The sequence below is a fragment of the Procambarus clarkii genome, chromosome 44 (assembly GCF_040958095.1).
Source record: "Procambarus clarkii isolate CNS0578487 chromosome 44, FALCON_Pclarkii_2.0, whole genome shotgun sequence".
Classification (NCBI taxonomy): domain Eukaryota; kingdom Metazoa; phylum Arthropoda; class Malacostraca; order Decapoda; family Cambaridae; genus Procambarus; species Procambarus clarkii.
In genome coordinates, this window is record NC_091193.1 from 8516468 (window position 1) to 8588267 (window position 71800).

The window sequence follows — 71800 nt, forward strand, 5'->3', positions numbered from 1 at the left end:
GCCAGCCTGCAGGCACATCCTGCCAGCCTGCAGGCACATCCTGCCAGCCAGCAGGCACATCCTGCCAGCCAGCAGGCACATCCTGCCAGCCTGCAGGCACATCCTGCCAGCCTGCAGGCACATCCTGCCAGCCTGGAGGCACATCCTGCCAGCCTGCAGGCACATCCTGCCAGCCTGCAGGCACATCCTGCCAGCCTGCAGGCACATCCTGCCAGCCTGCAGGCACATCCTGCCAGCCAGCAGGCACATCCTGCCAAAAATATACGATGATGTACTGTACATTTAAGAAACAAATCTGGGTCATAGGTCTGTGGAGTGTGGTTAGGCTTACGGAGTCAGCCGGTCCCTCGCCCACCACCGACACACCTCCCCCTTCCTGGGGGGATGAGCCGGTCTCACCCCCACCACCAACAAACCACCCGCCCCCCTACATCCCATCTCTCAAGGTCACGCGGTTCAACCGCGTGACTACCACTCACTCCCTGCCTGCCAGCCTGCCTGCAAGCTAGCCTGCCTGCCTGCCTGTGCCTGCCAACCTGCCTTTCCCTCCCTAATTCTCACTACTTCCGTCCCTTCCTGCCTACCTCCTAGCATCTCTCCCTACCTCCCCCTCCCTCTTAGCATCTCTCCCTACCTCCTAACATCTCTCCCTACCTCCCCCTCCCTCCTAGCATCTCTCTCTCCCTCCCATTCTGACTAATTCTCCCCCTGATTCCCCCCCCCCCTCTCTCATACTGCCTCCCACCTAAGCTCCATCGTCCATCCACCCACCAGTCAGCCATCACTGACGCAATGCGTGCATTTGGAACCAACATGGTGCACAGATGTTTCTTGATTGTGCAGATATGTAAAACAAAAGCACAGAATGAACATTCCAGCCTTAAGGCAATTCAAAATAATAGGAATAATAGGCCGTGAATTTGTGAAGTCACAGTGGGCAAACTGGACCATCTCCCACCCACCACCACAAGCCGGCGTGACGCTTGGCGGACCCCTTCCTACCCGAACTTTGTTCGGGTAGCATGATTCCCCAACCCCAATCGGGAAACTGGAAGTTTCGGATAACTAAAGTTCGGAAACCAAGTGGTGCTCTGTATATAAGAACATAAAAATTGGGGAGCACTGCAGCAAGCTTATTGTTATGTAATAGGTGGGTCTTATTTAAATCAGCCTAACTTTCACCTATTTACCTATCCAATCTATTTTTGAATCCTGTTAAATGACTTTATCGCAATAATGCTAGTCGTCAGGCCACTCCTCCACAATTCCTACCCGGTTACCAGCAGAGAGGCTATAGGCCTCACTCTTGCAGTGCATATGATTTTTAAAATCCAGAAAAAAAGGTTGTGTTCGCTAGATTTCTTTCAAATATGACGGACAATCTCGAGAGACCGCTGCCTCACAGGGTCGACCAACCTGGTCGACTGACCTGGTTGATCGACCGGGCTCACAGGGCTCACAGGAATCGGCTCCCTGGAGCTGTCGGACTGATATATGCTGTATGGTATTAGTCTGGGGTTTCAGTCACATGTAGTTCTGCCTACCAGGAAGCACGAGCCAGAACCTGGCTTCCTCAGAGAGGTGCAGGGGGCAATGACTATGAAAACTCCACCCTTCGAGAGTATATTTATGTCTGCCATCGACCGGGATTAGGTACCCAGAAAGGTAGGCATCCCAAAACAAACCCCAACTGGTAGAAAATTACAACTAAAGACCGAACAGAGTCCAAGAACCCCCCCCCCCCCCAAGAAAAACAATGCAACAAGCAAAACGTCATCAAACTGGCGCGCAGCTCGCTCACGAGTGTTGGCTCACCCGAGCCGGCCACTCACCCACCAGTTTGTCGACTGAAGCCGACTGGGGCTTTGCGTTCGGCTCTCTTCCGCCCCCCACTCCCTGGGTTCCTTTGGGTTCTTTGGATTCGTCCTTCTGGAGGTTTTCTGCCTCTCCGATTTCCTCTGCAGGGAGTTCGGGAGACCATCAGTGCTTACCTCCTGTGAGACCTGGTATTCGGCTCTTCTTTGAGTTCGGTTCCTCGTCCCCATATTGGTTTGCATTATGAGATTCCTGGGTCTTCCTGGCTTGTGGACTGCACTTTCTTTGTTTATGGGGCTTGTCACGGGTCTTGTCATACCCTCACGTGAGGTAGTGAGGTAGTTGAGTGGCGTGAGGTTATCTCGGTGTTACAGGTGTTCTTGGGGGGGTTCTCTTGAGTTCCTCATTGAGTACCTTCACACCCCTGTGCTTTCTCGTGAGGTTGGGTTGCTGCAGTTGCACGCTCATGTCCCTATGCTTTCTGCAGCCTTGGTTAGTGTGGATCATCATGCCCGCGGTCATTTGGCTTCGATCTTGCGTTTCTTTTGGCTTCTCGAGCTGTCTTCGGACTAGCTTTCAGAGGACGTGGAAGTGTTGGATGCTGGGCCTTCGACTGCTGAGCTGGTCTTGGCGGCTCGGGCATTGGTGGCGTTGCTGAAACTGTTTGCGCCTATTCTCCGGGAGGCGGTTTCATGGTTTTCTGCCTCTCGCCTCACATGTTGACAAGCCATCCTTGCTCTCTCTTTTGCTTCTGCTTGGGCCTTGGCTCTTCAATCTTTGACTCCTTTTTGTGTTGTTGTTGTTTTCAGAAGCCATTGTGACTCAGTTTTGACAGCGGCTTTCTCCAGTTGCCGTCCTATTTCTGATTTGTTGGTGATCCGAATAGGCCGTTCTCACTTTTCTCGGTGAGGTCGTGTCAGGGCTCGGGTTTCGGTGGTCAAGGTGGGTCATTTGTTCCAAATTGTGCCAGTGTTTCCTCCGGGGCCGCCTTCGTCTGGTCGGCGCGGTGTTTGCTCTGCATAAAGGTCAGCATATCAGGGGTTGTGTCAGCCCTTTTGCAAGTTTATGGGGGGGGGCGGTTGGCACTGTTTGCCCATGCTTGGTCCCACGTTTCTTGGGTGTTTTGGGTAGTGTCATCCGTCCTTTGGTGGCGTTAGGCAACGCCTACTCCTCCGGGGAGTTCAGGGCTGGTAGGGCAGGCTTCCTCCTCGTCGCTTTATTGGGTCATTTTGGAATGGGTGTGTTTGGGCATGGTCGAACCAACCTTGTCCCTCAAGTGGGTTTTCTTGTTTTTCCAGTTCTGTACTGGGACTGCACGGGTCTTCGGTTCTTCTGGACTTGTCTTGTCTGAACCGTTTGATTCCTTGCCTCTCCTTTCGGATGACCACTCTCCCTGGTCCAGCATCTTCTCAATCCAGGTACTTGACAGTTGTCACTGGACATCAAGGACGCTTATTGGTGCGTTCCTTTTCACTCGGGGTTCAGGGTTTGGTTCAGTTTTATGGATCTGGCACCTCGCATTTTATGCGTCTTTCCCGGTTCATGGTGTCCCGTATTTGTCTTTTTGGGTGTTGGACTACCTTGATGACTGGTTGGTATAGGCTCCCAGCCAGTCTGCATGTCTGCTCGCCTAGGATTTGGTTCTTTCCCGGCTTGCAGGGTTCAGGTTCCTGGTAGGCTGGGAGAAGTCTCATTTGGTTCTGTCCCAGGTTCGAACTTGGCTGGGCCTGGTCTGGGTTTCTCTGATGACTCTGTGTCCCTCCTGGTTGATACCTGGTTGATGGGGTTCTGGGAGTTCTTCTACTCCCCAAGCCCGGCCCGAGGCCAGGCTTGACTTGTGAGAGTTTGGTCCACTAGGCTGTTGCTTGGAGCGGCCAGCAGGCCCACATACCCACCACAGCCCGGTTGGTCCGGCACTCCTTGGAGGAATAAATCTAGTTTCCTCTTGAAAATGTCCACGGTTGTTCCGGCAATATTTCTTATGCTTGTTGGGAGGACGTTGAACAACCGCGGACCTCTGATGTTTATACAGTGTTCTCTGATTGTGCCTATGGCACCTCTGCTCTTCACTGGTTCTATTCTACATTTTCTTCCATATCGTTCACTCCAGTACGTTATTATTTTACTGTGTAGATTTGGTACTTGGCCCTCCAGTATCTTCCAGGTGTATATTATTTGATATCTCGTCTTCTTTCTAGTGAGTACATTTGGAGGGCTTTGAGACGATCCCAATAATTTAGGTGCTTTATTGCGTCTATGCGTGCCGTATATGTTCTCTGTATTCCCTCTATTTCAGCAATCTCTCCTGCTCTGAAGGGGGAAGTGAGTACTGAGTAGTACTCAAGACGGGACAACACAAGTGACTTGAAGAGTACAACCATTGTGATGGGATCCCTGGATTTGAAAGTTCTCGTAATCCATCCTATCATTTTTCTGGCTGTCGCAATATTTGCTTGGTTATGCTCCTTAAACGTTAGGTCGTCAGACATTATTATTCCCAAATCCTTTACATGCTGTTTTCCTACTATGGGTACATTTTATTGTGTTTTGTACTCTGTATTATGTTTAAGGTCCTCATTTTTACCGTACCTGAGTACCTGGAATTTATCACTGTTAAACATCATGTTATTTTCTGATGCCCAGTCGAAAACTTTATTAATATCAGCTTAAAGTTTTTCAATGTCTTCAGCCGAGGTAATTTTCATACAGATTTTTGTGTCATCTGCAAAGGATGATACGAAGCTGTGACTTGTATTTTTGTCTATATCTGATATGAGAATAAGGAAAAGCAGCGGTGCAAGGATTGTACCCTGAGGTACAGAGCTTTTAACTGCACTTGGACTAGATTTTATATGGTTGACCGTTACTCGCTGAGTCCTGTTTGACAGAAAACTGAGTATCCAGCGTCCTACTTTACCGGTTATTCCCATTGACTTCATTTTGTGTGCTATCATGCCATGGTCACATTTATCGAAAGCCTTTGCGAAGTCCGTGTATATCACATCAGCATTCTGTTTTTCTTCTAATGCCTCAGTGACTTTGTCGTAGTGCTCAAGTAGCTGTGAGAGGCACGATCTTCCCGCTCGAAATCCATGTTGGCCTGGGTTGTGAAGGTCATTGGTCTCCATGAAATTGGTGACCTGACTCCTAATCACTCTCTCAAATACTTTTATGATGTGCGATGTTAGTGCAACTGGTCTATAATTCTTTGCCAATGCTTTGCTCCCTCCCTTGTGTAGAGGGGCTATGTCTGCTACTTTAAGTGCATCTGGTATCTCCCCCGTGTCCAAGCTCTTCCTCCACACTATACTGAGTGCCTGTGCTACCGGCACTTTGCATTTCTTTATAAATATTGAATTCCATGAGTCTGGACCTGGGGCCAAGTGCATGGGCATGTTTTCAATTTCTCTTTCAAAATTTAGTGCGCTCGTGTTTATATCAGTTATATAAGAAGAACATAAGAACATAAGAACAAAGGTAACTGCAGAAGGCCTATTGGCCCATACGAGGCAGCTCCTATTCTATAACCACCCAATCCCACTCATATACTTGTCCAACCCGTGCTTGAAACAATCGAGGGACCCCACCTCCACAATGTTACGCGGCAATTGGTTCCACAAATCAACAACCCTGTTACTGAACCAGTATTTACCCAAGTCTTTCCTAAATCTAAACTTATCCAATTTATATCCATTGTTTCGTGTTCTGTCCTGTGTTGATACTTTTAATACCCTATTAATATCCCCCCGGTTATGTCCATTCATCCACTTGTAAACCTCTATCATGTCACCCCTAACTCTTCGCCTTTCCAGTGAATGCAACTTAAGCTTTGTTAATCTTTCTTCATATGAAAGATTTCTAATTTGGGGAATTAACTTAGTCATCCTACGCTGGACATGTTCAAGTGAATTTATATCCATTCTATAATATGGCGACCAAAACTGAACTGCATAATCTAAATGGGGCCTAACTAGAGCAAGATATAGCTTGAGAACCACACCAGGTGTCTTGTTACTAACGCTGCGATTAATAAATCCAAGTGTCCGATTTGCCTTATTACGAACATTTATGCATTGATCCTTTTGTTTTAAATTCTTACTAATCATAACTCCCAGATCCCTTTCGCAATCCGACTTCGCAATCACAACACCATCTAGCTCGTATCTTGTAACTCTATCATCATTACCTAACCTCAGAACTTTACATTTATCAGCATTAAACTGCATCTGCCAATCCTTTGACCATTTCAAAACCCTATCTAGATCAACTTGAAGTGATAGTGAGTCCTCCTCCGAATTAATTACCCTACCGATTTTCGTATCATCGGCAAATTTGCAAATGTTGCTACTCAAACCTGAATCTAAATCATTTATATATATTATAAACAACAGAGGTCCCAGGACAGAGCCTTGAGGCACTCCACTTACAACATTTTCCCACTCTGACTTGATTCCATTTATACTAACTCTCTGTTTCCTTTGGTATAGCCATGCCCTAATCCAGCTTAATATAGCACCCCCAATACCATGAGACTCTATTTTTTTAATCAGTCTTTCATGTGGCACTGTATCAAAAGCTTTGCTAAAGTCAAGGTATACAACATCGCAATCCTTACCACTGTCAACTGCCTCAACAATGCTAGAATAAAAAGATAACAAATTTGTTAAACATGAACGGCCATTTATAAAACCATGTTGCGACTCAATTATTAATTTATGTTTTTCAAGATGAAGACGAATTTTATTTGCTATTATAGATTCGAGTAACTTTCCCACAATAGACGTTAGGCTAATTGGTCGATAGTTAGACGCAAGTGATCTATCTCCTTTCTTAAAAACTGGTATCACATTAGCAACTTTCCAAAACTCTGGCACTCTGCCTGACTCTATTGATTTATTAAATATGGTTGACAGTGGGTCACAAAGCTCCTCTTTGCATTCTTTAAGCACCCTAGCAAACACTTCATCCGGCCCTGGGGATTTGTTTGGTTTGAGTTTTACTATTTGTTTAAGAACATCCTCCCTGGAAACTGCTAAACTCGTCAACCTGTCCTCGTCCCCACCCACATAGACTTGTTCGGCTGAAGGCATATTGTTAAGTTCCTCTTTAGTAAATACAGATACAAAATATTTATTAAAAATACTACTCATCTCTTCATCACTATCTGTTATTTGACCTGTCTCAGTTTTTAATGGACCTATCCTTTCCCTAGTTTTAGTACGATATAACTGAAAAAACCCTTTAGGATTTGTCTTTACTTGCCCTGCTATGCGAACTTCATAGTTTCTTTTTGCTTTCCTTATCTCTTTTTTAACATTTCTAACCAGTTGTACGAATTCCTGTTCTAAAGTGACCTCCCCATTTTTAATCCTTTTGTACCAAGCTCTCTTTTTACCTATAAGGTTCTTCAAATTCTTTGTTATCCACTTTGGGTCATTAGTATACGATCTATTCAATTTGTATGGTATACTACGTTCCTGTGCTTTGTTTAGAATATTCTTAAATAAGTTATATATTGAATCCACATCGAAATCCCCATTTAAGTCACCTATCGCTGGGTTCATGTCTCGCTCCAAGACCGGCCCACACCCCATACCCAAGCCTTTCCAATCAATTTGACCCAAAAAATTTCTTAGGCTATTAAAATCAGCTTTTCGAAAATCTGGCACTTTAACAGAATTTTCTCCTACTGGTCTATTCCATTCTATGCTAAATCTGATTTCTTTGTGATCACTGCTCCCAAGCTCACTCCCTATTTCGATGTCATTAATTTGCGTTTCCCTGTTAGTTAACACTAAATCTAAAATATTATTTTCCCGTGTTGGTTCCTTAATGTGTTGCGTAAGAAAGCAATCGTCAATTAATTCTAGAAAATCTTCTGCTTCACTATTCCCTGTTTTGTTCAACCAGTTTATTCCGCTAAAATTAAAGTCACCCATGACATAAATACTGTTAGATCTAGATGCTCTAGATATTTCATCCCATAGATGCTTTGCTTCCATTCTGTCTAAATTTGGTGGCCTATATATTACTCCTATTATAATATTATTAGCTTTTTCGTTTAATTCAATCCAAATAGTTTCTGTGTGTGGCTCTGTTTTGATTCCCTCTTTGAGACTACATTTCAAATTGTCCCTAACATATATGGCTACTCCACCTCCTCGTCTAATATATCTATCTGTGTGAAATAGTTTAAATCCATATATTTGATATTCAGCTAATAGTTCTCTATTTTCTACATTCATCCACGTTTCGGTAAGTGCAATAATATCTATTTTTTCTGTGCAGACAAGAGCATTTAATACGTTAATTTTATTTCTTAGACTTCTACTGTTAGTGTAATATACCCTAAGTGAATTGTTATTTTGCGGACCTTCTCTTTCCCTGATCGTTTTGCCAATTCCTTTCTCCCACAAACACATACTTTTATTACCTCCTTCCTCCAAATCAATTCCCATACCTCTATCTACTAACAGTTTAAACCCAAACAAACACCTCTAACCACTTCTTCTAGCGAGTTCGCAACAGCAACAACCCCAGCTCTCGATAGATGCACCCCATCACGAGCATACATTTCATTTCTTCCATAGAAGTGTTCCCAGTTGTCTATGAAAGATATTGCATTTGATTTGCAATATCTTTCCAGCCGGCAATTGACACCAAGTGCCCTCGATATCCATTCATTTCCCACTCCCTTTCTTGGAAGAATGCCACATATGATCGGGATTCCTCCCTTGCTCCTAACTAACTCTATGGCTGTTTTATACCTCTGAATCAGTTCCTCACTCCTGACTCGACCAACATCATTTCCTCCCACGCTAATGCAAATAATGGGATTGTTCCCATTACCAGCCATAATATCATTCATGTTGTTTATAATATCACCAATGCCAGCTCCGGGATAGCAAACCCTTAACCTGTTCCCCCTATCTCTAGCACAAAACGTTCTATCCAAATACCTTATCTGGGAATCTCCCACAACTAATGTTTGCTTAGGTACTTCCTTTACTTTCTGAGGGGCCTGCGCTTCCTTTCTCTTCGTTGCTTTCCCTTTTGCGCGATCCACAGTCTCTCCAGAGCACTCGTCCTCCAAAACGTCAAATGAATTAGAAGTTGCTATGGCGTTTGAAGGCGGCTTTATCAAAGTCTTCTTAAGGCCCCTGTCTTTCACAACTCTCCAAGACGAGGTACCTTTACTGCTGGTCTCCTCCTTCGTTACTTCTCGTTGTTTTTTGAGCTGACGCACCTCCTCCCGCAGAAAGTCCAACTCTGTCCTCAGGGCTCCCACTAGAGTCACCAGGTCCTTAACTACAACTTCCATATTGCTATGATAATATAACAACAACTTCCATATTGCTATGATAATATAACAACACATATTTACAGGGGTTTGAATATCCCGCATAAAGAAATTGTCTGGATCTTCCACCTTCATGTTGTTTATTGGAGTGCTATACATGTCTTTTACATGTCATACTGCTTTTTTAGGATTTCACTAATTTCTTTGTCATCCTCCATGTATGAACCTTCACATGTACGAATGGGTCCAATACTGGCAGTGGTTTTTGCTTTTGATTTCACATATGAGAAGAAATATTTTGGATTTTTCTTTATTTCCTGAATTGCTTTCTGTTCTAACTGCCTTTCTTCAGTTTCATATGAGTGTTTCAATTTCCGCTCGATTTCTTCAATCTCCCTATTTAAATTATTCCTTCTTTGATGGGAAATTCGTGTCTGCATAGCAGTTCCGTTATTTTTTTTCCTGCATTTATAGTGTCGTCTGCGTTCTCTTTCTACGTTAGATCTCTTTCTGGCTTTCCTCAAAGGAACATGTTTCAGACAGACTTGATACGCTTCTGAAGTCAGTTTTTCTATTCCTTCTGTAGGACTTGTATTACTTAGAACAGTTCCCCATGGAATGTTTGTAAGTTCCCTGTTTATTATCTCCCAGTCTATCCTTTTATTATTAAAATTGAATTTACTGAATAGCCCCTCTCGCTTTATCAACGTTTTAGGTCTATTCTGAGTATTGATGGTCGTTTGCACTTCAATGAGCTTGTGATCTGAGTATGTGGTATCTGATATCGTAATGTCTCTGATAATGTCTGCATTGTTCGTAAAGACCAGATCTAGAATATTTTCATTTCTCGTTGGCTCCGATATCTGCTGATTGAGTGAAAATTTGTCACAGAATCTAAGTAGTTCTCTAATCTGTGGTTGGTTAGGTCCTGATAGATTTCCTGGTATAATATTATTGTTTGCTATTTTCCACCTGAGACTAGGCAAGTTGAAGTCACCTAGGAAGATAATATCAGGTATCGGGTTCTCCAAATTATCAAGGCTATTCTCTATTTTGCTTATCTGTTCTGTGAATTCCTCAGCCGTTGCATCTGGCGGTTTGTATATTAGAATAATCACTAAATTTATTTTCTCTATTTTTAATCCCAGTACCTCTACCACCTTATTTGTAACGTTTAGGAGCTCCGAGCATACAAGGTCTTCCCTAATATACAGACCCACTCCTCCATGTGACCTAATTTTCCTATCACACCTGTATAGGTTATATCCTGGAATCCAGATCTCACTGTCCAACAATTCCCCTGCATGGGTTTCTGTGAAAGCTCCAAATACTGCATTTGACTCCGTGAGGAGGCCATTTATGAACTGTACTTTGTTGTTTGTTCTTGTTTTCAGTCCTTGTATGTTGGCAAAGATGAATGAGGTTACTCTATTAGTGATAGTTTGAATGGGAGACTTTTTCGGCAAGCCCATTATGCGTGGACATAATGAGTTTGTTCTGACCAGTAGTGATTGTTGTAGGGCAGTTGTCTGTCATAGTTGTAGTTCCCTTTTGGTGGGTAATTGTATCTGTAATTCTGGAATGCAAGTGGATCTGGCATCCAGTTCCATACACTCTCCATGCTGCTCCTTTTGAATTCTCTGTCGGTCTGGTATAAAAAATTTATAGTTTCCTCCAAATTCATTATCCTGCTTGCCACTCTTAATGTAGCGTTCCGTGCCTTTCACGTGAAAGTGTGGGCAGCTGAGGTCATAGCATTTTCTGTCCTCCAGTGAGGTTTGGCACATGTCAGGATGGAAAAACCTACATATTGATCCAAATCGACACTCACCTTTCCTACGCATATTTAAACATTTTTTGGGATGTTGGTAACTGCATTCTAATCCTTTCTTATTACCAGCATATCTATGTCTGCATATGCCCTTTGCATAAAATTTGCATAAGTCTGTCCTTCTGTTCTGAATTGCTCTATTGGGAACCGTCGTAGTGTCTGTACCTATCGAGCTGTCAGTGCTGTCTGGTACACTTTCTAGTTTATTGTCATCTACATCCTGGCCTACTGAGTCAGAGTTTACAACTTCCTGAGTTTCAGCCTCAGTTTCATCCCGGACTATAGCCTCCGCCCCTTGTATATTAGAATTGTTGTTCCTTTCCCACTCCTTCTGGATGGCTGGTAGGCTTCCAATGAATGATGTTTTCCGATCATGCGTCATGTTATCTAGAAGGTTTTTTAGGATATTCCAAGCTGGCAGGTCATTTTTACACACCCAGAGCAAGTGGCCAGCTCTCAGTGCCGTAGTGTTACTCACTCCTGTACAAGCCGAATGGAATCTAGTCTTACAGATATAACATTCAATTCCCGTTACCTTCGTCTTTAAGGAGTTGTTACAGTGGCCACAAATTTGTTTATTTACTCCCATTTTGCCTTGTTTTGTTGTATATATCTATATATTTATAATATTATATGTATATTTGTAACAATATATATGTTTATTTGTTCTACTGTATGGTCAGTACTTATCGCACGGTCGAGAGTGAGGGTCCCAGAGGCTGTACAGTTGACACGTTGTTGTATTTGAGATTCACTGTATGGATCACTTGTTGATGTCAGTCCTTTTAACTCTTTATAAAATTATATGTATATATATATTTATATGTTTAATATTTATAATATTATATGTATACCGTATATTTGTAATATTATGTATGTTATTTTGTTCAAACTTTATGGCAGGTACTTAGCGTAGGGTAGCGAAGCTGGTCCCCCGGTCTGTACAGGTGACCTCTTGTTGTCCCAGGTTGATGTCACCAGTTTCCAGTTACCCGATTTATAACCACTGATACTACCTCTTGCCGCTATTCTATATTTCTAGTATTCTATATTTATAATATTCACTTCCAACTTATATGTTGTTGTGATACCCGTTCCACATCACTGTTCCACGAATCACCGTTCACTATTTTTTTTTTCCTAATACACGCATGTACACAAAGCCTCGTTCACTGGCTCACACGTGGTCTCCCGTTTATTCTCTATTTAACACAAAGTTCTATTGTTAATGACTATTTTCAATTTTCCAGTGGGTCACTATGCACTTTGTTATGTCTGTAATCAGTAATCCATGGCAGTAGTCCTAAGAATCCCGGTTAATGTCACGATTTTAACAGAGCGCGCACGGTACGTCTTCCGTGTACCCGGAAGGGCTCCTGGGAAGACTCCCTTCTGTGCCGTTGCTCTGGCTGTGGCCGTGCCTTCGGATGTTCATGGAGAGGGGTCCCGAGTCATTCGTCGGGTGCTCGAGCAGCTGTGCGGGAGTCTGAACTTAGCTTTGCTGGTTTTCCTGCCGAATCTGGTTTGGCTTCGGCTTCTGTTCTGGTTCCTTCGGAGCAGTCCCTTCCGACGTTCTCGCGATCGCTGTATTCTTCCACCTGGGGTCTTGCGTAGGTTGCTGTGTCGCCAGCTTCCTCTTCAGGTTTTTCAGAGTTCAGTGCCTTGGTGCCTCCCTGTTCCCCTGTTCAATGTGTTCACGGCTGCCTCGTCTTTTGGCTGGGGTTTTGTGACCAGTACTCCCCAGGCCGGTTCAGGTGGTTGGGGTCCATCATTCCGCCAGGCTCACGGTACAGTGCAGGAGTTCGTGGCGATGTGGCTCTCACTGTGGCGGATTCAGGTCACTCGGGGCTTTGTGATCTGGCTCCATTCGGACTGTTTCCCAGTGATTCATTGAAGCGACCCCCGTCCACTAACTGTTGGAGGGTGTCACTTCAGTCCGTGGCTCTTTGGAACTGGTCGCTTCGAGTGGCTCTTCTGTTGAGTTCTTGGGGTTTAGCTCTTCGTACGGTTCACATCCGAGGGTTGTCCAACATCCTGGCAGACGCCCTGTCTCGGTTTATTTCTCTGTCACGGAGTGGGACGGTCGACACCGACTCCTGTTGGCTTTGCTGGTCGTTTGGGTGCCTGGACGTGGCCCTCTTTGCGTTGGCTCGGCGCCTTCCTATACTTGTGGCAGCCTTCCCCGACTGCAAAACATTCACAGTAGACACTTTTCAGCTGGATTGGTCGAGGTGGTGGTTCTTTTACCTCTTCCCCCAGTCCAGCTGTTGCTTTGGGTTCTGGCGAGGCTCGAATCCTTTCAGGGGCGAGTGATTCTCCTGACTCCTTGGTGGCTGGCCCAGCCTTGGTTTCAGGCGCTGCTTGCTCAGTGTCCGAACCCGAGATTTTCTGCAACTCTGCTTCTTTTGGCAGGTTAGGCCAGTGACGTCCATTACTGGTTTGCCCTACTGCTCTGCTCTTCACATTTGGTGTTTTTGACGCGAGTGTATCACCATTTGTGTGGTGATCAGGTGACTTCTCTGCAGGTGTCCCACCTGTGGTCTTCCTCTCGGTGACTGTATGAAGTCTTTTGGCGGTCTTTTCGCCATTTTCTTTCCCTTCATCGGTTGTTGTCCTTTCTCTCTTGGTTTTTCAGAACAGGCATCCGATGCAGAATACCGTCTCTTCTTATTGTGCAGTGCTGGTGAAGTCGTGCCAACTTGCGTTCAGGGTGGATTTTGCTTCTGCTCCATTTCACAAGCACTCTCGTGCATTTTTTCACCTCCGGCCTGCTCATGCGCCGCCTGAGCTGTCCTGGTCTTTGGATCGGGTGTTCTTTTCTCCTCGGTTTGTTGTGGCTCCTTTGGTTCATGATTGCTTTTGGAAGGTGTTGGCTTTGGCCTTTGGGGGGTCGGGTTGGGAAGCTTCCTGCTCTCTTCTAGCATATAGCTTTTCCTTTGGCTCTGGGGATCGTTTTGCTCATTGGCAGCCGTCTCTTTTCTGGCGAAGAATGAGACGATGGGCCGACGATGAGGAGGGGTCCGTGGTTTCTTGATGCTTGGTTGGTCAGGCCAGGGGTATATCATGTTTTGTGTCCAGTTGCGGCTCTCCACTGTTACCTGTGCGCTTCGGGTTCTGTGTCTGAGGACGCGCTTTAGGTTGATCCGTTTTCCCTCATTTCCTGTTCCAGGGCTCGGGGTCTATCAGGTCGTCCGCAGGGTTATCAAGTCAAGCCAGCCTGCAGTCTACCCTTGTGCCCTTGATTTTCGGAAGTTTGCAGCTTTTGATGCTGTCTTGGGTTAACATTCGAGCATGGGGGTTTTGGAGGTCGAACAGGGTCCTGGCCGCCTATTATCTTGTGGACGTTCCGGGCCCTCAACGCCCTTGTGTGGCCTTGAGCCATCGGTTACAACCAGTTGTCCTGTCTTCGTCATGAGGCACACAGTGCTGCCACCTCCCGGGTAAATCCCTCTCTTACTTATCTTTAGGTATCTAGCTCCAGGGAGCCGATGGGGCTCCCCACAAAAAGCCAGCATTGAATGTAATGACACAACATTTTTCTGGGTGAGCCCCGGAGGCTTCCTGGCACCCTCCCTCCCTGGCACCCTCCCTCCCTCTGGTCGACAGTTTTTATTTTTTGTTTGCTCAGTCTCTGAACTAGTGGGTGAGCGGCCGGCTCGGGTGAGCGGGGCCCCCTTCTCCGCAAAGGGGGGACATGTTGCATTGTTTTTCTTGGGCTCTGTTCGGTCTTGGGTTGTAATTTTCAACCAGTTGGGGTTTGTTTTGGGAGGCTTACCTTTCTGGGTGCCTAACCACTGTTGATGGCAGACATGAATATATTCTCAAAAAGTGGAGATTTCATTGGCCATTGCTCCCTGCACCTCTTTGTGTGAACCAGGTTCTGGCTTGTGGTTTCTGGTAGGCAGAACTCCACATGACTGAAGCCCCAGAATAATATAGCATATATAGTGGTACCTCGGGTTACGAACATCCCTGTTTACAAACTTATCGGGTTACGAGCCCAATTTGTTCGGAAAATTTGAATTGGGATACGAGTTTGTTGATACTCGTATGGGCGACCTAGCGCATAGTGGTACAACGATCGCGCCTCAGTTTACCAAAGCCTCACACCCAGTGACTATCCCGCTTGAATTCTTCGCAAGGATTTACAGTTTCTTTTTGTTTTCTGGCTATTTGAGTATAAAAGTTATTATATATCTCGCCATGGGTCCCAAGAAAGCCAGTGGTAAGGTTCAAGGCAAGAATACACATGTAAGAATGACCATAGAGGAAAAACAAGAGATCATTGGTAAACATGAAAATGGTACTTGTGTTGTTGAACTAGCTAGGCAGTCCAACAAATCTTCAAGGGAGGAAGAGGAGGCAGTAGAGAATGTCCCTTCCTCATTAATTAAGAAAATGTGTGCAGTATGGGAAGGACTGCAAAGTTTTCCTGAAAAGAATCACTCAGAGAAAGTTGTAGTAGGCCATTGCATTGATCTTTTCAATGACAATGTGATAACTCACTACAGACAAGTGTTGCAAAGAAGGGAAAACCAATCTTCAATGGAATATTTCCTTGTGTGAAAAGTGAGAAAATCAAGCAGTGAGCCACAACCAGGACCTAGTGGTATGCAGGCAAAACGTGCCAGAGAGTGCACTCCAGAGAAATCTTCACTTCCTGATTTTATAATGGAAGGGGATTCCTCTTCCAAACAGTAACACTTCTCCTCCTCTCCCCTCCTCACCATCTTCCATACGCCAACAGGAATCATCAGCAAGGGTAAGTAATAACTTGAACATACTTTTGTAGTGAAGATTTGGGTGAATTAGGTATAAAATTTACTTTGAAGTGAAGTTTTTTGGGGAGTCAGGAACGGATTAATTCATTTCCCATTATTTCTTATGGTGAAATTCGTTCGGTTTACGAATTTTCGGGTTACGAACCATCTCCAGGAACGGATTAAATTCTTAAACCAAGGTACCCCTGTCGGCTCGGTATGCTCCAGGGAGCCTCCGGGGGCTCGCCCAGAAAATGGCGTTTCATTACATTCAATGCTGTTTTTTTCGTATTTGATATATAACCAAATACCTGCAACCAATACCTGTAAGGAACTCAAGCTGTGAGAATCTTTGAGTCCTGCAGGTCAGGGAAATATCATAAGCTCTTAAATTTCAGACATTCACTTGTAACTAAACTTGAGGGGGCACCCAGCGTTGCTCGGGTAATGGAACCTACCTCTTCACTAACACAATATTTATTTATATTCACACACTCAGACCTTGACAAAGCACTCAGGAGAGTGCAAAAACCTTGGTGTAAATTCCTTACATAAATTTTACAAATACACACGTGTGGGTTTTATCCTATGTTATTATGTCTGTGAGAAGACATTACCATTACTTACCATATTCATCACTGTAATCACTATACACAACCTTCAACACTGTAATCATTTACACCTTACACAATCCTCTTCATCACTGTAACCATCTGCACTACAACCATTATCATTACTACCTTCTCCATCCTTTGCTACCCTTTCCTCTCCTTTGCCACCCTTTCCTCTCCTTTGCCACCCTTTCCTCTCCTTTGCCACCCTTTCCTCTCCTTTGCCACCCTTTTCTCTCCTTTGCTACCCTTTCCTCTCCTTTGCCACCCTTTCCTCTCCTTTGCCACCCTTTTCTCTCCTTTGCTACCCTTTCCTCTCCTTTGCCACCCTTTCCTCTCCTTTGCCACCCTTTTCTCTCAGAGAGACTCACGCAGGTATTCATAGAGCCACCCACAGAAAAACTCAAGAGACACTTGCAGAAACACTCAGAGACACTTACATAGGCACTCATAAAGATACAGATGTACTCAAAGATATACTCAGAAACACATCTCCTTTGCCACCCCTTTCCTCTCCTTTGCCACCATTTCCTCTCCTTTGCCACCCTTTCTTCTCCTTGATATGGTATTCTTTTGTTTCATAAAATATAAGGCATTTAATTCTAAATTACTGTATTGTGTTTTGGCTTTAATTTATTTTTCAATACCCAGTACTGTACTGTGTTGTAAATGTGAGCGCCAAATGAGTCACTTGTATGAATAGACTGGACATGTTTTAATATGTTGAAAGTTAAAACAATTCTTCTATATCTTAAACAATGAAAACTTAAATACTGCATCAGAATACATGAAATATAGGTATGCTTTTCCTTTTGGCAGGCAAAAAGAGGAGGGATGCTGAAATTTGGACACCTAGAGATGATCCGCATGGGTATTGCCAGGAGGATTGATGTCAACAAGATGTTTGCTGTATGGAGGATTGAAGCCCCTTGGAAGCCAATCACTAGAAAAGGTCAAGGGAAGAGAATGGGCGGTGGTAAAGGAGGAATTGATCACTATGTGACACCAGTAAAAGCAGGCAGAGTCATTATAGAAATGGGTGGCAAATGCTCCTTTGAAGAGGTATGTTATTTGTGTGTAATTACCTAAGTAAATTTAAATTATATTACCTAAGTAATTATTTAATTATGGTAATTAGGTAATTACATGATGTAATTACCTAAGTGTAGTTAAAGGATGAGAGCTACACTCGTGATGCCTCGTCTTCCTAGTACTCTTTGTCATATAACGCTTTGAAACTACTGACAGTTTTGGTCTCCACCACCTTCTCACTTAGCTTGTTCCAACTGTCTACCACTCTGATTGCAAAAGAAAACTTTTAATAATTTTTTGGCACCTTTATTTCCTTAGCTTGAATCTGTTGTCTTGTTCATGAAGTTGCTAGTTTCAGGAATTCCTCTTTGTCAATTTAGTTGATTCCCATTAATATTTTGTAAGTGGTGATCATATCACTTCTTTTTCTTCTTTCTTCTAGTTTTGGCATGTTTAGCCCCCTCTAGTCTCTCTTTGTAACTCTATTTTTTTAGTTCCAGAAGCTATTTTGTAGCATGCTGTTGCACCTTTTCCAGTTTATAAGCTTCTTGAGATTTGGGCACCATACTACTACTACTGCATATTCCAAGTTTGGTCTCACAAAGGTCATGAACAGTTTTTTGTAGTATTTCACCATCCATGTAAATAAAAACAAGTTTGAAGTAGGAAAGCGACACATACTCTCCTCTCACAAGGCTCTTTGTGCTCCTCTTGTGACATCTTTTATTCAAAACCATCTCATTCTTTATTAGTTTTGTAATTCCTTTCTACATACTTTTTAAGTTGTGTATGGTCTATTTTCTCAGATTCCACACACATTCACACACACATAAAGGTGTGTGTGAACAGAAGAAGATGAGAAGGTGATGGAGGCCAAAACCGTCAGTAATTTCAAAGCGTTATATGACAGAGTGCTGGGGAGACGGGACACCACGAGCGTAGCTCTCATCCTGTAACTACACTTAAGTAATTACACAGGGGCTTGGTGGCCGAGTGGGCAGCGCTCTTAACTCATGGACCTAGGGACCGGGGTTCGATCCCCGCACTCGGCGGAGACAGATGGACAGAGTTTCCTTAATCCTGATGCATCTGTAACCTAGCAGTAAATAGGTACCTGGGAGTTAGACAGCTGCTATGGGCTGCTTCCTGGGTGTGTACTCACCTATTTGTACTCGCCTATTTGTGCTTGCGGGGGTTGAGCTTTGGCTCTTTGGTCCCGCCTCTCAACTGTCAATCAACTGGTGTACAGATTCCTGAGCCTACTGGGCTCTATGTGTGTGTGTGTGTGTGTGTGTGTGTGTGTGTGTGTGTGTGTGTGTGTGTATGTGGAGGAAAAAAAATAGTAGTTAGTAACAGTTGATTGACAGTTGAGAGGCGGGCTGAAAGAGCAGAGCTCAACCCCTGCAAGCACAACTAGGTGAATACAACTTAATAGAAAATTACAAGGTGATGAGGAAGGGAAAGTATGGTCGTTAAGACAAGATCTTTCAAGATCTTGGCCGTACTTGGTACGTACTTGGCTCTTGGGGTCTTTTAATCCGGTTCATCCAGTGGTTGTCGAGATCCAGCATTGGCTGTTTCTTGTTCACAGTAAATTTAAGTGGGTTGAGTTTTGTTGGGTACCCAGCCATATTGGTGTCTCTTTAAATGAGCGTGCGGATGCTGCCGCTTGGGAAGCTGTCCGCTCTTGTCCCATCTCTCGTAAAGGTGTTCCTTATTCCGACTTTTACCAGTTTATCCATTCCTCCATCCTTTCCCATTGGCAGGCTTATTGGTCGTCTGTTACTGGTAACAAACTGCGTACTCTCAAGAGTTGTGTGTCCTCGTGGCTATCCTCCTATCTCCGTAACCGGCGATGGGAAATGGCTTTGGCGAGGTTGCATATTGGCCGTACTCTCTTAACTCATGGTCACTTGATGGAGCGCCGCCCTGCTCCTTATTGTCCTAATTGCATTGTCCCTCGTACGGTCGTGCATATCCTTGTTGAATGTTCTGACTTCCAGGACGAGCGTGTGTCTTGCTTTCCGACTGTCCTTCGCGGTCACTTGTCCCTCAATACAATTCTTGGTGAATTGGATACTTTTGATATCGTTCGCCTTATGCGTTTCTGTTCTTGTACTGGCATCCTTGGTGATATTTAGTGCCCTCTGATTATTCCGCACATTTGATGGTGCTACATAGCCTTCCCGGTTTGGTGCCTTCTTTTGATAATTACTTACTTATTTCAACTCATTTTTCAGGCATCCCTGTGTACAGGAGTTGTAGCTGATGTGTGGAAAAAGGCCAACTTAGTTCCACTCTACAAAAGTGGCAGCAGGGAAGCAAGTCATCTTCTGTGACTTTGCATTTAGTTTCCCATTGATTCTTATCCTTCCATAATTCTTCCACTATCTCTTTAAGATAAGATACTGTGGTACTCAAGTGGTCATTACTTTCTCTCAATTTACTGATTATTTCTACATGATAAAGTTCACAATAATGTCCAATTTTGCCAACTTGTTGTGTAGACTATTTGTATTAATGCTTTCCTCAGTGAATCCACCAAAATCTAGCTCCATTTTGTTTTTCTTCTTGCTGGCTGCCATCTTGAATTTTGTCATCTGCACTGTTTACACTATGCAACTTTTTCTCATCCATTAATTTCACTTCCCCTGGCACATTCATGTTGTCTCACCTATTTTTCAAATACACTACACCTTTATGTTTCTTGGGACACCACTGACGGTCATCAACCACGGTCATTCCTACAATACTAGGAATTTCAAATATCCTGGAGCTACTCTGATGCAGGTGTTAACTCAGGGGTGGCTGCCTCTTTGTGTATGTGTTTCAGGACAGCCACTCTCTAAACCCTTGTAACTCTCTAACTTTTAGTGATACTGTACTGTATTTCTGTAGTAAAATGTTTAGTACAGTAGACTGTTTGTTTACGACTGAGTATTAATATGACTATTATTATTGGAATTTTCAGACATATTTTAATGAAAAATTTAAATCTGCATATATTTTACTTTCAGGTAAAACCAGTACTGAAGTTGATTGCCCATAAATTGCCATTTCCTGCAGAGGTGGTAAGCCAAGAAACACTTGAGGCTTCTCGGTTGGAGGAAGCGCGCCTCGAGAGTGAAAATATTAATCCCTATACTTTCAAGTATCTTATTCAGAATAATCTGATGGGTTGTCACAATTGGATCAAAAACATTGATAAGCAGTATTTTGGAAAGTACACTTGAAACTCTGAGAAATATAATTGTTCACTTAAGCCATGTATAGTTTGTACTATTAAAAGTTAACAAATACATATATTATTTTACTCTAACCTGTTATTCAAAAAAGTATATTCAAAAGACTTAGTATGACATTTAATCGCAGGCTGAACAACATTAGGATTACTGTTACAGTCCGAGACTTTTAGGGCAGCCCACACACTAGCACAGGAAGCATCATTAGAAGGCATGGCCATCAACAACACTGCGTCTGTTGGCTCCAATGTGGGGTAAGCAGAGAGCCGCCATGCTCCACATGCTGCTGAGATAAATCCTCTTGACAGAGGGGGAGGGGGGGGAAATAATCTTTATGAAATACATTGACGTGATCCACTGCTTCCATGGTGCAACTGGCAGCCATGTGGCGAACAAGCCCACACTTGTTGTATGCACAATGCTGCCTGTAATGCATAAAGCTAATGGCACAGCCTCCCACTGTAACAGAAGGTACATCCTTGCACAAGACCATTTTCATTGTATGAGTACCACTCAACAGGCTCTTTTTTTTTTTTTTTTTTCCCCTGTCCAGATGTATACCAGTTGAGGCGGACCATCTCTACCTTACCCTATCTGCTCAGCACGCTTAGTAATGGTGTCATTAGACAGTTCAAAGTATTTTAAGTTTCAATGATATCTTCCCTGGTATGCCTGGTTTGCAGTGGTGTAAGCCCTGTGGCCCTCAAGCGTTCCTGTTAGGAGAGATGACTTGGCTCTGGAATGACTTTTGTTGTCCAGTGTTGCACCTTTTCCAGAGTAGCTATGTCCTTCTGAGAATGAGGTCTCCATGCTTGGATACAGTAATCGAAATGGGGTGCACTAGAGATTTATACAGTTGAACCATTACCTTCTTGTCCTTATATGTAGTCAAAAGTATGCTTGATTATCCCAAGAGTTTGGTCAGCTTTTCTGACTGCTGCTCCCACCTGTTTTGCAACTTTTAATGAGTGGTGGATTTTGACTCTTAAGGTCCTCTTCTTCATCAATCTGCTGTAATGTTGCTATTGCTGCTATTAATTTGGTAGTCATGGTGTGGGTGGTTGTACTCCAGATATAGTCTTGTATTTGTCAATTATAACAAAGCATTTGCCAGTCCTTCCCAATATGAATTTGAGTTAGGTGCGGCTCCAAATCCTCTGGTTTCGTTTCCAGGTGCCTTTGGGTTTCTTGTATTCGTTTTTCCGGAGGTTTCCTTCCTCTCGGATTTTCACTGGGGAGGTTCGGGAGGCCCTTGACATGTACCTCCTGCGAGACCCGGTTTATGCCTCTGATGGTTCCGGAGTCTTCTAGCTGGCAGACTGCCCCTTTTTCTTTCTTTGAGCTTGGCATGACTTTTGTCGTACACACACCCTTGAGTGGTGGGAGGTTTCTTCGGTGTTGCAGGTATTCTTGGGGGCTCACTCGAGTTCCTCAATGAGTGCCTCTTTGCCCCTGTGATTCCATATGATGTGGGTCTGGTCCAGTTGCATGCTTATGTTCTCACTCTTTCTGCTGTCTGTCTTGGCAGCTAAGGACCTTTGGACTCGCAGTCATTTGGCCTCAGTCTTGCACTTCTTCAGTCTTCTGGAGCTTTCTACGGACTGGCTTTCGGAGAATGTGGGGGCGATGAGTGAAAGGGCCTTCGGCTAGGGTTCTGGTTTCGGCTGCTGTGGCGTCGTCTTCCTTACTGAAGCTGTTTGCGCCGATTCTCTGGGATGCAGTTTCCACGTTTTTCTCGTCTTCACGTGTCAGTAGGTCATGCTGGCTGTCTTTGGATTTGGCTTGGGCCCTGGCTCTACAGTCTTCTTCGCTGTTCTGTCCTCTGTTGTTCCTGGAGGACGTCGTTGCCCAGTTTGTCGGCTGCTTCGGCCAGTTGCCATCCTATTTCAGACTTGTTGGTGTTCCAGGGGATCGTTCTTGGTCCTCTCGGTTGGGTCGTGCCAGAGCTTGGGCCTCTATTGGTCAGAGTAGGCCTTTGGTGCCAGTTTCTACGTCGGTGGGTTCCCCAAGGCCTTCGTCGTCTGATCAGCGCACTGTTCACTCTGTATGGCGGTTGATTGGCTGGTGGGTAGGGCTTCACACTCACTCCTTGAGCCATCAAGTAACTATAAAAATACATATATTTTTGCTTTCACTTCAGTTATATTTATGACAAAAGATTTAAAATGTAGCTTATATTTCTATCTTTCTGATATAAAAAAACTTGCATTTATTACTGTATCTAGATAAAATCAACATTGACTTCGAAAGGTCATAGTTCCCATCGATAGGGAGAGTGTTGGCCAAGAAACCTTCTTTAAAATATGAATATCTTTCCTATCTAATAAGACCAAATCTATGTGATGGATTCGCAAAAACGATTTTATCACTACCTTTCTGATAACATACAAATATAAGCTTTATTTGTTAATTTCTATTAATTAAGCAAGATATCACAGAACGTGTAAGGTTCAGTATTCTATGAGCAAAAAGACATGGGGTAGCTTAAATAGCAAATGCATACCAATAAAATATAACGATTAGTTTCTATATAAAACTATTGTCCTATGGAGTTGATTTAACTTTCAGACAATATTTTTTTAATATATCTTAAATGTTTTGTGGCTATTTATGTTAGATATTATTATAAATAAGCATTCTACTTGTTAATATCACCAATTAAATTTACTGCAATTTGAGCATAGCAGTGCAACGACTGGATCACTGTGTACAGGAGGGTGATATGCCAGCAAACACTCCAGGCAATAATATATCTTGGATAAATTGCTCCACAACATTATCGCTTGGACCGTCGACTTCCTATGACGTCACTTGCCACATATTTACTTCGGGATTCGCCCGGATGGTCACCATCTTGGCTCGCTGATTGAACGCTCCTGGCTGGGCTTTCTTTCCTCACTCATCAAGAACTCATCTTTGAATTCGGCTGGCTTCTTTGGGCTAGTGTGTGCTCACTGCAATTATCCAGGAGGCTCTCACAGCACCGGGGAAAGCCGGAGCCTCCCAGAGCGTAAGCACTTCCAGGGCATACTGCCTTGGACGTAGATAGTCCCAGAGAGGCAAATGTCAGTTGGAGAATGAGCAAGCTAACTGCCCCAGACCAAGATGCTAAGAGGATGTCCTTGCCTTCAGAAGACCTTCCTCCTGTGGTATCTCATTCCTCGTTTGTGGTTCCCCTAATTCAGTCAACACTAGGTCAGTGTGTGTTTATGAATCCTCGTACCTTAAGCGCAGTAATTGAGGCTTCGGTATTGTGGCTACATTGCCTGCCTGAGACCGTGCGGTCCCTGGATAGGGGTGCAGCACTGAAGTTACACATCAGACAGGAGGATCTGTTGCACGTCCAGCTATCCGACATTATCATGTTGGGGGACTGGCTTGTCGGGTGCCAACAGGTATTGTCGCATGAGTAGTCTCGGGGCCCGGTATGGAAAGATCGGCCCAATTGATCAAAGTGTTGAAGTGAATGGCATCCAGGCCGCTCTGCAGGTATTAGAGGGTGCATCAACGGGATTACTGGAAATTATCAGGATTCGTGGAGCAGCAGGGCCGACACCCATGGTTCATGTAAAGTTTGACGGGCCCCCTACCTGACCGGGTGGCACTACACAGAACTTCGTATCAGGTCCAGCCCTACAACTTTCCTGTATTACTATGCTATGCTTGCCATCTATTGGGCCATGGTTGCCTCACCTACCGTAATGCAGTATGCTGTGCAAACTTCGGCAACACAGATCACACAGATAGAGATAATGATGGGTGCTTTGCCGCACCTCGCTGCCTTTTATGTCATAGCCCTCACAAGGTCACGTCCAAGAGTTGCCTGGTATACCTTGAGGCCCTCCAATTGGACATCGATTACGGGCTATTCATGCCCGTACCACCTCCTGGTTGGTTTAACCTTAATCAATCTTGGACATCGATCATAAAGCAGCGAGGACCATTCGAGAAAAGAACACTGCTTTTCCTAAAAGCGGTGGGTTTTCTGAGGGAAGAAGACGTAGGTCTGGGAGATGCGTCTAACTGCCCAAGCTGCGTGTGCATTGAGCCAGTGTTTATATAAGCCCTGCCCACAGACTGGAGGGCCCTCTGTTCTCGATGCACTCGACACGCACGCAGCTGTCTCACTTACAAAACTCCCATCCTCCTCTCAACACACACGCAGCTGCCTCACAAAACTCCCACCCTCCTCTCAACACACACGCAGCTGCCTCACTTACAAAACGCCCACCCTCCTCTCAACACACACGCAGCTGCCTCACTTATAAAACGCCCACCCTCCTCGCGGGATCCTCTGCATCCCCTGTTTTCTTTTCCAAGGGATGACACACAGGCAGGCTCAGGGGGCACTTGTTCTAGCTTGCTAAGCATTTGCGGTATCTTTGGAGGTGCTCCGCTGGAACCCCCAAAGTAATAAGCATGCAGATAGCTAAGAAATATTACCATGAATTGTAATAAGTGTAAATTCAAATAATGCAACTTTCAATTGCTAACTATAGATGTAACTATTAATTGTAATTGATTTAATACTTTATCATTATAATGATTATTCATTATAATTATTCTTTAATACTTTATTGTTATGCATTACAGTCACTAATTATTTATCATTCACCCTAATTAGCTATTTGATTCATTAAAATTATTGCATATCATTATACTATGTTATTATTATTATATTATTTATTATATTATTTATTATTATTATATTATTTATTATTATTATATAATAATAATAATTTATTATTTATTATTATTAATTTATTATTAATTATTATTTACTATTATAAAGTAAACGAGTCCCCACTCTGAGCGCGTTTTCTTCCAACCGCAGAAAATTAGTTTTCTGAGGTTGGAAGAAAACGCGCTCAGAGTGGGGGACTTGTTTATTTTATAATAAATAATAAATTGATAATAAATAATAAATGAATAATAAATAAATTATTATTATTATTATATAATAATAGTAACAAAGTATAATGATAAGCAATAATTTTAATGTATCAAATAGCTAATTAGGGTGAATGAGAAATAATTTTTGAAAAACTAATCTATAAGCAGCTTTACTCATATCTAGCCAAACTCAATATACTTAGCCCTTGCCAATATGGCTTCAGGCCCAAAAAAAGCACTAACGATGCACTTATTAGTATGCTTAACTCGATTCATACAGCTCTTGATAAAAATGAGTTCCCTGTTGGGTTATTTGTGGACCTGCGTAAAGCTTTCGATACTGTCAACCACCAAAACCTTCTTCTTAAATTACATCATTATGGTGTCAGAGGACACTCCCTACAATACCTCAAATCCTACCTTACTGACAGGCTCCAATGTGTTTCTGTGAATAATACAATTTCGCCCACCCTACCCATCAACATTGGTGTTCCCCAGGGCAGCATACTTGGCCCTCTCCTCTTTCTCATCTACATTAATGACCTTCCAAATGCCTCCCAACACCTCAAACCAATCCTATTTGCTGACGACACAACCTTCATTTACTCCAGTCCTGATCCCCTTGCTCTAAATGCCACAGTAAATACTGAGCTAAATAAAGTCCATCTGTGGCTAACTGCCAACAAACTCACCCTTAACATTGACAAAACTTTCTATATTCTGTTTGGCAATAAATCCTCTAATCAAATAAATCTCAAAATAAACAATACCCAAATTTGTAACAAATTAGATGGCAAATTCCTTGGCATTCTCATTGACCACAAGCTGAATTTCCAGGGACACATTCTAAACATATCAAAAAAAGTTTCAAAAACTGTGGGCATTCTTTCTAAGATCAGATATTATGTACCACGCCCTGCCCTGGTGACTCTCTATTACTCCCTTATCTATCCATATCTCAACTATGGTATTTGTGCTTGGGGCTCTACTACCCAAAATCACTTACGTCCTCTAATTACTCAACACAAAGCTGCTATTAGGACAATATCCAACTCTGGCCCCAGACATCACTCGGTACCCCTACTCAAATCTCTGAATATGTTAGACATTAAGTCACTGCACATTCACTCATGTGTATTATACATATACAAAACGCTAAATTGTAATGCCAATCCTGATCTCAAAAGCTTCATAGAAGGTTGTAACAGAACCCATGAGCACCACACCAGAAATAAATACAGTTTTGATATTCCTAGAGTACGACTTAATCAAACCAGAAATGCTCTACAAATCAAGGGGCCCAGGATGTGGAATGACCTTCCCAACCATGTTAAAGACAGTACCTCTCTCAACCAGTTTAAGTTAAAAACGAAGCTATACCTAATAAATTCCATGTAACCTACCTTACCCTTCTATTGTCAACCCATGTATGTTTTTTGTTTTTTTTTTTGTTTTACAAATCAACGCTGTTTTAATGTAATTTTCTGTAATAATTTATAATTGTATTTGTGCTGTTTTTTCAACAATGTTCCCCCCCTCTTTTACCTCTATTTTTATTTGTACTCAACGCATTTTTTTCTTTTTACCCATTAGTTTTAAGCTTTAGTCAGTAGTGTTTTTTCCTGCCCGAAACGCTTTGCGTAATAGTGGCTTTAGGCATTGTATGTACTAGCTCTATCTATAAAGCCAACAAACTTTGTAAAATCTCTTTATGTATGTACCTTTGCCTAAATAAAAATTATTATTATTATTATTATTATTATTATAATTAGTGACTAATGTATAACAATAAAGTAGTAACGAATAATTATAATGATAAAGTATTAAATCAATTACAATTAATAGTTACATCTATAGTTAGTAATTGAAAGTTGCATGATTTGAATTTACACTAATTACAATTCATGGTAATATTTCTTAGCTATCTGCATGCTTATCACTTTGGGGGTTCCGGCGGAGCACCCCCAAAGATACCGCAAATGCTTAGCAAGCTAGAACAAGTACCCCCTGAGCCTGCTTGTTCGTCGTCCCTTGGGTTTCACCTTACCGGGCTTCGCGATTAACCCATCACGGGTACGCCGGGGCGCATCCGATCCCACGATCGTCGTCGCCCCTAAATCAACAACAACTGCTGGTCCTATGGTGTCTTCCCTGCCCCGTGGAAACACGCCATTCTTCTACCATTGGCCAAGTCAGGGAAGGATCCGTCTGTCCCGAGTTCATATCGGCCCATAAGTCTGCTTCCATGTCTCGGAAAACTGATGGAACGTCTTGTTCACACCCGGCTGCAATGGGTGGTGGAAACCTCAGGTCTTCTACCAGAGGGTATCAGTGGATTTCGGCCGGGAAGAAGCACGATGGACTGCCTCCTCTCCTTGGAACATTGAATAGTGGACACTTATCGCTGGAGAAGAGTGCTCCTTGCAGCATTCTTCGACATCAAGAGTGCATTTGACTGTCCTTCAGAGTCTGGAACTCTGCTGTCCTTCAGAGTCTGGAACGACTAGGTCTCTTGGGTCCGGCGTTGATGTGGTTCCAAAATTATCTACAGGCCCGGCCGCTCATTCAAAGTGGTGGTTGCTGGAGTCGTCTCCACGTCCCGCCCTGTCTCGCGTGGTATCCCCCAGGGAGCGATTCTGAGCCCACTATTATTCTCTATTCTTCTGTCTGATCTCCCTGTATTCCGGGGGTCCAGGTCTTAGCCTATGCCAACGATGTAACCCTCGTGGCGGATGGTGCCACTCTCCTAGAGGCACAAGGCTTCCTGCAAAATGCCGTGACTGTTCTCAGCAACTGTGCTGGGGAAGGGGCTCTCCATTAACCCCGTGAAAAGTTGCGTCATGAGTTTCACCTGGACCCGCTTATCAGACCAGCCAGTGGTGACCGTCGGGGGCTGTCGTCTCCCGATCGCTACGGAACACAGGTGGCTGGGGGTCGTTCTAGATAGCCCTCGGCTGACATGGAGGCATCATCTGGATTACCTTCGGGCCTCATGCCTTCGTTGCGTGAACATCATGAAACGGCTCTCTGGTGCGGCATGGGGGGCTTCACGGGAGTCGCTCCTAGCTCTCTATAAGGCCTTCATTCGTAGCAAGATCATGTATGCGAGTGAAGTCTATGGCTCAGCAGCAGCATCTGTCTTGGCAAGGCTGGATCCCATTCAAAATGGTGCCCTTCGCTCAGCGCTAGGAACTATGCCCTCCTCGCCAGTTATTTCTCTCCATGCCGAGTCGGGGCTATGGCCCCTGAGCTTTGAACGACTTCTCGTCCACTGCCGCCAATTTCAACGGATAGTGCGTCTCCTTGCTACCCATCCACTTACTCTCCTCCAACTCGAGGTTAACTGGTGGAATGTGCCGACTGGACGCTCCCGACGTCGTCAGTTGCCTTTCGTCGTCCGGGCCTTGGATGCATATTCACAGTTTTTCCTTCCCGTCCCTGTACTCACCCCTGGCCCGATCATCTCATCGGTGCCTCCGTGGGAAGAAGAAATCATTCGGGTTTCTGTCGACTTTTCCACGCCTCCTCGTCGGAAGAGAGATTTAGAGGGTTTGGTCCCTTTAATTTTTGCAGACCTACGAGCCTCCTTATACTCTGGATACTTGGAGGTTTACATGGATGGGTCCCGCAAAGATCAGCCACCATCTACATCTGCGGCAGCATACTTTGCTCCTTTTTCCTTCTGTCAGACGTGGAAACTCTCCCCTGCCCATTTGTGCCTGGCTGGGGAACTGTTTGCAATCTTACTAGCCTTACGACTCCTTCGACAAGTTTCAGGGCCCTCTGCAGTCGTTTTCTACGTGGATTCAGTTACAGCCCTACATCTCATATCATCTCGGCGTCCACGAGTCCATCGTCATACTGTGTCACAGATCCGTGGAGAACTGCTGTCATACTCTGGTACTCCGGGTTGGTCCATCTATCTCCAATGGGTTCCGTCACATGTCGGTATTAATGGCAATGAGGTGGCCGACGCAGCAGCAGGGATGGCGCATGCTCTCCATAACTCTACAAATGTGCCTCTAGACCTTTCCGAAATTCTCCCGCAACTCCGGGCGGCTTGCCTCGCGAGTTGGGAGGCAATGATGGAGCCAGCACTCAGGTCCTCCTCTCTGGCGGGTCTCCGGGAGGACTCCTCCCCGCGTCCATGGACTCGTCATCATTCTCGACTCCTCGACACTGCCATTACTCGTCTCCGGATTGGGCACACCTGCCTGGCTGCACATCTCCATCGTCTACGGCTGGTAGATTCCCCATACTGCCAGTGGTGTCCGACCCAGGAGGATACATTGGAACACCTTCTTCTTCACTGCCCTCGATTTCATAGCGCTCGCGTCAGACTACAGAGTGCCGTTCGTAGGCTGAATATTCCCTGCCTCACAGTTCCCGTTCTCCTTGACGGGGCAGATGCGAGAGATGAAGACGTCCGTCATGACATCCTTCGCCATACCTTCCGCTTCATCCGTCATGTCAGTGGCCTGAAGAGACTGTAAAATTTGTGGCCTGGGGAGTTTGTAGGGTCTATGGCCTGAAGAGACTATAAGGACCCCATCCCTCCGCTATTTCCCGGTATCGGGCAGCCGGGGCGCATCCGATTCCATGATCGTCGTCGCCCCTAAATCAACACAACAACAACAACACAACAACAACAACAACAACATTATTTACTTCTAATTTCATTATGAAGTTATATTATTTCAGAGTAAACAGATTTGTTCATATTCTGCATTTAGCACCAACATTATAGTGAGTAAATATATCATATTTCTTCATTACTTATGTAATGCCAGGAGGCTTTGGGTAATTCAACCCAACCCAAGAGCTTTTTTAAAACTGCCGTAAGTACCGATAGCCCAGCATAATTCTAGTAATTACAAAGTCACTGTCTAGTGGATCTTTTGTGCTGTCCGATTATATAGCTTGAAAAGAGCGTAAAAAAAAGCGTATAGTTCTCGGTTCTAAACATAGTTCATAACTCATACTCGTGCTTTCTGACCTTTGAGTGTTAGCGGTTGTGTTATTATAAATTTTATTGGGAAAGGGAATAATGCACTTAATTTTGTAAACTAAAATAATTATAAATGTACAATCGTTCATAAATAAAGATTTTGAATGTATTTGGTATCCCGTTGATGTTTAAGAAACAAAACATTGTTACTAGCCGGCCGCCGGTGTCTCGCGTGGGGTCCTGCTCACGTATACTGCTGGTCCCGTTCTCCTTGACCCGGCAGGTGCCAGAGACGAAGACGTCCGTTATGACATCCTTCCCAATATTTTCCGCTGCATTCGTCACGTCCGTGGCCTGAAGAGGCTGTAGGGATCCCACCCCTCTGCATTATTTCCCGGTATCGGGCAGCCTGGCGTATTCGATCCCTCGATTGTCGTCGCCCCTCAACCAACAACAACCATACATTCGACGCTTTGGAGACGGACTCGTGCAGTCATCGGGAGGAGATAACATACATACTGCACGTATACATACTGCATATACATACTGCACGTATACAAAAGACAAGCGTATATTTCCTCCTCTAGTGCTTTCGACAACCAAGCCAACTCCGTATTCATCTAATTCTCATCGTTGCGTCTTGTGTACGATGTGACCTGCATCCAGTGCTTGGAGGAGGAAATGTATCACTAGCATAAAGTAACAAGTTAGGGAGGTACTGTAGTTGCTAAACATTTGCAATCTTTCAAAGTTCGTCCGACAACCTGTAAGATTTGTCAGGCATCCTTATTCGACCACTTGCGCGGAACAACGTTTTGTACATTTAATTCAAATCAGTTCAATTTATCACGTACTAATAGATTATAATTTTTTTCTAGTTTGATCTTTGGACAGTGTAGATCTAGCACTGGCTTTACCACAAGGTGTTCGATATTTGCTGTTGGGCATAGATTTTTAGCTGCTAGGCTTTCGCATGCAGTACAGTATTGACACACAGTATTGTCTTAGCAGCAAGGCTCACGTTTTTGGCTGATTAACATTGATTTCCTTTGACAGTTGTAGTTATACTCCATTAACAGTTCTATTCAGAAAATTGGGTGACAAGGCTCGATATAAACTTCATCTGTCATAGTCCTTAAGTCCCAACAACAGCAACTCCCAAAATGATGGGCCACAGCTAAACAGCACAGATGATTGAAAGTACTCTCGACTGCCCACCAATACAAAATATAAATGTACAAAAGCAACAGATGTGATCAACTGGTGCCATTACAATATCTGGCTAAGGCCTTCAAAGTGCTCACATCTACCTAACTTGTCAAGTGACGCATCGCCCTAAAACACCACACGTGCATCAGGAGAAAAACCCTCACTCAAATTACACATCACCAAAAAGATGATGATGTATTCCACGACTCGATTATATCATATAACCAGGAGATTATCCAATATAATTGCATGCAAGGATTCATCAAGATGGTTCACCAGTGTAAATGATATAAAATCAAGTTGCCATATCAGGAAGTCTGCAATAACAAGACAGAGTGCATGTGCAGCATTTTACAGTAGCCATCCTGTGTGTAGTTTAGCTGTATGTTCCTCACAAGAGATATTACAGCAACAAAGTGCTTTACCAAGAACTACTGTGAATTATTATCAACATCGATATTATAGGTGAGTTTAGATTTAAGGGTGAATAATTTGGCCCATGTCATGGTGGAAATACTGATTTTTCACTGAGAATGGCATGGGAACGGTAATGGCAATGAGTGTCATGAAGGCAGATTTTACTATTGTTTTTTATGATTTAGTGGAAATGCCAATATCTGAATAACATTCAAATTTAACCAGGTAATAGAAATGCTAACTTGGTCAATTGTGTTGATACTGTACTTTAATATTTGTTCAGATTAATTATACAGTAGAAGTTCACCTTTTTTTGTATAATGGAATAGACTTCCATTACATCTGGCTCTCTGGTGCTCCAAGTTCTGTACAAGCAGGATTACATTGTATAGAGTATTGATAGTAATTTACTTATTTATGAAATAGTGTATATTGTATATGTTAGTTTTCATTCATAGTATATTACAGTCACGTGTGCCCCCACAGTAGGTCTTTGGCTACCACATACTGTAATTTTATACTTTTCAGATTAATCCAAATTTTGGAGATGCAGTCTGGTAGGCAGTTTTGGTTCATAATTTAGAAATGCTTGCTATATTGTATGGCAATTCATATTTGGGAGGGTCTGTTGTACACTTAGTGTAACAAAGAGTTGGAATAAAGCTATGGATGACTTGTTGGAGCGTGGCAGGTTTGGGAAGGTGCATTTCTGTGATGCTGTGTCGTGTGTATGTGTAAGAGAGGGAAATAGATGGCTGTCATTTTTGTAATATCTAGCCATTTTTAACCAATGCAGTTTCCCTGTCATCTCTGGCCTGATACCTTTCCTCCCCATGAATATAAATATAAATGTCGACATGCACTTTTCATACTGTATATGAAAGCACACATCTTTAGTTGGATATCAACAGCCAGTTTGCTTCAGATTTTAATATGCATATTAATATAGACAATGTTTTGCATTACAGTATATTTATTTTGTTAGCTTTGCCTTATAACATTTAACTACTCTTTGTTTCTGTATTACATTACCCATTTTAGGCCTATGTAGGAGACATAAAATGTGAAAATATCACATTTCTTACTTAGCGACAGAAATATAACTACTGTACTGTAGTTTACCTATTTTTTGTCATTTCTTGTAACATTATACTGTACTGGGTATTATATTTGGATGAAAGCTCATAAATTTAGGAAATGAGTATTATTAAAATTGTTTGGGCATCAACATTTACTTTTGACATTTCTAATTCTATTTGCTTTTTGCCAATGTGTTTTTTCTAGATCAGGAAGAGATGGCCAGAGTGTTGAGAGACAAGGTGACAAGCAACAGCCCCAGAAACGTTCACCAGAGCTCATGGATTTTCCTTGGATCATATGGCCCAGTCTTTGGCACATATTTAGAAACTTTATATTTGCTAACCTTATTATCCATCGCTACCTAGATCAAGAATTTTCTTTATCTTCATTTAAAGCTGGAGCTATTCAGGTGAGTCTGATTAAATTGCCAGTACATTATTGTGCTTTATACTCGTTTCATGAAATGGGGTAAAACAAAAGAAAATTACGGTACATACCAGATGCAGATATGTTGGAGAAAGGCTTCCAGTAGTACTGTACTGTATTATGAATAGTGCTTTGCTGTACTTTATAAGTACAGTATTATGGTACTGAATTATAAATACAGTACAGTGTACTATACCAGTGTGGTACTCAATTATTAGTAGTATGGTTGTTTATTACAGTGCTATATAAGTAATACTGTTCTGATTATTGTTAATATCAATTTTTTTGAGCTTGCTCTTGGGTTGGTGGTTTTGGTCAAAACTGGTAAGCCTTCTTGTTTTGATTTGCATATATGGTTGAGTAGCCTTACTATTGTTGAGTAGTGGTGTCTTGAACATAGTTCTCCAAGGTCTGTATTTCTGAGAATTTGATTTGAACTGTGATGTCCTGTGTTGGGTAGGGCCTTGCACAGAGATTTCACATCCTCAGGCACTACACTTTGATTGGCTGAATACAAGAAACTGCTAAATGTTCAGTGGCAGGCAAACATGGCTTCGGTATACTACTGTCAGTGTGCTGTGTGACTCGTGAAATTTTAGCTAATGCCATACATAAAGTAGGCAGTTTCAATGCATAATGACTTATGAATAGCTTGGACATGGCAGTTACTTTACTGTATCCAGAGTCAAGTGCACATAAAAAAACATTTGGAAAATAAGATTTAGCATTGCCAGGGATACCAGGAACAAGAAACCTGTTAGGCTTATCAAGGTCCCTCCTCACCCAGCACCTTACTTTTCCAGAATGCAACTCACAACAGTTGACTTGTTTCCAGGTACCTGTACCTGTTTATTGCTAGGTGCACACAGATATCAGAAACATCCCCAAGTGTCTTTCTTCACCCCTTGAATCAAATTTGGGTTCAATTGGTTGTAAGCACATTTGTTAACCACTTAACTTCCACTTAAGTGGTTAAAGCGAGCATCTTCAGACTCTCACTACACTTCTACTCTATGTACAATGCACCTTAAATTATCATAGAAGTGTAATGCCAGGCATTCACTCCCAATAAGAAAATTTTCAGGTCACTGAAGGTGCTGTTCACTTGATAACTGCATCTTACCTGTAAGTAAAGTAAGTTACTTTTATATATATATTGTACTGCATAAATATCGGTATACTGTATATACAGCATATATTTTTTAATCTAATATTTAACATTTCCTCTTCTCGGCATACCATGGCCAAAACTGTAGCACCTAGAATATTTGGCCAATTTTGGTCAAACTCTTATCATTTTCTTCAAAATCATAAAAATTTATGTTTTTTTAATTTTGTAAAAAATATTACACTGGAATGAGAGCTGCTGTAAAAAGTACTGGTAGAAAGGTTAAGGAGCCTGATGACAGGAGATTTTCCAAATATGAAATATAGTGGAGAAATTCTAAATAAATTTCCCATTATTTGGCATCGGCGTCATGAAAATTTCATCCCAATATGTTAACCCTTTAAGTGCGCAACACATCATATGATGTGTTCAGTGATTTGCAGTAACTTGCACTCCACATCATATGATGTATTGGAGTACTATGCAAGATTTAAACGGCTTGCGGATACACAGGGTTCACCACACCTACATCAGGGCTTTTGTAAACAGACGCCATTTTTTTTTTAAATTGTGGGCCAAATTCCCGGGTGTGAGGGGCCTCAGTATTGAGTGAGCTACCAAGCCTGATGCATGCAGCATGAGCTCACAGCACTGCTGTTCAGCTTGTGACCACAGCATCGCCTAAAAATGCCATAATATACATGTTCATGCTATTATTTAGCAATGATATTATTACAGAAGACCCCTGACTGTGATAAAAAGGACCAGGATTCTGATAATAGCAAGATTGTTGTGATAATTAGCACTGTAGTGGGAGGAGTAATCTTGTGGGGAGGGAGGTTGCATTGTGTGCTGACTCTGTGTGACCACCTTTTACTGTCTGAACTCACTGTATCAGCTTAGTTGTTCGCTATGGTAAACAAAATATGCAGATACTTATATATAACGTCTGTATATAAAAGCAAAAACAGTATGGTGGGAGGAGAATGGAGGCGAGTCAGGTGAGGTGAGGGAGGGAGGGATTGGCAGTCAGTGGCGGGCTGCCACTGGCTGCCACTGCCACTCAGCATACCAACCTAGTGGTTCATTATGGTAAACACGAATGTAGATACTTACATATAACGTGTATATTCAGTGTAATAACAGCAAAAGGAGTGTGGGGAAGAAGCTATTTTGGTGATGGGTGTGGCAACATCTGCATTATTTGTCATGTTGGTAGGGGTGGCCACTATGCTGTTTGGGCATTTTACCGGCTTAGTTGAACAGTTATGGCGAACAAAACATGTAGATACTTATATATAACGTCTGTATATAGGATAACACCACAAACAGTATTGTTGGGGGGTGAAATTTTAGTGCGTCTGATCTTGAATGTGTGAGGGAAACAGCCGCCACCTGTGTGTAGCGACGTCTCTTAGTGCCTGAACTAACTATATCAACTTAGTTGTACAGTTGTGGTAAACAAAACATGTAGATACTTGTATATAACGTCTGTATATAGTGAATAAAAGTAAAAACAGTATTGTGGGAGGAGAATGTGGGTGAGTCAGGTGAGTTGAGGGAGGGAGGAAGTAGCAGCCAGTGGCGGGCTGCCACTGGCTGCCACTGCCACTCAGCATGCCAACTTAGTGGTTCGTTATGGTAAACACGAATGTAGATACTTATATATAACGTCTGTATATAGTGAATAAAAGCAAAAACAGTATGGTGGGAGGAGAATGTGGGCGAGTGAGGTGTTGAGGGAGTGAGTGGCTGGCTGGTGTGTGGCGGTCACTCCTCGTTGCTTTTTGACTCGTAATAGCAACGTAGTGGTTCGTTATGGTGAACAAAACCTGCAACTACTTATATATAACCTGTGTATTTAGTGTAATAACCAACAAAGTATTTGTTCACTGCTTGATGAGCATAATAATTGAATAAACAGTATGCACACCATATTTTTGAGTACAGCAATGATTCACTTATTTTATTATATAAATATATCACACTATACACTATTGAATAATATTACAGCAAAAAAATATGAAAAATCAATCAGAGACATTGAAATAATTAGGTAATTATCTCTTTGTGGCCACTCCTGCCTGACAGCTGGCGAGCAACAGACCGTCTGGAACGCACGCTGAGTCAGCACCTGTTTTTTGCCAAACTTCCCTTCCCTATAGCGGGCAATATATGCCACTTATGATTTTTTTATTATTTTTCCTATGATCAGAGAACACAAATTAACAGGTTTAGAAGAAAAAATAATTTTTGGTATGTGCCTGTGGGTGACAAATGCTAAATAGCCCAGAGCCACACAAGGGTTAAGAAATAAGTTTGTTACGAATTTATTAAAAATAAATGCATACGTGCTGGGCGGCAACCGGTACTGATAGTAACGATAACACCGCCAATTTACTGGCAGTCAGGGATAAAGAAATGCAAGCACCTGTCTGACACACAAAGAAGAAAACTAGTAATAAGGAGGGTTTACAAAGTTGATATGCAACTGGTGCCACCTGGAGGGCCAGATTTACACATAATAATGAGTTAGTACAGTATGTTGTTATTCTGTATTTTATTATCATATAAATACATTGCCCAATGGCAATATTTCTTGTGTCGCTTTGTACAAAAAGTTGACAACTTTTTTTTTTCTCTCCTTTGTTTCTATGTGAATTCTGTTATGACTTCTACAGTGTGGAAAATGCATATCCGGCACTAAGCATGTGAAGTTGGAATGAAATTTGTCAACATGCTAATCAGCCACAGGTGGCAGAAGTACTGCAGTGACTTTTATTTTTTTTTTTGGCCTAGATATTTACAGATTTAAAACTCTATTCTTTGTTTATTTAGGTTGTATTGATGAATGAGGAGCAGATGAGGACCTTATCACTTATATATGGGCAATAAAGTTACTGCAATATATGTTTGTTACTGATCAACCAGGCTGTGACTCATATGTCAGGCTGCCAGCAGTTGCGTCCAACAGCCTGGTTGACCAGTCCAGCAACGAGAAGGACCGGGCCGCGGGGACGCTAAACCCGAAACCATCTCAAGGTAACCTCAAGGTTATCCCTAACGTTTCCCTATATTTTGTTTTTTTTTGGGGGGCTATTTTTTCTTGACTTCATTTCAACACATATTGACCTACAACTTTCACATTTGAGTACGAATGCTAAGTAATGTTTATTAAAACATACAGTACTACAAAATTCATTAATGACTACACTGTACTACCATATTCAGTTGATAACTTCAACTTCAATTATCTCTTAAGACAGGAATTTCAACTTTTGAGACATTAAAAAAATTCAGTATATGACCGATTCTCAAAATTTTTACATATTTTGTGCGAAGGTCTTAGTTCTAAGGTTTCCTTGTTGTCATTTAGTCATAGAGCCATAATGTTTGGAGTTATAAATTTTTTGTGTCTAAATTTTGCACATATTTGGATGGTCACATTGGAAAAATGTTTTACAGTAAACTATACTCTCAAACAATATTTTTCAACAAGGAACATGAAAGTTATATGTCATTCTGAGACCATAATGAATAAAATAACATTTGGTTACATTTTAATATTTTTATCACTAATTTGAAATTGTAATTTTTTTTTTCTCTTCATGGTATGATGTTGATCCATTAGGAAAAGTTAAAGCATTTACCATGAAGATATTATTCACAAAAAAACTGAGTGTGTTTGAGGAAGTTTCAGTGCACCATCACCCTTAAGGCAAACTTGCTTCAGGCTTGTATGATTAAAGGTACAGTACTCAAATGAAACATGACAGCAATTTCAAAGATACAAGGCCATTAATATTACTGAAAGACATATTTTACATGTTGAGATCAGCACATGCATTTGTTTACTTGCAGACAACTTTGCACAGCCTAGTGAAAATTGCATTACCTGTATGAATAGTGCTGTAATGTATTGTGTATCATTGTATTATCTTTACAGGCTCTAGTGTATGTGTCTCAGGAGTTGTCGAAAGGCAACTTTGAGGCTCTTAATGAGCTTATAACAAAGCCAACTATTGAAGAAATGAAGAAAAACTTTGCTCGTTTCTCTATGAAGCAAAGATTGGACCTTGCTATTGTGGCTGAAGACATATTTTTTTCGTTCCCTTACCAAATTGGAATTATTTTCACTAATGAAGGTTAGTTACAGAAATGGAGAAAATATGACCTTTACCATGTAAAATTTGTTGAAGCAAGTTTTCAATTTGCGTTTTAATATTTAAGTACACGTTATGTCACATTGGTCTAATATACAGTATGTATGAATGGGAGCATGAGGGAGGTCAAAGTATGAATATTAGAGAAAGAGTTTACATTTATTGTAGGAAATAAGTAATTGGTGTGTAGTACAGTACATAAAGTTTGAGGTATGCAATGATAGGTTTTCTGTGGGAAGCCCTGTCAGCTCCCTGAAGCTATCCAAATTGACATGTGCCATATTACTTTGGTGTCATCAGTCCATGGATTTCTGTTTTTCTCGTGGAGTTTTCCTATCCTCTGTCTCTGTATGAATTTGAGCTGGGTGCGGTTTCCCCTTTCGCAAACTAGTTCGTTTCTGGGTGGTTTGAGTTCCTTGGATTCGTCCTTCCTGAGGTTTCCTTCCTCTCTGATTTCCCCTGCGAAAGTTCGGGAGGCCCTCGGTGCCTCCCACCTGTGAGATCTGGGTACGCCTCTATTTTGGAGCCGTCTCCTTTTGAGTAAGAGGCACTCATTGAGGAACCCTAACAAGCCTTCCCCCCCTCTCCCTTCCTGCAAATGTTGCAGAGTGGGCTTGTTGGGGTTCCTTAATGAGTGTCTCTTTGCCCCTGTGCTTTCCTGTGATGTGGGTCTAGTGCAGTTCCGTGCTCAGATCCCTTCTCCTTCGGCAGCTTTAGTGGCGGATGAACTTCGAGCTTGCTGTCATTGGCCTCGGTCTTGCGATTCTTTGGTTGTCTCGGGCTGATGCCGGACTGGCTTTCAGAGGATTTGAGGCGTTGAGTGGTGGGCCTTCGGGCGGGGTTCTGGTTTCGGCTGGCGAAGTGTGGGCTGCACTCCTGGAGCTGTTTGTGCTAATCCTCCAGGAGGCGGTTTCAGTGTTTTGCCTCGTCCTCGCTCTCTCCTATTTCGCTTGGGCCCCTGGCTTTGCAGTCTTCATCTCCGTTCTGTTTCCTGTTAATTCCGGAAGGCTGTTACTCGGTTCTGTCAGCGGCTTCTACTAGTTGCCGTCCCATTTTTTATTTGTTGGTGTTTGGGGGGGGGGGGGGGGGGTTCTCGCTCCTCTTGGGGTGGTTGTGCCAGGGGTTGGGTTTTGGTAGGTCGAGGTGGGCCATTGGGGTGTCAGTTTGGAGCCGGTGTGTTCTTCGGGGCTTTGTTTGTCTAGTAGGTGCGGTGGTCACTGTGTTTGGAAGTGGGCTTCTCGGAGGTCACGTCGGCTTTTTCGCGGGGCGATGGGGGAATGGTTGGCTCTGTTTGCCCATGCTTGGTCCCCTCGATTTGTGGGTTTTTTGCGTCGTCTCTTCCAGCCTTTTGTGGCGTTGGGCAGAGGCTCCTCCTCTCGGGGGTTCAGGGCTGGCAAGGCAGGCTTCTTCCTTGTCTCTGTTGGGTTATCTTGGAGTAGGTTCGCTTGGGCATGGTCGAAACGACTTTGTTCCTCAAGTCGGTTTCTGCTTGTTTCCGGTTCTGCAACGGGACTGTGCAGATGTTCAGTTCATTCTGGACTTGACACGTCTGAACCGTTTGCTTCCTTGCCCCTCCTTTCTGATGTCTGTTGTACCAGGTTCGGCTTCTTCTCGAGCTGGGTGCTTTGGTGATTTCTCTGAACCTCAGGGATGCTTCTTGGTGCATTCCTATTCATCTGGGGTTCAGGGGTTGGTTGGGTTTTTTGTGATTGGGCGTCTGGGTTTCCGCTTTCGTTGCCTGGCACCGTGTGTATTCATGTGTTTCACCAGGGTCATTGTGGCCCGTCTTCATCTGCTCCGTGTTCAGGTTCTGGCCTACCTCGACGACTGGTTGGTTTGGGCTCCCAGTCAGTCTGCGTGTCTGCTTGTCAGGGAAGTGGTTCTTTCCCAGCTTGCTGGGTTCGGGTTCCTGGTGAATTGGAGGAAGTCCCATTTAGTTTTGCCCAGGGTTTTGGACTTGGCTGGGACTCGTGTGGAATTCTCATAGTGTGTCCATTCTCTCCCTCCTGTGACTTTGCTTCAGCTGCAGTCCCATCGTCTACTGTTTTTGAGGGGGGACCCTATGGTTGCTCGAGCAGCTGTGCGGGAGCCTGGGCTTTGCCTTGTGAGTTTTCCCATTTGGCAGGGTGTGGCTTCGGTGGCTATTCTGGTATCATCAGGGCAGCCCCTTTTGCCACTCTCGGGATCACTGGATTCGGCAGCCAGAGTCCTTGCATCTCCGCTTCCTCTTCGGGGTTTGATTCCACGGCACCTTCCCCTTCCTTCGCTCGATGTGTTCACGGATGCCTCATCTCTCGGCTGGGGTTTTGTGACAAGTGCTTGCCAGGCTGGCCAGGGGCATTGGGCTCACAGCACTGTGTGGGCTTTTGGGACTGGTAGGCACTGCGGCGGATTCGGTTGCCTCTGTGATTCGGCTCCTTTCGGACTGCTCCCCTGTGGTTCCTTCTCACCTGGGGGGATGGGTCTTTGTGATCCATGTCTCTTTGGGGCTGGTTGCTTCAAGAGGCTCTTCTGCTGGGTTCTCTGGGTTTAGCTCTCCGCATCTTTCTCATTCAGGGGTGTCAAACGTCGTGGCAGACGGCCTGTCTCGCTTCATTCCCCTTTCCATGGAGTGGATGCTCGATGCCGCCTCTTTCCTTTGAATTGTCAGATGTTTGGGCGCCCGGGAGGTGGACCTCTTCACATTGGCTTGGTCCTGGCGCCTCCCAATATATGTAGTGGCGTTCATGGCCATGGCGTTCATTCACTTCCTGGCAGGATTGGTTGAGGTTCCTGTACCTTCATTCCCCGGTCCAGCTGTTTCTTCAGGTTGTGGCTCGGCTCGATTCCTTTGGGGAGAGTGGTTCTCCTGTCCCCATGGTGGCCGGCCCAGTCTTGGTTTCAGATGCTGCTTGCACAGTGTCCGAACCTGGGTGTTTTTCCGCGGCTCTGCCCCTTTCAGCAGGTTGGGCCAGTGAGGTGCCTCACTGGTTCCACTTGCTCTTCCCCTTTTCGTTTCTAGGGCTTTTGACGCGAGTGTTTGCCATTTGTATTATGATCAGGTGGGTTCATTGATGGTGTCCCACCTGTGGTCTTCCTCTCAGGGAAGGAGAGGAAGAGACTTCATACTTCTTCACAGTATGAAGTCTTTTGGCAGTTTTTCAACCATTTCCTTTCCTTTGTAGGGTTTTTTGTTGTCTGTTTCGTTTGTTGTGTCCTTTCTTGGCTTTTTCAGGACTGGCGATGTTGGACGACCTAACGTTTAGGGAGCATAACCAAGCAACTTTAAAATCCAGAGTCAATGGTTGTACTCTTCAAATCACTTGTGCTGTCCCGGCTTGAGTACTGCTCAGTGCTCACTTTCACCTTCAGAGCAGGAGAAATTGCTGAAATAGAGGGAATACAGAGAACATATGCGGCATACTTAGACGCGATAAAGCACCTAAACTATTGGGATCTTCTCAAAGCTCTCCAAATGTACTCACTAGAAAGGCGATGAGAGAGATACCAAATAATATATACATGGAAAATACTGGAGGGCCAGGTCCCAAATCTGCACAGTAAAATAACAACGTACTGAATGAACGATATGGAAGAAAATGCAGAATAGAACCAGTGAAGAGCAGGGGTGTCATAGGCACAATCAGAGAACACTGTATAAACATCAGAGATCCGCGGTTGTTCAACATCCTCCCAGCGAGCATAAGAAATATTGCCGGAACAACCTATCCTATCCTATACTATTGCTTCCTGTGATGCAGTGCTGGCGGAGCTGATCCAGCTTGCGTTCAGGCTGGCTGTCACTTCCACTCCATTCCACGAGCTCTCTCATGTGTTTTTCACCTCCAGCCTGCTTTTGCACTGCCTGAGCCTTCTTGGTCTTTAGACCGGGTGCTCTCGTTTCTCTCTTCCTTGTTTTGTAGAGGCCTCTTCTGTCTGGGATTGTTTTCTCAGGACTATGTTCTTGTTGGTTTTAGTGTCTGAGGGTCGGGTGGGGGAGCTTCATGTTCTTCTCAGGCGCAGGGGTTTCAGCTCTTTTGGTCCTAGGGGTCGTTTTGCTCGTTTTCAGCCTTCTCCTTCAATCTGGGAGGGGGGGTGTGGTAATTGAGCTGGCTGGTTTCCGGAGGGGGTCCTTGGGTTGTTAATGCTTGATTGGTTAGGCAGGGGGTGCATCATGTTTTATGTCTGGTTGTGGCTTTACGGCAATGCCCTATGAAAACTCCACTCTTTGAGAATATATTCATGTCTGCCATTGACTGGGGTAAGGCACCCAGGAAGATCGGCATCCCAAAACAAACCCCAACTGGTAGAAAATTGTAACCCAAGACCAAACAGACTCCAAGAACTCCCCCCAAGAAAACAATGCAACAAGCAAAATGTCACCAAACTGATGCACCGCTCACCCGAGTTGGCTGCTCATCTACCAGTTCGTCGACTGGGGCTGACGTTCCCTCTGGCCTCAATCTCCTGTCAGGATTTTGCCCTTGCGGCTGGGCCTGCTGTGTGGGTGGTGCAGTATCCAGGAAATGCGGTAATCCGGGCTGCATGCGCTTAGGGTTCTCTTCCCTAGATGCCCTGTGAATACTTCCCTTGGGTCTCGGTGTTCTCTTCCCTGGGGCTTTTGGGTTCTCACTTCCGTAGGGGTTGCTGTTGCTTGACATTGACCGCGCCCTTGGGGTCAGCGAGGGGTCTTGGTGCTTTTGTGTGGGTCTAGATAGGAAGTGTTTGTTACTGGTTGGGGTGCACGGTGCTGTGCAGCTTGTATACCTAATGGTGCTTGTCTCTCTGGCCTCCTGTTATTGGTGTGCTTTCAGGGCTTTTCTTTTAATTTATTTTCAAGTTATTTCCTGCCTGGTGGAGGTCTGCCTGGCTTCTGATTAGGTATGCCTAGGTTCCTTTAGGTGGTCCTCCTCTAAGCCCTTGAGGTTGCACTCTTCACAGGGGGTCAGTTTGCCTGGTAATTGACGGGGATCAACCGGCTTTGCAGCACCAGTGCCTGGGGCTTCCCGTAGGGACACATCCCCCTGCAGGACCTAGAAACCCCCGTCTTGACTCAGGTTACTATGGATATACTGTATCTTCAGGGTCCCCTCTCACCTTATGCGAGTTTGAAGATTGTTTGTTGCCCTTGTCTTAGAGTAACGATCATCTATTTTGCCTCAGTCATGCTGCTTGTTGGGTCGGTGACACCTTCGACCCGGAGTCGTGCGAGACTTGTTCCCAGCTCGTTCTCCAGTTTACTCATTCTTCTTCGGAAGTCATTAGGAGTCAAGCAGCTGTGGCGTTGTATGGTAGGATTTTGTCGTTGCAACACGCTCTTTGGTTGCCCACTCGAATGCTCCTAAAACCAAAACCCCATTTTGGTTTTAGGAACCTGGACTTTGAGGCATTAGTCGCTTCAACCTTGGTTTCGTCTTCGTCCTTTAGTCCTTCCCCTGTTGGCGTGGTTCGCCCTGCTCCTCGACCTCTTCACCCCCCCCCCCCCCCCTTGCTGCTGGCTCCCAAATGTCTGAGGGTTTTGGGGTTGGGGCAGTGTTTTGTTGGAAATGAAACTCAGGCGGCCCTGGAGGCTGCCCCATTCGATGCGGGGATGGAGGCTTTTGAGCCTGATCCTCCCACCAAGGCTTCTGGGTCTTCCCCTCCAGACCCCCTTCTTTATTGCCTTTCCTTTGGACTCTGCTTTTTCCTTCAGGATGGATGACATGGAGGATGGCTCTGCCCTGGGGCCTGGGTTTGAGGCTTCTGGGGCTGCGGGGAAGTCGGCTTGGGGCTCTTGGGGCCCAGTTCGATCCTGTCTGGGCTTTGGTGTCCTTGGGGCTGGGTTTGCTGTTGCAGGGCTTGGGGTTTTCGTATCCAATTTCTCTGTATGAGTTTGATTTGAGTTCGGCCCCCTCCCCAGGTTCCATTGAGTTCCTGCGGGTTCTTTGTCGGCTTGTGTGGCTCACCCCCCCCCCCCAAACGGGTTTGTTTCCGGGATGGCTTTGAGTTCCTCGGATTCGTCCTTCCAGAGGTTTTTCACCACTCAGATTTTCCCTGCTGAGGTTTGGAAGGCCCTTGGTATGTTCCTCCTGCGAGACCTGGACTTTGCCTCTGTGATGGACCTGGTCTCTTTTGAGTTCAGTTCCTCTTCACCTTTTTGGGTGCATTATAAGGTTCCGACATCTTCCTGGCTGGCAGACTGCTCTTTCTTTTCTTTTGGGGCATGGCATGGTTTTTGTCGTACTCGCGTACTAGGTTGGTGGGAGGTTACTACTGTGATGCATGCCTTTCCACCCCTGTGCTTCCTCATGAGGTTGGCTTGCTCCAGTTGCATGCTCAGGTCCCTCCCTTTTGACTGCCTTGGTTGCAGAGGATCTTCGAACTCGCAGGCATTTGGTCTCGGTCTTGCATTTTTTTCCTTTCTTGAGTTTTTCTTTGGACTGGCTTGTGGTGGATGTGGAGGTGTTGAGTGCCGGGCCGTCATCTGGGGCATTAGCCTCGGCTGCTTGGGCGTCGGCGGTGTTGCTTAAACTGTTTGAGCCGATCCTTCAGGAGGCGGTGTCTCTGTTTTTTGCCTCTCGCCTTGCATGTCGATAGGCTGTCCTCGCTCTCTTTTGACTGTTTAGACTCTGGCTCTTAAATTTTCATCTCCTTTCTGTCCGTTGTTGTTGTTTTTGGACACGATTGTTTCTCAGTTTTTGCAGACAGCTTCTGCCAGTTGCAGTCCTCTTTCTGATTTATTGGTGATCCAGGGTGGGTGTTCTTGCTCTTCATGGAAGGGTCATGCCAGAGCAAGGTGGGGCTCATGGTGCCAGCTTCTGAGCCAGTGCCTCCGCCGGAGCCGTCTTCATCTGATTGGCGCGGTCAACACTCTGCACGTAAGTCGGCTTCTCGGAGGGGGGGGGGAGGCTGGCTCTGTTTGCCCTCACTTTGTCCCACGATTCATGGGCATTTCAGGTCATGTCCTCTGGCTTGTAGTGGCGGCTCCTCCTCACGGAAGTTCGGGGCTGGTGGGGGGGAGTTGGGGCGGCACGAATGAGCAGCACATTTGATGACAATTTGCTTGTTGCATTGTTTGTCTTGGGGGAAGGGGGGGGGGGGGGTTCTTGCATTCTGTTTGGTCTTGGGTTGCAATTTTCTACCAGTTGGATTTTGTTCTGAGACACCTACCTTTCTGGGTGCTTTGCCCTGGTCGATGGCAGACATGAATATACAGTACAACCTCGATTCAACGTACCCCGATTCAACGAATGAATCTCTGGCTAGTTTGCACACTTTTCAGGCCGGATTTACTCACCCGGTTCGACGAAGCGGGGGATGTTCGGATTTGCTTACGATGTCGAGACAGAGTTCACAGATTGGTGGAAAAATTTCCCATTCTATCACAGATTACAATTAATAATTCACTCATATGACAAGTTCGATCACAAAAGTGGTCCACAAGCTTACGATGTTGGGACAGAGTTCACAGTGGTGGAAAACTGTCTCATTTTATCACAGATTACAATTAATAATCCTTTCATAAGACAAGTTGGATCACACAAGTGGACCACACAACAAGTGAACCATATGAACCAAACACCAGCCAGAATAGTCCACACAAGAAATGACGCATATTAACCAAATACCAGCCAGAGTGGTCCACACAAGTGAATGACTGAGTTTCAGTGATTTTTGTTCACTGATTTGTAGCACACGTATCTTTGTAAATTAATTTAAAGCTGAAGCGTGAATAGCTAGTTAATGTGTTGAAATCTTCTTATATACATTTTCTGTGATGAAACAAGATTAGTGAGGGTGGACAGATAAGGGAATACTGTACTGTAAACCTCACATTACAGTGAGGTTTCACTCACTTTTGTCTGTGTTGTCATAGTTCAGACTTTGAATGTTTCGGATTAATAAATCATTTCTAAAACTGGTGTTTTAATAACTATTATCCTAATTAAACTAAACTAAATAAAACTAAAAATATACTGTTATAAAATATACATATAAATAAAAATAATATAATCAGTTCTAAAATAAGTATTTTTATAGCTCTTATTATCATAATAATGTTGCTAAACCAAATATATAACCCAAAAATATATAATTTCGATGTACAGTGGCACCTCGACTTACGATAATTTCGAGTTACGATGTAAATTTCATCGAAAAATGCGACTCGACATCCGATGGTGTCGTCGACTTACGATATTTGTTGGTACTGTACACGTTCGGGTCGACGGAGTGCGTGGTTCCTGGTCACGTGGCCGACCTGCCTCAGTTTACTACAGCTGCCCGCTTAGTGACGATTGCGCCTATAAGAAATTTCACTTTTGTGGTGATTTTTTGCATTTTGAACATAAAATTAATTATTATATATCACGCCATGAATCCCAGGAAAGTCAGTAGTAAGGCTTAACATATGAGATCCCATGTAAGGATGACCATAGAGCAGAAACAAGAGATCATTCGTAAATATGAAGATGGTGTGCGGGTTGTTGGACTGGCTAGGCAGTACAACAAATCTCAGTCAACGATATCCACCATACTGGCTAAGAAAAAGGACATTATGGGTGCTAAAGTGATGCATCATTACAGACAAATGTTAAAACGAAGGAAAAAACAAATGTCTCTTGACAAATTTGTAGTGAGACAAACAAGCACTGAACCACAACCAGATCCTAGTGGTATTCAGGCAAAACGTAGGAGAGAGAGTACCCCAGAGAAAACATCACTGCCTGATGTGATAATGGAAGGGAACTTCTCTTCCAAACAGTAACAACTCTCCTCCCCCCCCCCCCCCCTCATTACCATCTTCCATATGCCATCAAGAGCCCTCCATAAAGGTAAGATAAACTTAGGTACTGTATTGTAGTTAGAAAAAATATTGTATTCGGTATAAAATGTATTTGTATGTTAATATTTTGGAGGGTGGGGAACGGATTAATTCAAATCCCTTTATTTCTTAAGGGAAAAATCACTTCGACTTACGATATTTCGACTTACGATCCGTCTCTGGGAACGGATTAGCATTGTAAGTTGAGGCCCCATTGTATATCCAATATTTGAGAGAAATATGTTACTGGAAATTGACCACAACACCATGCTTGTTTTGTTCGATTTCATCACCACAGTTCAGTGACCTACGGCTTCGAAATAATAAAATTAATAAATCAGTTCTAAAATAAGTATTTTTTTATAGCTCTTATTATCGTAATAATGTTGCTAAACTAAATATATAACCCAAAAATATATAATTTTATGTAAATCCAATATTTGAGAGAAATTTGTTACTGGATCTGGCTTAAACACCAGCCTACTGTAGGGTGTACATATTGACCTAGTCTGCATTCGTACAGTATGCACCCAGTGTCCTTAGCTTTGTCTGCGATTGACGTACAGTATTTAACCGCCGGTGGAAGAATAATCGTGGAATTTACAATTTTTTTACTACTGCTGTATTGATATACAACAAAATGTCTCAGGGGTTTATTAATAATGCCTTAATAATGCCAAAAATGAAGCAATATTTCGCAAGAACTAGTAGCAAAAAATCAACCAGCACGAGAACAGCCGTACCAAGCACAAGCATAGCCGTACCCAGCACGAGTTTTAAGTGTGTACATAGTGTTAAAACTAAAGTTGCAGTAATTTTAGTGTACAATAGTTTTCATAAACTGTATTGTAGTACTCAATATACAGCAGAACTACTTAATCAACACAGTGCTAACGGCATAATACACTACAATATGTGTTTACTGTAGAACATTCACAACTCTATGAGACTTCAAACTGGACATAACTCCAACAATAAGGTAAATAACAAATGTAACAGTATTTTTTAGTAGGGTAATAATATATAGGTACAGTATACTATAATATGATAATGCATTTTTATTGTGTACAAGAAAAAAAAAGACACTGACACAAACACCTCTTGAAGGTCACCTCTTGCAATACATCCAACGCTCCAATGTATTGGGGTTGGTCCCGTATTGTACGTTGAATGGAGGTGGTACTGTACTCTCAAAGATATGGCGTTTTCATAGGCCATTGCTCCCTGCTTGTGGTTGCTGATAGGCAGAACTCAATGTGACTGAAGCCCCAGACTAATATAGCATATATCAGTCCGATAGCTCCAGGGAGCCTCCGGGACTCGCCCAGAAAATGGCGTTTCATTACATTCAACGCTGGTTATTTGCCATTTCCATTTTGTTTCCTGTCTTTGACTTTGTATGAAAATGAAAACGAAAACATTATTTAGAATGGATGTAAATATGACTAAATTTTAACACAAGATGTATTATTTAATTTTTTACATTGTCTTTTTTATTCATAGTTTAATGTACTTCTAATAAAATGTTCAAGATTTCAGTGTATGATGTATTCATAGCTAAAAAGCAATTTATAATTTCAGGAACTTCACATGAGCGTATTTTTGTGGAGATTACGATGTGCTATCATGTATTCAGGGATTTCCAGGACCACATAAATAGTTCCGCTTCCTTGGAATCTCCTGGTAATTTACGAGGTGTCTATGATAACTATGATCGCATCTCTATTGCCAATTACAGGTGCGAATTTTTTTTTTTTTTTTTATTATACTGTATAGGATATTTTATGTATTACTAAATAATATTTACTTACCAAAACAGTTTTTAAGGATCTTGAAATTGCAGCTTTACCAATAATTTCTGTCTTTACTTTGTGCCATCTGCATTGCCACAAATCATAGCTGAAACACATTCAATCTCCTGGGCATGTAATGTATTCTCCAATCTACTAGCCAGGGTCTACGATGGCAACCCCCCAAACTATACCAGTCTCATTGCCATTATATATTGGAGACAAATTAAATATGTGGTCAGCAATGCTCTTTAGTAATTATATTTTAAATTATTGCACACTGTCAACATGAAAACTAAAATATCTTGATTGAGAGCTTCCTTCTACTAATTGCAAGCATCTTAAAATATTGAAGTCATCCAGAACGCTACTTAAATTCCACTGCGCGAAAGTGTTAAATGCTGACAGTCCTGTGGTGAGCAAAAAACAATTTGTATGACATTTATTTATTTTTTTTTTACATTGTTAATTAGTATCCAGAAAGCATGAAAACCAAAGTAAAGTGTCTCGCAGTTTAACTAGTGGCCTGGAGAAGTTGCATTTTTTTATTAGAAATGAGGAGAGATGCAACATGGGAATAACTTTGTTGATCTATTTTTATTGTTTCTCACCTTATTTACTTAGTTTTTTGTGCTAACAGGTTGCAGTGATGTGTCAAAGGTGGTGTTTATTTTGTATAATTTCGGAAATATTAGTATTAGTATGTATGGATATACTGTACGATTATAAATACAGTGGAATCTCGAGTGACGAGCGGCTGTATCTCTGAGCATTTCAAGTAACGAGTGAGCCACTCGCCGAAAATTTGTCTCGACTGACGAGCTTTCGCTCGATTAATGAGAAAACCACATGGTGCTACCTAGCGTTCTCGCTGGTTCTCGCAAATTCTCGGACGCCTCCGACAACAGTGTTGTTGTATCATGCTTGACAAGCATCCCTCTGCATTTATTTGTGCTTTTCTTTGTTTTTTTGTGGTTTTGTGACTACAATTTGTAATGTACGATGTTGCCAAAGAAGCTACTTGCTGAGGATAGTGTTGTCAAGATTAAGAAAGATAATTACTGTAACCATGCAATTATCCGGAATTCGAACATCCGGAAAATGCCCTTATACGGCCAAAATTGTGACCGGATAAAGTTCTCAATATCCGGCCAAAATGGCCATGGGAGCCGGATAAAAGCTGGTTTAGCCGGATAAAAAATCAGAGCCGGTTAACTTGCTGCCGATGTTGCACAATCCGGACAGTCAGCCGGATAATCATTGAATTGTCTGGATATGAAAGCCTTGGGGCGGGCTGTACCGTATTAATCCCGTCTGCCTGTGGCTCGAGACGCATGGTGAAGGAGGGGGGAGTGAGGTGGGTGGGTGGTGTCGGGAGGGTGGAAGGGGAGCGTTGGGAGTGACCACCTGGGTACAGGAATTACCATTAATTTTAGAACAATTCATCATAGCCAAAAACAAATGAAATAAATACTAGTAATTATTTAATGACAATGACAAATATATAAATTTCCTAAAAACAATGTGCACAAGCTGAAGTTTCCTTCAAAAATACAGAGCACCACTTGGTTTCCGAACTTTAGTTATCCGAAACTTCCAGTTTCCCGATTGGGGTTGGGGAGTCATGCTACCCGAACAAAGTTCGGGTAGGAAGGGTCCACCAAGCGTCACGCCGGCTTGTGGTGGTGGGTGGGAGATGGTCCAGGGTGCCCACTGTGACTTCACAGATTCACGGCCTATTATTCCTATTACAGTATTTTGAATTGCCATAAGGCTGGAATGTTCATTCTGTGCTTTTGTTTTACATATCTGCACAATCAAGAAACATCTGTGCACCATGTTGGCTCCAAATGGACGCATTGCGTCATTGATGGCTGACTGGTGGGTGGATGGACGATGGAGCTTAGGTGGGAGGCAGTATGAGAGGGGGGGTGAATCAGTGAGAGAGGGGGATAATTAGTCAGAAAGGGAGGGAGAGAGAGATGCTAGGAGGGAGGGGGAGGTAGGGAGAGATGTTAGGAGGTAGGGAGATATGCTAAGAGGGAGGGGGAGGTAGGGAGAGATGTTAGGAGGTAGGGAGAAATGCTAAGAGGGAGGGGGAGGTAGGGAGAGATGTTAGGAGGTAGGGAGAGATGCTAAGAGGGAGGGGGAGGTAGGGAGAGATGTTAGGAGGTAGGGAGAGATGCTAAGAGGGAGGGGGAGGTAGGGAGAGATGTTAGGAGGTAGGGAGAGATGCTAAGAGGGAGGGGGAGGTAGGGAGAGATGCTAGGAGGTAGGCAGGAAGGGACGGAAGTAGTGAGAATTAGGGAGGGAAAGGCAAGCTGGCAGGCACAGGCAGACAGGCACAGGCAGGCTGGGAAGGAGGCAGGCTCGGGTAAGGAGGCAGGCAGGCAGGCTGGGAAGGAGGCAGGCAGGCAGGGAAGGAGGCAGGCAGGCAGGCTCGGGTAAGGAGGCAGGCAGGCTGGCTGGGAAGGAGGCAGGCAGGCAGGCTCGGGTAAGGAAGCAGGCAGGCTGGCTGGGAAGGAGGCAGGCAGGCAGGCTCGGGTAAGGAAGCGGTCAGCCAAGTGTCGTGCCGGCCCGTGGGGGGTGGGTGATGGTTTAGTTTGCTCACTGACCGTGTCGGGCGCCGCCTGCTACCCTGTGACGTCACAGACTCACGGCCTATTGTTCCCATTGTTTGAATTTGTCACGAGACTAGAGTGTTCATTCCGTGACTTTGTTTTACATATCAGCACAATCAAGGAACATCCGTGCACCATGTCGGCTCCAAATGCACGCATTGTGTCAGTGAAAGCATCTACAAGCGGGTTACGTAAAAGAAAGAGGTCAGTGATGACATTTGAAAAGAAAGTTGAAATAATTAAGAAGGTGGAAAGCGGTGTCCCGAGAAGTGTCGTGTGCGCTGAGTATGGCATTAGTAAAAGTACTGTTTTTGATCTTCTTAAGGCTAAACCTATCATTTTTTACTATTTCTCTAGAAGTGAAAGTGATAAAGCAATACGAAATAGAAAGGTAGTAAGTAAAGCAAAAGTGGAGAGTGTTGATAACGCAGTGTGGGAGTGGTACAAACAGAGACGTGAAGTGACGAAGAAGCCAGTGGCAGGCTGGCTCCTCGTGGAAAAGGCGCGTGAATTTCACCAAGCAATGAAAATTACTCAAAAGTGTGTATACAGTGATGGTTGGCTCAGAAGTTTTAAAACCCGTCATGGCATTAGGTTTATTAAAGTGCATGGTGAAAGACAATCTGCTGATATTGTTGGTGCTGATGAGTATGTGAGTAAATTTGCGGAGATGGTGCAGGAACAAAATTTATCTCCAGAGCAAATTTATAATGCTGATGAGACAGGTTTGTACTGGCGTATGCTTCCAACAGAAACGATGGCTCATAGTGGTGAGGACGATCCTTCAGGTGGTTATAAACAGAACAAACAGAGAATTTCTTTGTTGTGCTGTGCAAATGCAGCTGGCACGCACAAATTAAAGTTACTTGTGATTGGAATTAGTAAAAACCCCGGGGCTTTAAAGTCAGCCAGGTGCCTCCCTGTGATTTATAAGGACCAGCCAAGTGCGTGGATGTCTCGAGTAATATTTGTCGAGTGGTTTAATAAGAACTTTGTACCCGAGGTGAAGGAGCACCTGAAAAGTGTTGGTCTCCCGCAAAACAGCAAAGTTGTGCTGCTGCTAGATAACAGTTCAACGCATCCACGAGGTGATGAGCTTATAAATGGCAATATTATTGGAACGTTCTTGCCACCCAATACAACCTTAGTGATCCAACCCATGGATCAAGGAATAATTAAGAACCTTAAACACCACTACAAGAGGATGTTTGCCAGACGTCTTAACAATCAGCTTGGAACACTTAAGGACTTTTATAAAGTCTTCGCAATAAAGTCAGCTATCTGGACTATTGCTAGTGCGTGGGATGAGGTAAAGCAGACAACACTAAGAAATGGTTGGAAAAAACTTTGGCCCGCATCAAGTCTGTTTCCTGAGGAAGATGACGAGGCAGATTTTGAAGGATTTGCGGTGAAGAAAGTTAGCGAGAAGAAAAAATTAAGAGAGGAACTCCTAGCCTATGTCAAGGGGATTAAGTCCCCTGAGATTAGAGCAGAACTGGTGACTGAAACAATCGAAGATGACATAGATGGATAGATTTTGATGAAGAAGCCCCAAACCATCGAAACATGACTAATGATGAAATTATAGAATTAGTATGTAGAGCAAAAAAGCCAGACGAGTGCAATGAAGAAGATGGAGAGGAAGAGGAAGAGGATGAAGAAACGTTAAAGGAAAAATGTGATATGGAAAAAGTTCAGCAAAATTTTGAATACATTCTGGCATTTATGGACACGAGTTACAGCGAGTTTGAAACTAAGGACATGATGACTCAGTACAATTTGTATATGAAATTTTTAAAAACAAGAGCCAAGGGAATGAAACAAATGTCAATTACAGAGTCTTTTGCAATGGCTTCCAAGAAAGCTCGCATTGCATCACCAGCACCTGACTCATCGCATGTTGACCCAGTCAACCCAACAACTTCAGTCAATCCAACACCATCAACATCCACCACCACCTCTTCCATGTAAATAACTATGCTTCATCAACATCGATCATCAACATAAGCGGATCAGGACTTCAATTATTGGTGAGTACAAACAAAATAAGGTCACGCATTTACGCTATGAACCTCTCGATTTTTTCCCCTAGATTTTTTTCAAATTATTTTTTTATTTTTTCCTCCATTTCTCGTATACGAACTTACATGTTAACCGACGGGTCTCGTCCCCAAGGGGTTCGGAAACCAAGTGGTGCTCTGTATTGTTTTTTTTTTTTTCCTCCTGGCGGCCTACGTAACATGCTATAGCTGCCCCAAGTGGACCCATCCAACACTGGTCAACCCATGGGCTCCCGTCCCTCGTGTTATACCACAATGCTGTGTCATTAGTGAAATATTGTTTTAAATAACTTTTTTATTTTCATAGTAACTTTGAACATTTTTGGCCAAGACTATGTCTGGTAGCAGCATCAATCGTTCTGGAGGTGTTAAGAGGAAGAAGGTTATCCTAGCAATTAAAGACAAGTTACGTGTTATACATCTCAACCAGTGAGGCATCACAGGCAAGCCAAATGCCTTCAACAAGTGAGGCGCAAGCAAGCGCCTTCAACAAGTGAGGTGCAAGCAAGCGCCTTCAACAAGTGAGGCATCACAGGCAAGCCAAATGCCTTAAACAAGTGAGGCTTCACAGGCAAGCCAAGCGCCTTCAACAAGTGAGGCACAAGCAAGCGCCTTTAACAAGTGAGGCGTCACAGGCAAGCTAGGCGCCTTCAAGTGAGGCGCAAGCAAGCGCCTTCAAGTGAGGCGCAAGCAAGCGCCTTCAAGTGAGGCGCAAGCAAGCGCCTTCAAGTGAGGCGCAAGCAAGCGCCTTCAAGTGAGGCGCAAGCAAGCGCCTTCAAGTGAGGCGCAAGCAAGCGCCTTCAAGTGAGGCGCAAGCAAGCGCCTTCAAGTGTTGCCTCTTCCAGTGAGATCAGGGAAGTGTTGGGAATGTTTGAAAAGGTGACCGCATTCTTGGAAAAACATCACCCTGATAAAGCAGTGAAAACACGGTGTGTGAACATGTTTAATGACAATTTGCTGTCTCATTTTAAGGACATCCTAAAATGAAGACAAAAGCAATTGTCAATAGATACCATTCTTTGGAAAGGTAGAGAAGAGACGAGCAAGTGACAGAGAACCACAACCCAGTCCCAGTGGGGTGAATTTTCCAAGAAGAGAGAGCCCGACTGACTCAGAGGTGGATTCTCTTCCACACCATAACCCCTCTCCTCCTTCCCACCTCCCCATCATCTCCCTCGAGCCAGCAATGACTTCATAAGGTAAAAAGTACAGGTACAATTGAAAATAGTAAAACAAAACATTTATATTACAATATTATACATGTACAGTATTATACTGTGTTTACATTATAAAATGTCATATTGATGTTTTTGGGGGTGGAACGGATTAATTTTATTTCTATTATTTTAAATGGGGAAATTCGTTTTGAAAAACGAGCATTTCGTGTTATCTTGAGATGTTTTCGGGGCTTAGTGTCCCCGCGTCCCAGTCCTCGACCAGGCCTCCACCCCCAGGAAGCAGCCCATGACAGTTGACTAACTCCCAGGTACCTATTTACTGCTAGGTAACAGGAGTATTGTATCAAGGTGAAAGAAACTCTGCCCATTATTTCTCGCCGTTGCCCGGGATCGAACCCGGGACCACAGGATCACGCGTCCAGTGATCCTGTGTGTCTGCTCAGCCACCGGCTTTTATTATACTGTATAGGGTATTTTATGTATGACTAAATAATATTTACTAACCAAAACAGTTCACATGATGAGCTCGGTGCCGGAAGGGATTAAATTCATTAATCGAGGCCCCACTGTATACGGACAGCGTGTATTTTTTGTATACTAATATACTGTATGTGTATATATATATATATATATATATATATATATATATATATATATATATATATATATATATATATATATATATATATATATATATATATATATATATATATATATATAAAGCCTAAATTTTAAAATTGTACATTGCACATAGTTTACCTGAAATTATACATAGTAATCACTCATTTGCTGCTGTTAGAAGTTCAATGTCTCCTGGTATGGCTGCCCTGTATGCTCAGACTCTTAATGGTGATATTGTCAGATATGGTCCTCATTTTTTTTTACTAAGACCCTAGAATGAACGTGAGGGACTTTTTTTTTTTTTTTTTTCTCTCCTCCAAAATGGGGAATTGTTACTGGAGGCCTGAGGAAGCAAATGTGAGCCCTGTGTATGTGCAGGACTTTTAAATCTTAAAAGGTATATTAAAACATATACAGTATATGTATATGATCAGTGCAGTGCAGACAGTTAGACCAAAAGCTTATACTGTATATAAATGATTCGTGTTGTGGAAGGGTTAAAATCCCCAATCTCCAAGTTGTAATGCAATGTCTCTATTGCTCCCTTGATTTTCTCTCTGCTGACAGGCACTCTCGCATTATGCTGCTGCATGAACCACTTAATGCTGTACCTTCATTAAACTTTCCATGATTTGATTTTTTGTGTTTATTAATCATTCTTGTGATAAAAATAGATTAAATAGATATAAATAAACAGAGCAAGACTGTAGCTCCTTGCAACAGTCACGCTCAATGCAGGTCAATGCTCAATACCTGACTTTAATCAGGTATTAAGGTTGGCTACCGTTCCTTTCCCCAGTCCCATCCCAAATCCTTATCCTGATTCCTTCCAAGTGATATATAGTTGTAATGGCTTGGTGCAGTCTCTTGATAGTTCCCTTCCCTCCTGAAAGTTGTCTCACTCCCCAACCTTGTTCTCACTTGTTCTCCATGTTAAGATACCTCGAGCCTCCATCTTATTTAGCCTGACTATTTTTGCTTGTACTCATCTTTCTAGCCACATGTAGGTAAATATAAAAATAAAATGGGTGAAAATCTTTGAGTAGTGAAATGTCATGCCACAATCACAGTGGGATCATTAGCAAATTCTTACCAGTCTACCAAGGGTTCCAGTTCACCAAGATGTGTTTGATCAAGGGTGTATTGTACTGTGTAGCATCACATTGTATTGAATGTTGGCTGTACACAAATGGTAAATTAGTAAAAATTGGATTTGCTACATTTCATTTGATTAAACCATTTACTAGAGTTTTTATTTAAGTTAATGATAGTGCTTGTTATATACTTGGGTTTTTTCTTCACTGAATATGATTGCAAAAATATTATTTTAAAAGCCCATATTGCAAAAATATTAGCTTACTGTGATAAATATCAAAACAATAATTCAATAACTGTTTTAACTTTGCAGATTTATCCGTGAGTTTACCCGGGGAGTTGAAGACCAGTGGACCATCTCTCTTGCTAATCACTTCAAACCTGGAGAGGTTATACAGCAGCGGTGAGGCGGTTTGCCTTGCATGCTGCTTCACTGTGCAGTTAAACCAGCAGTTTAACATAGGTTATGTTGTATAATTTAAAATTTTTTTTAAACAGGGACATGTAGTTAGAAAATATATGTAGGCATAACTTTTATCAGTGCTTATTAACTGTGAAATATGAGCTAATATTTTAATAAGTTATACTGTACTATTCACTGTGAATTCACTAGACCAAAATTGGTTCCAATAAATTACCACTTGAAGAAATTCTGGTTGTATAAAAGTACCCATTGTATCACACAGCTCTTCGGCACACATTACTGTTTGCCTTGGTTGTTGATGCTTCCAAGCCCCTCGCCTATCATTAAATATTAATAAAAATTTTAAAACAAATATTTTTTTTTTTTACTTTAAATTTGTTCAAGTAGTTTAAATTGGTTGATTTGGTGCCATTTGTGTTGCTGGAGAGAAACAAGTCGGCTCAGTCACAGGCACTCATTTTCCCTGATTTGTTATTGATGACACTGTTTTCCCTTTTTAATTATAACTCCTGGCATTACAGTACAGTACCTAGTATTTATTATTTTATTTTAATAAAATATCAGGCAAGGCAAAACAGAGCAGGGCACTGTGTGGATAAGTCATTACAGTAGCCGAGTTCGACATGGATTACCCCTGGTTTATATTTTTACGTGGATGTGGTTTCGGAGATCACATTATCAACACAATATTGTTTCAGGATGGTGCATGTAGATTGTGTACTTTCCAATATTTATACAAGGATCTTACTTGATAAATACCATACAAAATAAATTGTGGTGAATATTTGTGCGTGACTCTGCACCTATTTTCAGTTTCAAATTACGACGTTTCATACCGAAAATATGCCAATTACTGAAAACGGCGATGGGTCATATTTTGCCCAAACCCCCCTGCAGTTTTCAAAATGAATGAAATGTCAGAAATTTGACTCCTGAGCGTGATTTTTGAGCCGAATTCTGACTCTCTGCACCTATTTTCAGTTTCAAATTACGACGTTTCATACCGAAAATATGCCAATTACTGAAAACGGCGATGGGTCATATTTTGCCCAAACCCCCCTGCAGTTTTCAAAATGTCTGAAATGTCGGAAATTTGACTCCTGAGCGTGATTTCTGAGCCGTATTCTGACTCTGCGCCTATTTTCAGTTTCAAATTACGACATTTCATACCGAAAATATGCCAATTAATGTAAACGGCGATGGGTCATATTTTGCCCAAACCCCCCTGCAGTTTTCAAAATGTCTGAAATGTCGGAAATTTGACTCCTGAGCGTGATTTTTGAGCCGAATTCTGACTCTCTGCACCTATTTTCAGTTTCAAATTACGACGTTTCATACCGAAAATATGCCAATTACTGAAAACGGCGATGGGTCATATTTTGCCCAAACCCCCCTGCAGTTTTCAAAATGTCTGAAATGTTGGAAATTTGACTCCTGAGCGTGATTTTTGAGCCGTATTCTGACTCTCTGGGCCTATTTTCAGTTTCAAATTACGACGTTTCATACCGAAAATATGCCAATTACTGTAAACGGCGATGGGTCATATTTTGCCCAAACCCCCCTGCAGTTTTCAAAATGTCCGAAATGTCGGAAATTTGACTCCTGAGCGTGATTTTTGAGCAGAATTCTGACTCTGCACCTATTTTCAGTTTCAAATTACGACGTTTCATACCGAAAATATGCCAATTACTGAAAACGGCGATGGGTCATATTTTGCACAAACCCCCCTGCAGTTTTAAAAATGTCCGAAATGTCGGAAATTTGACTCCTGAGAGTGATTTTTGAGCCGAATTCTGACTCTCTGCACCTATTTTCAGTTTCAAATTACGATGTTTCATACCGAAAATATGCCAATTACTGAAAACGGCGATGGGTCATATTTTGCCCAAACCCCCCTGCAGTTTTCAAAATGTCTGAAATGTCGGAAATTTGACTCCTGAGCGTGATTTTTGAGCCGTATTCTGACTCTCTGCGCCTATTTTCAGTTTCAAATTACGACGTTTCATACTGAAAATATGCCAATTACTGTAAACGGCGATGGGTCATATTTTGCCCAAAGCCCCCTGCAGTTTTCAAAATGTCTGAAATGTCGGAAATTTGACTCCTGAGCGTGATTTTTGAGCCGAATTCTGACTCTGCACATATTTTCAGTTTTAAATTACGACGTTTCATACCGAAAAAATGCCAATTACTGAAAACGGCGATGGGTCATATTTTGCACAAACCCCCCTGCAATTTTCAAAATGTCCGAAATGTCGGAAATTTGACTCCTGAGCGTGATTTTTGAGCCGAATTCTGACTCTCTGCACCTATTTTCAGTTTCATATTACGACGTTTCATACCGAAAATATGCCAATTACTGAAAACGGCGATGGGTCATATTTTGCCCAAACCCCCCTGCAGTTTTCAAAATGTCTGAAATGTCAGAAATTTGACTCCTGAGTGTGATTTTTGAGCCGAATTCTGACTCTCTGCGCCTATTTTCAGTTTCAAATTACGACGTTTCATACCGAAAATATGCCAATTACTGAAAACGGCGATGGGTCATATTTTGCCCAAACCCCCCTGCAGTTTTCAAAATGTCTGAAATGTCGGAAATTTGACTCCTGAGCGTGATTTTTGAGCCGTATTCTGACTCTGTGCGCCTATTTTCAGTTTCAAATTACGACGTTTCATACCAAAAATATGCCAATTACTGTAAACGGCGATGGGTCATATTTTGCCCAAACCCCCCTGCAGTTTTCAAAATGTCCGAAATGTCGGAAATTTGACTCCTGAGCGTGGTTTTTGAGCCGAATTCTGACTCTCGGCACCTATTTTCAGTTTCAAATTAGGCCGTTTCATACCGAAAATATGCCAATTACTGAAAACGGCGATGGGTCATATTTTGCCCAAACCCCCCTGCAGTTTTCAAAATGTCTGAAATGTCAGAAATTTGACTCCTGAGTGTGATTTTTGAGCCGAATTCTGACTCTCTGCGCCTATTTTCAGTTTCAAATTACGACGTTTCATACCGAAAATATGCCAATTACTGAAAACGGCGATGGGTCATATTTTGCCCAAACCCCCCTGCAGTTTTCAAAATGTCTGAAATGTCGGAAATTTGACTCCTGAGCGTGATTTTTGAGCCGAATTCTGACTCTGCGCCTATTTTCAGTTTCAAATTACGACGTTTCATACCGAAAATATGCCAATTAATGTAAACGGCGATGGGTCATATTTTGCCCAAACCCCCCTGCAGTTTTCAAAATGTCCGAAATGTCGGAAATTTAACTCCTGAGCGTGATTTTTGAGCCGTATTCTGACTGCGCCTATTTTCAGTTTCAAAAATCGCGCGATTTTCGCCGCTACCGGCCAAAAACCGTTCGATTTTCGCCCCTACCGGCCAAAAACCGCGCGATTTTCGCCGCTACCGTCCAAAAACCGCGCGATTTTCGCCGCTAGCGGCCAAAAACCGTGCGATTTTCGCAGCTGGCGTGCAAAAATCGCGCGATTTTCGCCGCTACCGGCCAAAAACCGCGCGATTTTCGCCGCTAGCGGCCAAAATCCATGCGATTTTCGCAGCTGGCAGGCAAAAATCGCGCGATTTTCGCCGCTACCGGCCAAAAACCGTGCGATTTTCTCAGCTGCCGGGCAAAAATCGCGCGATTTTCGCCGCTACCGGCCAAAAACTGTGCGATTTTCGCAGCTGGCGGGCAAAAATCGCGCGATTTTCGCCGCTACTGGCTAAAAATCGCGCGATTTTCGCCGCTAGCGGCAAAAAACCGCGCAATTTTTTCCGCTAGCGGCCAAAAATCGGGCGATTTTTGCCGCTAGCGGCCAAAAATCGACCTTATTTTCGCCGCCAGCGGCCAAAAACCATGCGATTTTCGCAGCTGGCGAGCAAAAATTGCGCGATTTTCGCCGCTAGCGGCCAAAAACCATGCGGTTTTCGCAGCTGGCGGGCAAAAATCGCGCGATTTTCGCCGGTACCGGCCAAAAATCGCGCAATTTTCGCCGTTAGCGGCCAAAAACCGCGCAATTTTCGCCGCTAGCGGCCAAAAATCGGGCTATTTTCGCCGCTAGCGGCCAAAAATCGGCGATTTTTGCCCCTAGCGGCCAAAAATCGTGCAAATTTCGCCGCTAACGGCCAAAAATCGTGCGAATTTCGCCGCTAGCGGACAAAAATCGTCCGAATTTCGCCGCTAGCGGCCAAAAATCGTGCGAATTTCACCGCTACCGTTCAAAAATCGGTCGATTTTCGCCGCTACCGGCCAAAAACCGCGCGATTTTTTGCCGCTAGCTGCCAAAAATCGCCCGATTTTCGCCGCTAGCGGCCAAAAAAGTGGCTATTTTCATCGCTAGCGAAAAAAAACGGGCGATTTTCGCCACTAGCGGCCAAAAATCGCGCTATTTTCGCCGCTACCGGCCAAAAACCATGCGATTTTCGCAGCTGGGGGGCAAAAATCGCGCGATTTTCGCAGCTACCGGCCATAAATCGCGCGATTTTCGCCGCTACCGGCCAAAAACCGCGCGATTTTCGCCGCTAGCGGCCAAAAACCGTGCGATTTTTGCAACTGTCGGCCAAAAATCGGGCTAATTTCGCCGCTAGCGGCCAAAAATCGGCGATTTTCGCCCCTAGCGGCCAAAAATCGTGCGAATTTCGCCGCTAGCGGCCAAAAATCGTGCGAATTTCGCCGCTAGCGTCAAAAAATCGTGCGATTTTCGCCGCTACCGGCCAAAAACCGCGCGATTTTCGCCGCTAGTGGCCAAAAATCGCGCAATTTTCGCAGGTAAATGCCAAAAATTGCGCGATTTTCGCCGCTACCGGCCAAAAACCGTTCGATTTTCGCCCCTACCGGCCAAAAACCGGGCGATTTTCGCCGCTACCGTCCAAAAACCGCGCGATTTTCGCCGCTAGCGATAAAAAACCGTGCGATTTTCGCAGCTGGCGGGCAAAAATCGCGCGATTTTCGCCGCTACCGGCCAAAAATCGCGCGATTTTCGCCGCTAGAGGCCAAAAATCGGGCGATTTTTGCCGCTAGCGGCCAAAAATCGCGCGATTTTTGCCGCTAGCGGCCAAAAACCATGCGATTTTCGAAGTTGGCGAGCAAAAATCGCGCGATTTTCGCCGCTACCGGCCAAAAACCGCGCGATTTTCGCCGCTAGCGGCCAAAAACCATGCGATTTTCGCAGCTGGCAGGCAAAAATCGCTCGATTTTCGCCGCTACCGGCCAAAAACCACGCGATTTTCGCAGCTAGCGAGCAAAAACCGTGCGATTTTCGCAACTGGCGGGCAAAAATCGCGCGATTTTCGCCGCTACCGGCCAAAAACCGTGCGATTTTCTCAGCTGCCGGGCAAAAATCGCGCGATTTTCGCCGCTACCAGCCAAAAACTGTGCGATTTTCGCAGCTGGCGGGCAAACATCGCGCGATTTTCGCCGCTAATGGCTAAAAATCGCGCGATTTTCGCCGCTAGCGGCAAAAAACCGCGCAATTTTTGCCGCTAGCGGCCAAAAATCGACCGATTTTCGCCGCTAGCGGCCAAAAACCATGCGATTTTCGCAGCTGGCGAGCAAAAATCGCGCGATTTTCGCCGCTAGCGGCCAAAAACCATGCGATTTTCGCAGCTGGCAGGCAAAAATCGCGCGATTTTCGCCGCTACCGGCCAAAAACCGTGCGATTTTCTCAGCTGCCGGGCAAAAATCGCGCGATTTTCGCCGCTACCGGCCAAAAACTATGCGATTTTCGCAACTGCCGGGCAAAAATCGCGCGATTTTCGCCACTACCAGCCAGAAATCATGCGATTTTTGCCGCTACAGGCCAAAAACCGCGCGATTTTCGCCGCTAGTGGCCAAAAATCGCGCAATTTTTGCAGGTAAATGGCAAAAATCGCGCGATTCTCTCCGCTACCGGCCAAAAACCGCGCGATTTTCGCCGCAACCGCCCAAAAATCGCGCGATTTTCACCGCTAGCGGCCAAAAACCGTGCGATTTTCGCAGCTGGCGAGCAAAAATCGCGCTATTTTCGCCGCTAGCGGCCAAAAACCATGCGGTTTTCGCAGCTGGCGGGCAAAAATCGCGTGATTTTCGCAGCTACCGGCCAAAAATCATGCGATTTTCGCCGCTACCGGCCAAAAACCGCGCGATTTTCGCCGCTACTGTCCAAAAACCGCGCGATTTTCGCCGCTAGCGGCCAAAAACTGTGCGATTTTCGCAACTGGCGGGCAAAAATCGCGCGATTTTCGCCGTTACCGGCCAAAAATCACGCGATTTTCGCCGCTAGCGGCAAAAAACCATGCGATTTTCGCAGCTGGCGGGCAAAAATCGCGCGATTTTCGCCGGTAGCGGCCAAAAACCGTGCGATTTTCGCAACTGTCGGCCAAAAATCGGGCTATTTTCGCCGCTAGCGGCCAAAAATCGGCGATTTTCGCCCCTAGCGGCCAAAAATCGTGCGAATTTCGCCGCTAGCGGCCAAAATTCGTGCGAATTTCACTGCTACCGTTCAAAAATCGGTCGATTTTCGCCGCTACGGGTCAAAAACCGCGCGATTTTGCCCGCTAGCGGCCAAAAATCGCCCGATTTTCGCCGCTTGCGGCCAAAAAAGTGGCTATTTTCGCCGCTAGCGGCCAAAAATCGGGCGATTTTCGCCACTAGCGGCCAAAAATCGGGCGATTTTCGCCGCTACCGGCCATAAACCGCGCGATTTTCGCCGCTAGCTGCCAAAAACCATGCGGTTTTCGCAGCTGGCGGGCAAAAATCGCGCGATTTTCGCCACTACCGGCCAGAAATCATGCGATTTTCGCCGCTACAGGCCAAAAACCGCGCGATTTTCGCCGCTAGTGGCCAAAAATCACGCAATTTTCGAAGGTAAATGCCAAAAATCGCGCGATTTTCGCCGCTACCGGCCAAAAACCGTGCGATTTTCGCCCCTACCGGACAAAAACCGCGCGATTTTCGCCGCTACCGTCCAAAAACCGCGCAATTTTCGCCGCTAGCGGCCAAAAATCGGGTGATTTTTGGCGCTAGCGGCATAAAATCGTGCGAATTTCGCCGCTAGCGGCCAAAAATCGCGCGATTTACGCCGGTAGCGGCCAAAAACCATGCGATTTTCACAGCTGGCGGGCAAAAATCGCGCGATTTTCGCCGGTAGCGGCCAAAAACAGTGCGACTTTCGCCGCTAGCGGCCAAAAACTGTGCGATTTTCGCAACTAGCGGGCAAAAATCGCGCGATTTTCGCCGCTAGTAGCCAAAAATCGCGCAGTTTTCGCAGGTAAATGCCAAAAATCGCGCGATTTTCGCCGCTACCGGCCAAAAACCGCGCGATTTTCGCAACTGTCGGCCAAAAATCGTGCTATTTCCGACGCTAGCGGGCAAAAATCGGCGATTTTCGCCCCTAGCGGCCAAAAATCGTGCGAATTTCGCCGCTAGCGGCCAAAAATCGTGCGAATTTTACTGCTACCGTTCAAAAATCGGTCGATTTTCGCCGCTACGGGCCAAAAACCGCGCGATTTTGGCCGCTAGCGGCCAAAAATCGCCCGATTTTCGCCGCTTGCGGCCAAAAAAGTGGCTATTTTCGCCGCTAGCGGCCACAAATCGGGCGATTTTCGCCACTAGCGGCCAAAAATCGCGCGATTTTCGCCGCTACCGGCCATAAACCGCGCGATTTTCGCCGCTAGCGGCCAAAAACCATGCGGTTTTCGCAGCTGGCGGGCAAAAATCGCGCGATTTTCGCCACTACCGGCCAGAAATCATGCGATTTTCGCCGCTACAGGCCAAAAACCGCGCGATTTTCGCCGCTAGTGGCCAAAGATCGCGCAATTTTCGCAGGTAAATGCCAAAAATCGCGTGATTTTCGCCGCTACCGGCCAAAAACCGTGCAATTTTTGCACCTACCGGACAAAAACCGTGCGATTTTCGCCCCTACCGGACAAAAACCGCGCGATTTTCGCCGCTTTCGGCCAAAAACCGCGCGATTTTCGCCGCTAGCGGCCAAAAACCATGCGATTTTCGCAGCTGGCGAGCAAAAATCGCGCGATTTTCGCCGCTACCGGCCAAAAACCATGTGGTTTTCGCAGCTGGCGGGCAAAAATCGCGCGATTTTCGCCGCTACCGGCCAAAAATCATGCGATTTTCGCCGCTACGGGCCAAAAACCGCGCGATTTTCGCCGCTACCGTCCAAAAACCGCGCGATTTTCGCCGCTAGCGGCCAAAAACCGTGCGATTTTCGCAGCTGGCGGGCAAAAATCGCGCGATTTTCGCCACTACCGGCCAGAAATCATGCGATTTTCGCCGCTACAGGCCAAAAACCGCGCGATTTTCGCCGCTAGTGGCCAAAAATCGCGCAATTTTCGCAGGTAAATGCCAAAAATCGCGCGATTTTCGCCGCTACCGGCCAAAAACCGTGCGATTTTCGCCCCTACCGGCCAAAAACCGCGCGATTTTCGCCGCTACTGTCCAAAAATCGCGCAATTTTCGCAGGTGAATGCAACAAACAGCGAGATTTTCGCCACTAGCGGCCAAAAACCGGGTGATTTTCGCCGCTAGCGGCCAAAAACCATGCGATTATCGCAGCTGGCGGGCAGATATCGCGCGATTTTCACCGCTACCGGCCAAAAACCACGCGATTTTTGCCCCTAGCGGCCAAAAACCGTGCGACTTTCGCAACTAGTGGGCAAAAATCACGCGATTTTCGCCGCTAGCGGCCAAAAACCGTGCGATTTTCGCAGCTAAGGCCAAAAACCGCGCAATTTTCACCCCTAGCGGCCAAAAATCGGGCTATTTTGGCCGCTAGCGGCCAAAAATCGGCGATTTTCGCCCCTAGCGGCCAAAAATCGTGCGAATTTTGCCGTTAACGGCCAAAAATCGTGCGAATTTCGCCGCTAGCGGCCAAAAACCGTGCGAATTTCGCAGCTAGCGGCCAAAAACCGTGCGAATTTTGCCGCTACCGGCCAAAAATCGGTCGATTTTCGCCGCTACCGGCCAAAATCCGCGCGATTTTTGCGCTGACGGCCAAAAATCGACCGATTTTCGCCGCTAGCGGCCAAAAATCGACCGATTTTCGCCGCTAGCGGCCAAAAAAGTTGCTATTTTCGCCGCTAGCGGCAAAAAATTTGGCGATTTTCGCCACTAGCGGCCAAAAATCGCCCGATTTTCGCCGCTACCGGCCAAAAACCGCGCGATTTTCGCCGCTAGCGGCCAAAAACCAAGCGACTTTCCCGGCTGGCGGGCAAAAATCGCGCGATTTTCACCGCTTGCTGCCAAAAAAGTGGCTATTTTCGCCGCTAGAGGCCAAAAATCGGGCGATTTTCTTCGCTAGCGGCCAAAAACCATGCGATTTTCCGGGCTGGTTGGCAAAAATCGCGCGATTTTCGCCGCTACCGGCCAAAAATCGCGCGATTTTCGCCGCTACCGGCCAAAAACCGCGCGATTTTCGCCGCTAGCGGCCAAAAACCGTGCGATTTTCTCAACTCACGGGCAAAAATCGCGCGATTTTTGCCGGTAGCGGCCAAAAACAGTGCGATTTTCGCAGCTTGCGGGCAGAAATCGCGCGATTTTCGCCGCCACCGGCCAAAAACCGGGCAATTTTCGCCGCTAGCGGCCAAAAATCGGGTGATTTTTGCCGCTAGCGGCCAAAAATCGTGCGAATTTCGCCGCTAGCGGCCAAAAATCGCGCGATTTACGCCGGTAGCGGCCAAAAACCATGCGGTTTTCGCAGCTGGCGGGCAAAAATCGCGCGATTTTCGCCACTACCGGCCAGAAATCATGCGATTTTCGCCGCTACAGGCCAAAAACCGCGCGATTTTCGCCGCTAGTGGCCAAAGATCGCGCAATTTTCGCAGGTAAATGCCAAAAATCGCGTGATTTTCGCCGCTACCGGCCAAAAACCGTGCAATTTTTGCACCTACCGGACAAAAACCGTGCGATTTTCGCCCCTACCGGACAAAAACCGCGCGATTTTCGCCGCTTTCGGCCAAAAACCGCGCGATTTTCGCCGCTAGCGGCCAAAAACCATGCGATTTTCGCAGCTGGCGAGCAAAAATCGCGCGATTTTCGCCGCTACCGGCCAAAAACCATGTGGTTTTCGCAGCTGGCGGGCAAAAATCGCGCGATTTTCGCCGCTACCGGCCAAAAACCGCGCGATTTTCGCCGCTAGCGGCCAAAAACCATGCGATTTTCGCAGCTGGCAGGCAAAAATCGCTCGATTTTCGCCGCTACCGGCCAAAAACCACGCGATTTTCGCAGCTAGCGAGCAAAAACCGTGCGATTTTCGCAACTGGCGGGCAAAAATCGCGCGATTTTCGCCGCTACCGGCCAAAAACCGTGCGATTTTCTCAGCTGCCGGGCAAAAATCGCGCGATTTTCGCCGCTACCAGCCAAAAACTGTGCGATTTTCGCAGCTGGCGGGCAAACATCGCGCGATTTTCGCCGCTAATGGCTAAAAATCGCGCGATTTTCGCCGCTAGCGGCAAAAAACCGCGCAATTTTTGCCGCTAGCGGCCAAAAATCGACCGATTTTCGCCGCTAGCGGCCAAAAACCATGCGATTTTCGCAGCTGGCGAGCAAAAATCGCGCGATTTTCGCCGCTAGCGGCCAAAAACCATGCGATTTTCGCAGCTGGCAGGCAAAAATCGCGCGATTTTCGCCGCTACCGGCCAAAAACCGTGCGATTTTCTCAGCTGCCGGGCAAAAATCGCGCGATTTTCGCCGCTACCGGCCAAAAACTATGCGATTTTCGCAACTGCCGGGCAAAAATCGCGCGATTTTCGCCACTACCAGCCAGAAATCATGCGATTTTTGCCGCTACAGGCCAAAAACCGCGCGATTTTCGCCGCTAGTGGCCAAAAATCGCGCAATTTTTGCAGGTAAATGGCAAAAATCGCGCGATTCTCTCCGCTACCGGCCAAAAACCGCGCGATTTTCGCCGCAACCGCCCAAAAATCGCGCGATTTTCACCGCTAGCGGCCAAAAACCGTGCGATTTTCGCAGCTGGCGAGCAAAAATCGCGCTATTTTCGCCGCTAGCGGCCAAAAACCATGCGGTTTTCGCAGCTGGCGGGCAAAAATCGCGTGATTTTCGCAGCTACCGGCCAAAAATCATGCGATTTTCGCCGCTACCGGCCAAAAACCGCGCGATTTTCGCCGCTACTGTCCAAAAACCGCGCGATTTTCGCCGCTAGCGGCCAAAAACTGTGCGATTTTCGCAACTGGCGGGCAAAAATCGCGCGATTTTCGCCGTTACCGGCCAAAAATCACGCGATTTTCGCCGCTAGCGGCAAAAAACCATGCGATTTTCGCAGCTGGCGGGCAAAAATCGCGCGATTTTCGCCGGTAGCGGCCAAAAACCGTGCGATTTTCGCAACTGTCGGCCAAAAATCGGGCTATTTTCGCCGCTAGCGGCCAAAAATCGGCGATTTTCGCCCCTAGCGGCCAAAAATCGTGCGAATTTCGCCGCTAGCGGCCAAAATTCGTGCGAATTTCACTGCTACCGTTCAAAAATCGGTCGATTTTCGCCGCTACGGGCCAAAAACCGCGCGATTTTGCCCGCTAGCGGCCAAAAATCGCCCGATTTTCGCCGCTTGCGGCCAAAAAAGTGGCTATTTTCGCCGCTAGCGGCCAAAAATCGGGCGATTTTCGCCACTAGCGGCCAAAAATCGGGCGATTTTCGCCGCTACCGGCCATAAACCGCGCGATTTTCGCCGCTAGCTGCCAAAAACCATGCGATTTTCGCAGCTGGCGGGCAAAAATCGCGCGATTTTCGCCACTACCGGCCAGAAATCATGCGATTTTCGCCGCTACAGGCCAAAAACCGCGCGATTTTCGCCGCTAGTGGCCAAAAATCACGCAATTTTCGAAGGTAAATGCCAAAAATCGCGCGATTTTCGCCGCTACCGGCCAAAAACCGTGCGATTTTCGCCCCTACCGGACAAAAACCGCGCGATTTTCGCCGCTACCGTCCAAAAACCGCGCAATTTTCGCCGCTAGCGGCCAAAAATCGGGTGATTTTTGGCGCTAGCGGCATAAAATCGTGCGAATTTCGCCGCTAGCGGCCAAAAATCGCGCGATTTACGCCGGTAGCGGCCAAAAACCATGCGATTTTCACAGCTGGCGGGCAAAAATCGCGCGATTTTCGCCGGTAGCGGCCAAAAACAGTGCGACTTTCGCCGCTAGCGGCCAAAAACTGTGCGATTTTCGCAACTAGCGGGCAAAAATCGCGCGATTTTCGCCGCTAGTAGCCAAAAATCGCGCAGTTTTCGCAGGTAAATGCCAAAAATCGCGCGATTTTCGCCGCTACCGGCCAAAAACCGCGCGATTTTCGCAACTGTCGGCCAAAAATCGTGCTATTTCCGACGCTAGCGGGCAAAAATCGGCGATTTTCGCCCCTAGCGGCCAAAAATCGTGCGAATTTTACTGCTACCGTTCAAAAATCGGTCGATTTTCGCCGCTACGGGCCAAAAACCGCGCGATTTTGGCCGCTAGCGGCCAAAAATCGCCCGATTTTCGCCGCTTGCGGCCAAAAAAGTGGCTATTTTCGCCGCTAGCGGCCACAAATCGGGCGATTTTCGCCACTAGCGGCCAAAAATCGCGCGATTTTCGCCGCTACCGGCCATAAACCGCGCGATTTTCGCCGCTAGCGGCCAAAAACCATGCGGTTTTCGCAGCTGGCGGGCAAAAATCGCGCGATTTTCGCCACTACCGGCCAGAAATCATGCGATTTTCGCCGCTACAGGCCAAAAACCGCGCGATTTTCGCCGCTAGTGGCCAAAGATCGCGCAATTTTCGCAGGTAAATGCCAAAAATCGCGTGATTTTCGCCGCTACCGGCCAAAAACCGTGCAATTTTTGCACCTACCGGACAAAAACCGTGCGATTTTTGCCCCTACCGGACAAAAACCGCGCGATTTTCGCCGCTTTCGGCCAAAAACCGCGCGATTTTCGCCGCTAGCGGCCAAAAACCATGCGATTTTCGCAGCTGGCGAGCAAAAATCGCGCGATTTTCGCCGCTACCGGCCAAAAACCATGTGGTTTTCGCAGCTGGCGGGCAAAAATCGCGCGATTTTCGCCGCTACCGGCCAAAAATCATGCGATTTTCGCCGCTACGGGCCAAAAACCGCGCGATTTTCGCCGCTACCGTCCAAAAACCGCGCGATTTTCGCCGCTAGCGGCCAAAAACCGTGCGATTTTCGCAGCTGGCGGGCAAAAATCGCGCGATTTTCGCCACTACCGGCCAGAAATCATGCGATTTTCGCCGCTACAGGCCAAAAACCGCGTGATTTTCGCCGCTAGTGGCCAAAAATCGCGCAATTTTCGCAGGTAAATGCCAAAAATCGTGCGATTTTCGCCGCTACCGGCCAAAAACCGTGCGATTTTCGCCCCTACCGGCCAAAAACCGCGCGATTTTCGCCGCTACTGTCCAAAAATCGCGCAATTTTCGCAGGTGAATGCAACAAACAGCGAGATTTTCGCCACTAGCGGCCAAAAACGGGGTGATTTTCGCCGCTAGCGGCCAAAAACCATGCGATTATCGCAGCTGGCGGGCAGATATCGCGCGATTTTCACCGCTACCGGCCAAAAACCACGCGATTTTTGCCCCTAGCGGCCAAAAACCGTGCGACTTTCGCAACTAGTGGGCAAAAATCACGCGATTTTCGCCGCTAGCGGCCAAAAACCGTGCGATTTTCGCAGCTAAGGCCAAAAACCGCGCAATTTTCACCGCTAGCGGCCAAAAATCGGGCTATTTTGGCCGCTAGCGGCCAAAAATCGGCGATTTTCGCCCCTAGCGGCCAAAAATCGTGCGAATTTTGCCGTTAACGGCCAAAAATCGTGCGAATTTCGCCGCTAGCGGCCAAAAACCGTGCGAATTTCGCAGCTAGCGGCCAAAAACCGTGCGAATTTTGCCGCTACCGGCCAAAAATCGGTCGATTTTCGCTGCTACCGGCCAAAATCCGCGCGATTTTTGCGCTGGCGGCCAAAAATCGACCGATTTTCGCCGCTAGCGGCCAAAAATCGACCGATTTTCGCCGCTAGCGGCCAAAAAAGTTGCTATTTTCGCCGCTAGCGGCAAAAAATTTGGCGATTTTCGCCACTAGCGGCCAAAAATCGCCCGATTTTCGCCGCTACCGGCCAAAAACCGCGCGATTTTCGCCGCTAGCGGCCAAAAACCAAGCGACTTTCCCGGCTGGCGGGCAAAAATCGCGCGATTTTCACCGCTTGCTGCCAAAAAAGTGGCTATTTTCGCCGCTAGAGGCCAAAAATCGGGCGATTTTCTTCGCTAGCGGCCAAAAACCATGCGATTTTCCGGGCTGGTTGGCAAAAATCGCGCGATTTTCGCCGCTACCGGCCAAAAATCGCGCGATTTTCGCCGCTACCGGCCAAAAACCGCGCGATTTTCGCCGCTAGCGGCCAAAAACCGTGCGA

At 44.8% G+C, this 71800-nt stretch overlaps 3 protein-coding genes across 5 annotated transcripts in view; all 3 read left to right on the forward strand.

Moving 5' to 3' along the window:
- mRpL16 (mitochondrial ribosomal protein L16) overlaps window positions 1-20650 on the forward strand; it is a 45951-nt gene extending 25301 nt beyond the window's left edge. For both annotated transcript variants that reach the window (XM_069300625.1, XM_069300626.1), the window contains exons 4-5: window positions 17137-17379; window positions 20367-20650. In XM_069300625.1, the coding sequence (XP_069156726.1) occupies window positions 17137-17379; window positions 20367-20582 (459 nt within the window). In that variant the 3' untranslated portion in view covers window positions 20583-20650. The remainder of the gene's footprint in view (window positions 1-17136; window positions 17380-20366) is intronic.
- Window positions 20651-28324: 7674 nt separating this feature from the next.
- On the forward strand, window positions 28325-29977 carry LOC138350112 (uncharacterized). The gene has a single exon (XM_069300409.1). It carries the CDS (start codon window positions 28325-28327, stop codon window positions 29975-29977), a length of 1653 nt encoding a protein of 550 aa, XP_069156510.1.
- A 645-nt stretch (window positions 29978-30622) lies between these two features.
- LOC123752176 (m-AAA protease-interacting protein 1, mitochondrial) lies at window positions 30623-57466 on the forward strand. 2 transcript variants are annotated; one of them, XM_045734240.2, is made up of 5 exons: window positions 30623-32106; window positions 33343-33547; window positions 38619-38817; window positions 49199-49300; window positions 57296-57466. In XM_045734240.2, exons 1-5 carry the CDS (start codon window positions 31829-31831, stop codon window positions 57457-57459), a joined length of 948 nt encoding a protein of 315 aa, XP_045590196.2. In that variant the 5' UTR covers window positions 30623-31828; the 3' UTR covers window positions 57460-57466. The 2 variants fall into 2 exon arrangements, with proteins under 2 accessions (XP_045590196.2, XP_045590197.2); XM_045734241.2 differs by having other exon boundaries at window positions 30625-32106; window positions 49199-49355.
- The last annotated feature ends 14334 nt before the right edge of the window (window positions 57467-71800 follow it).

Coding starts and splice junctions, on each gene's coding strand:
- LOC138350112 (XM_069300409.1), top strand. CDS start 28,325: ATGAGTTTCACCTGGACCCGCTTATCAGACCAGCCAGTGGTGACCGTC.
- LOC123752176 (XM_045734240.2), top strand. CDS start 31,829: ATGATGATGTATTCCACGACTCGATTATATCATATAACCAGGAGATTA. Junction 32,107..33,342: donor TATCAACATCGATATTATAG/GTGAGTTTAGAT, acceptor TGTTTTTTCTAG/ATCAGGAAGAGATGGCCAGA. Junction 33,548..38,618: donor TTAAAGCTGGAGCTATTCAG/GTGAGTCTGATT, acceptor TTATCTTTACAG/GCTCTAGTGTATGTGTCTCA.